Source organism: Dipodomys merriami, unplaced genomic scaffold, assembly GCF_024711535.1.
Source record: "Dipodomys merriami isolate MVZ:Mamm:240054 unplaced genomic scaffold, mDipMer1.0.p SCAF_15, whole genome shotgun sequence".
In the NCBI taxonomy this organism is placed as follows: domain Eukaryota; kingdom Metazoa; phylum Chordata; class Mammalia; order Rodentia; family Heteromyidae; genus Dipodomys; species Dipodomys merriami.
The window spans coordinates 18,803,190-18,864,137 of NW_027202826.1; the positions used below are offsets into that span (position 1 = coordinate 18,803,190).

At 38.9% G+C, this 60,948-nt stretch overlaps 1 long non-coding RNA gene across 1 annotated transcript; it reads left to right on the forward strand.

Moving 5' to 3' along the window:
* The first annotated feature begins 19,175 nt into the window (after positions 1-19,175).
* On the forward strand, positions 19,176-60,131 carry LOC138826938 (uncharacterized). The gene is made up of 3 exons (XR_011371907.1): positions 19,176-19,262; positions 54,698-54,801; positions 57,786-60,131. It is a non-coding gene; the product is annotated as an uncharacterized lncRNA (long non-coding RNA).
* Positions 60,132-60,948: the final 817 nt, after the last annotated feature.

Genomic DNA, 60,948 nt, shown 5'->3' on the forward strand with positions numbered 1-60,948 from the left:
ATTTTTAACTCCACAGAGGCAGCTGCACAGCCTGAAGGTCAGGCAAGCTGAGGAAGGAGACTGCTGATAGGCTGCGCCCTGAAAGCAGATTGCCACTTCTATTTCAATAACAAAAGTGGAAAACAAGCAAGTCCTTTAAGCCAATTAAAAAGCCAGAGCTTGGTGCTGGGAGTGCTTGCCTTGCATGCACGAGGCCCTGGGTTCAATTCCTCAGCACCACATAAGCAGAAAAAAGCCGGAAGTGTGGCTCCAGTGAACAGGACCAGTAGATAAGTTCTTGGTCAGGTGTCTGGCTAACTGTGGACAGGCCTCTTAGCCTCTGGTTCTTAACTAGTTGACCCCTTACCTGCCTCCAAATTCAGTTTCTTGAATTAAGATAATGAGGGATGTGAATGAACTCCAAGTAAATAAACATAACAATTCAGTCTCCTTAGGGTATTTAGGTATAATTCAAGCTCCCTCAGAGAACCAGCAAATAGTTTGTTCTCTTAGCTCACCTGACTAGCTGAAATTTTGTAACATGCTTTGGGATTTTTGCTGCCCCAAACAATTTATCTGTGTATAGAAGACTTCAAATAATACTATTTAAACTTTTGTTTTCAATGAGCCTTACTCTTAGGACTAATAGTGTGTAAAGAATGATTGATATAAAACACACACAGTAATTCGAATAATTGACAGAGATTTTCATCATTTACATATATAATATAAATATATATATAACAAAAATCTCGATTATTTTTTCCTGGTACCAGAGTTTGAATAGCAGACTTTATACTTGCTTATGCTCTACCACTTGAGCTCTGCTTCCAGTCCGGCTTTTTGGTGGTTATTTGGAGATGGAATCTCAAAGACTTTTCTGGCTTTAAATGAGAATTCTTTGCATCTCAGCCTCCTGAGTAGTTAGGATTCCAGGCAAGACTAGTCTGGGCAAGAAATAAACTAGGAAGTAGTGCTGTTTGCAATAATCCCAGTTTCAAGTGAGACTTCAGGTAAGAGGATCTTAGTCTGAGGTTGTCCTGAGGCAAAAGCTTGAGACCCCATCAGAAAAAAAAGCAAGAGCACATAAGCACTAGAAGTATGGCTCAGTGGTAATGCATTTGGAAGTAGGCTCTGAAAAACAAAAGGAAGGAAGAAAAGAAAGAGAGAGATGGAGAGAGGAAGAATAGAGGAAGTAAACTGTTAAGACCACAGTCTTGTCACTGAATGACACGATCTTTCAACATTTTTTTAATGTTATGGATATAGTTGATTCCTTGCTGAAAGTTTACCACACTGGTGTACTCCAAGTGTTAACCAAATGTAGTGATACAAAACCTTGTTTTGGTGCCACTTCAATATATCTTTGAAAATGTAAAAATTGTAGGGACATTGACTGGAAATTAATACTTGCATAGGAATAGAAAATCTCATTGGTTAAATAATTTGTTTTCCTTGCCATTCATATGCTTATATATTATACCAAACTACCCAAACCATAACTAAACCCTTTCATTTTTTAATTTGCTGATTGACTTATTACTGACTTCCAAAAAGTAAAAGAAATAGAAGTACCAAATGAAAACCCCATGTTCATCCGATAGTTATGCTAGTATTTAAGCTCCAAGCTCCCCCATGTGGAAATATTCAATTCATCTTATCATTGCTCACACAAAAATGTAAAGTTAGGACACCAGAGTTATTACAATAACAAGTAGTGGTATTTCCATGCGTAATTGTTGGAAATGTTGAAGTCTTGTGTATTCACGATTTGAAGTCTTGCATATTTATTACTATCAGCCAGTTTTCTTATTTTACCCAGTGTGAGATATCCTTCCTGAAGTTTTATTAATACATTGACATTCCATGCATCTTTATTTCACTCCATCAACTATAATGCTTAGGGGGTCAGGTGAGGAATGATCGGATTTCTTTTTTTTTTCTTTTTTTTCTTTTTATTTTTTGTGAACACACTGTATGGGCAGGTTAATGTGTACATTTCTTATCAAGCTTTGCAGCCTCCTCCTTTGTTTACCCTTCACATCCCTTCCCAGCCTCCCCCCCCCCACCCAATCCTCCCCGCTTCCCCCGCCCCCAACCAACATTGTAAAGCTCGTTTTCGACATGACAACTTGTACTTCTCATTGTTGCAACAGGTCTACCTGAATCCTTAAACGACTTGTTTTTCCCCATCTCCTCCACAAGTTATACTAACATCAAATATAGTGAAAGCAGGGGTTATACTGTGGGGGAGGGACATACAAAGCAACAAAGAAATAATCTTATAAATGCTTTAAAAACAGATGCATGAAAGGAAAAAAACATTAAAATACATATCTAATGATTCATTTTTCTAACATCACATTATCTGACCTTTTCCGCATGACTCATACATATACTAGATATTGCAAATAAGGGAAAACCTGGGGCCTATGTTTCTTTGGGCCTGGCTTACTTCACTTAATATAATTTTTTCCAAGTTTTTCCATTTCCTAACAAATGGGGCAATGTCATTCTGATGGACGTGTAGAATTCCATTGTGTATATATACCACATTTTCTTGATCCATTCATCTACTGAGGGGCATCTGGGCTGGTTCCATATCTTAGCTATGGTAAATAATGCTGCTATAAAAATAGTTGTGCTGGTAGCTTTAGTGTGGTCTTGTTTGTAAACATTTGGGTAAATGCCCAAAAGTGGGATTGCTGGGTCCTAGGGGAGCTCTATGTGAAGTCTTTTGAGGAACCTCCATACTGCTTTCCAAAGTGGTTGAACAAGTTTACACTCCCACCAACAATGAAGTAAGGTTCCCTTCTGTCCACATCCCCTCCAGCATCTGTTGTTGTTAGAGTTCTTGATTTTTGCCATTCTAACTGGAGTGAGGTGGTATCTCAATGTTGTTTTGATTTGCATTTCTTTTATGGCTAGGCATGTTGAGCATTTCTTCATGTGTCTATTGGCCATCCTTCTTTCTTCTTCAGAGAAGTTTCTCTTTAAGTCTTTAGCCCACTTATTTATTGGGCAGTTGTTTCTTTGAGGATTTGTTGTTGGGGGATTTAATTTTTTGAGTTCCAGGTATATTTTAGATATGAGACCCTTGTCGTTGTATGGTTAGTGAAGATCTTCTTCCAATCTGTGGGCTTTCTAGCTATGTCCTTTGCCATGCAGAAGCTCTGCAACTTCATGCAATCCCATTTGTCCAACTTTTCTTTGATTTGTTGTGTTTCTGGGTCTCTATTCAGAAAATTTCGGCCTGAGCCAAGGAGACCTAGGGTTTCTCCTATTCCATCCTGTAATGTTTTCAGAGTGTCTGCTTTGAGTTCAAGGTCTTTGATTCATTTGGAGTTGATTCTGGTGCAGGGTGATATATAAGGATCTAGCTTTAGTTTTCTACAAGTAGTTAACCAATTTTGTCAGCACCATTTACAGAAGAGGCTGTCTTTCTTCCATTCTATTGTTTTAGCTCCCTTATCAAAGATTAGATGGCTATAGGTCTGTAGGCTCATTTCTGGGTTTTCAATTCTATTCCATTGGTCCTGAGGTCTGTTCTTATGCCAATACCAAGCTGTTTTGATTACTATGGCTTTATAGTAGAGTTTGAAATTTGGTATTGATATTCCTCCAGCAGTGTTCTTTCTGTTGAGGAGTGTTTTTGCTATTCGGGGTCTTTTATTGTTCCATATGAATTTTTGCATTGCCTCCTCTATTTCCTTGAAGAATGAGGTTGGAATTTTGATAGGTATCATGTTGAATTTGTAGATAGCCTTGGGAAGTATTGCCATTTTCACGATGTTAATCTTGCCAATCCAGGAGCATGGGAGGTTTTGCCATTTTTTTAAGTTCTGTGTTGATTTCCTTTTTCAAGATTTTAAAGTTTTCATCATAGAGGTCCTTCACTTCTTTGGTTAAGTTAATTCCTAGGTATTTTATTTTTTGTGGGGCTATTACAAATGGAGTTGCTTTCCTAATTTCAGCCACACTTTTCTCATTGTTGGCATACAGAAAAGCCATTGATTTGGGGGGGTTAATTTTATACCCTGCTACTTTGCCAAAGTTTTGAATCAGCTTGAGTAATTTGGGAGTGGAGTCTATGGGATTCTTTAAATACAAGATCATGTCATCTGCAAAGAGGGAGAGTTTTATTTCTTCTTTCCCTATTTGGATCCCCTTTATGTCTGCATCTTGTCTTATTGCTGTAGCTAGGCATTCTAATACCAGATTGAAGAATGATCAGATTTCTTAATCTGTATAATGGATTCAGGAAAGATTCAACAGGGCATAGAAGTTGATCTGTACAATATTCAAAGTCTTATATAGCAACTTATAGAATTGTGAGGATTCAAAGAGAAACTCTTAATCAATGCTAAATATTATATCTTCCTTACAAACAAACATGAAATCTTTAAGTGGATTCAATCTCTAGCTTCCCTTGGTTGAAGTAAACTTATAAATCAAGTCCTGGCATGTCTCAGGTGCTTAGTGAGTGACATTATATGTACTGATATTTCTACTATTCTGAAATTTCAGTTCTTTGGTTCAGTGCAGCAAGAAAGAGGCTAAATGGTGTTGAGGAAATATCATTAAATTAGAACAAAATTGATGGACTTCCCTGTTTGCAAGAAATCTAGAAGGTATTTGCTACTGCTTAATCGAACCTTATTATTATTATTGATATGGAATTATATTACTTTCTGTTTGTATTCTAGGCAATTGTTTTCCTGAAAAAATAAAGTTTATAGACAATTCAAGTTATTGACTGTAGACTCCACCAATTGTTTCAAAACATATATTTCCCTCTGTTAGTATTCTGGATGACATAACCATCACTATTTTTAATCTGAGAATGCTTTAGCCAATATGATTTCAGTTTAATGATTAAATATGCAAAGAGATTTATTCTTTATTATGATACAGGATTTTACATTAAGTAAGGTAACATGAAGAGTTATCTAGTACAAAAGCAAAAACAAGACCCAGTATGAAGCAGTATGTAATAATCTACTACTACAAGTTGAATATTCCAGTAGCAGAAGGCATTGCCTCTCTAAATTTAATCAGAGAAATTGTTGCCATAGTGACTTGTCTCTTAAAATGGTTGCATGATTTTGTTCTTGTCATAATGCTGTATCTTATTTCTCTCTAAATAAAAGGATTGTATGTATAAATGTACACAATATTTATTTTTCCTTAATTATGGAAAGATTTGCAATTCAAATGTAGATTGTCAGAAAATATCAGCCCAGAAACATGGGGTAGGTTCTTTTATATTTCTGAGGCCAGCCTAGAGAAAACTTTGCAAGTCTCAGATTTGAGAATCCCACTAATGGCATGAGATTCCTCGTGAACTTTTTACATGTATAAAGAGAAGAAATTACTTAGAGCTTATCACCCCTCTTTTCTCCCTGTACCAGCCAAATGTTGTATCCTGGTGAGCTAGCCTCATAAAGCATTTATCAGTTATATTTGTGTCCTAGCAATATTAGCCTTTGTTTCAGGACATAAATCAGTGGCATTGTTCCAGAAGATAATTAAGTCCAGGACTACCCAAGAGTAGATTTTGCATAGACAGAGAAGTTTCTAGCATGGGGCTTGAATCTCCATGCTGAAGCTGTAAAACACTAAGGTTAAAAAGCTTGACCAAGTCACAGAGAGATTCTGTGTTTTAATATGGTAGTTAGGTATATGCATCGTAGAACCCAAATGTGTAGGTTCATATGCCAGCATTAGATGACATTGGCTAGCTGTGTAAATTTGAATAAGGTCCATCAAATTTAATTTACTGTTAAAATTGGAATTAAAATAAGTTTTTCTCATAGAGTCATTGCAAGAATACATATACATATATGTATCATATATACATAAATATGATCTGATTATAAATGTGTATGAGTATTGATACTCTGTACATTTTAGGCATGATTATAATGATGAAATCTACTCTGACCTTGGCAAAATCTCCAATGTTGTGGTGATACTTTCACAAAAAGGTTGCTGGAGACTTTGAAAGATACATGTGAAAACATATCTTTTTTGCCATATTAATTCATTTGGTTGGCCAATATTCAATAAGTATTTATTGCACTGGAACTAGATAAAATTGGTCACCAAAGGCAGAGTATGGATAGAAAGTTAGACAGATTAGTACTAGATTATAAATAGTGTTGCTTTCAGTCTGTTTTGTGTTGCTGTCACAGAATGGTTGAGATTGGGTAATGTATGAAGGGCAGAGATTTATTTCTTACAGTTCTAGAGACAGGAAGTGCAAGGTCAAGGGCCTTCATCTGGCAAGGGCCTTCTGGTGGTATCATCCCAGGGTGAAAGGTGGAAACCAGGCTAAGAGTGGGGGGAAAGTTGGGAGAATCAAACTCATCCTTTAATCAGGAATCCAGTCCTGTGCTAACTAACCCCCTCCTGCAGTAATGGCATTCATCCATTCATAAGGGCTGAGCTCTCCTGGGTTATTGCCTTTTGTAGTTCCCATCTAGCAACACGTTTGCACTGGGGGTTAAGTTTCTAACTCATGACCTTTGGGAGACACATTTGAACTGTAGCAGAATGATGACATTAGAGGAGGTCAGTTGCTGCAGGAACACTGTGATATACGTATGCGCTAATAGATCTTGGAGGAAGATTTGCTACTTATCATGTGTTTCATGGGCCAGAAACATGTGCCTTAGTTGGAGCCTCACAAGAAATGCACAATCTCAGGCCTGCACTCTGACATACTGAAGCCAGATCTGTTCCACAAGATTCCCAGAGTGACGCACGTTAACATGCAATCAAAGTTTAGAAGCTCTGAGTTTAGTTGAATGGAAAACAAAAATCAGGAAACCACTGAAGTCCTATTTCTACACTAATTAATTACAAAACATTTACCGAGTGCCTACTAAGTGGAAGGTATGGCTTGGATGCAAGATAAGCCAGTTCCTAGCTGAGAAAGTATTTGTTGATTCCCCATAGCTCATCAGACATGATGGCTCTCTCTAATAAACCGAATCCATCTTGTGAGATTTCTAGCCTTGGGCCTGCCTTGTAAAACTGTACACAGCTATGTGAAAACAGCCTGCTTGTCAGAGAAGACTATATCATGTGAAAATTAAGTCTCCTTTTAATAAACTTGTGACAATATAAAACCCTTAAGTACATTCAGGCCCAATGGAATGGAAACCTATAATATAACCCAGGAAGGCGCTTGCATTGTGAGATATATTTAAAGTAACTGGGCTGTGGAAAGTCTCATTTTGATACAGCTCATTAGGAAGCAATGTTGTTAATATCTACAATGTTGTTGTATCATCTTCTCAATGTACTAGAGTGGGTAAATTCAATGATGCATGCTTTTATTTCCTCTGCTGTAATTCTATCATAAAATATATTTTAAAACATTGACTTGGTTTTTGATCTACTGTGCTTCTGATTGGGAACTATTTTTATAGAAGCTGTGTGCTATGGTGGAGGAGATAAATCACAAATGTTTAAGCTGCCTTCTAGGAGATGTTTAGATGGCTGTGAATACATCAAAGTGCGTTCAGTTGTGTAACATCGATTCATCATTTCTAGGTTGAGCACTAAACGATTCTTAACAAATGATCTTATGACATTGCATAATTACCTTAGCAGTTGGCTTAGCTTTTTCTGTGTGGTTTGACTTTCGGCATTCACACAACTAGCTTTAACACAGCCACACTTCTCAATTCTGGCTCTATTACATGGATGAATTGTGAAATTAATATCTATCCTTTGACTCTCACCTTCTTCATCTGTAAGATGGAAGACTCAATCTGTTAAGGTTCTGGTGATGTAACTGGAACCTTTGATTTCTAGTATTGGGTCTTATAATTCAACATTTTCAGAGTGGAGTTTGGGACATCCATTGACTAACATTTTTGTGTGTGTCAAGGAATTCTCAGTCAGGCCTAGGCCTCCAGTATAGATTTATATGTATAAATGTAGCAGAAGTGTTTTTATTTTTCCAATAGTAGCATGAATCTTTTCTTGTTAGAAATTCCATTCAAGTTTGGAAACTTCAGATCAGGTAGCATCTGTAGAGACATGTTACTCATGATGGTAGGTAGAGGAGAGCCTGTGGAATGCCCCAAACTCCAGTCTTTCTTTTTGCTCTAGCAGCAGCATCTCAGGAATTTTACCCATCCGGTGCAGATTAGATTGGCACAATTCTACTTTATTCTATAAATAGCTTTATTTTATGCATTGCTTATAAAATAATTTAGATGACAACTTTGTCTTATATATATCTACCATACTCTGATAAAGCTTTTTATGGGATGGAAGCTTTTTTAGATTATTAAGAGTTATCCTAAAAAGGTTTTCTGGCAGAAAATGGAATTCTTGTCCTCATATTGACTCAATTATCTGCTCAGGAGCCCTGACTTTTGTGTTAGGAATATGACAAATTCTAAATTTTGTTTTGGTTCTATGTGAAAGGATATCTCTTATGGCTTCATCTCATTATCGGTGACCTTAATCTGAAAACAAGGATAAATTGTGCTTTATGGACTTTTAGCTTATGGATAAGGTAAAATATAGATAAAGAGAAAAACAAGAGTCCTCCATATGCACTGATCTTTTTTTTTTATTTTGGTCAGTTGTGGGGCTTGAACTCAGGGCCTGGATGCTGACCCTGAGCCTCTGAGCTAGCACTCTATCATTTGAATCATAGCATCACTTCTATCTTTTGAGCGGTTCTTTGCAGGTAAGATTCTCCTGGGGAGTTTTCTGCCTGGGCTGGCTTTGAAGTGGAGATCCTCAGATCTCAAGCCTCCTGAGTAGCTAGGATTACAGGTGTGAGCCACCAGTACCCAGCTGATCTTTCATTTCATCCCAGGACTAGTGAAGGAGCCATATTCAAGTAAGCTTTATACCAACTGGGCTGATAGACTCTTTCTACTAGAGTTGATATTTAAAAACATTGAAAGAAAAAGATTGAAAAAAATCAATGATTGACTATTTAAGAGGACTAGTTGACCCAGCAACTAATTAACCAATTTTCTCTCTTTCTGGAAGAATTTCAGCATTTGATAGAATTTTTTTTAAAGTAGGTTGATCCCTTTGGACTTTGTCTTCTTTTTCTAGAAAGAGAACTTTGGTTTACAATAGTACAATGGGTCTCCAAACAGGTACACTGAGGCCCACCTCCTCTGCTACCTGCTTAAGTCTTCAGGATGCTTTGGTTCACCATGATACAAAAGCAACAGAGCCAGCTGACCATGAAAGGAAACCTCTGAGACTATGAGGCAAATTGAATCCTTCCTCTATTTAGTTGTTCTCTTAGGTATTTTTCTACAGCAAAAAAATGAAATAAAATAAATAAAGCACAAGTCTGCCTAACCTTTCCCATTGCTGCCAGAGCCTATTCACTTTGGAGTGACATTCTTCAACATGTATATATAATTTATTATGATTGCATATGGTAACTTTCTTCAACATATATTTGTTATTATTGTTGAAGAAAGTTACCACATGCAATCATAATAAATTGTTTTTTTATGGTATATATTCTTTATTGTAAAGATACTGTACAGAGGGGTTACAGTTACATGAATAAGGTAATGAGTATATTTCCTATCAAGCATTGTTTCCTCCTCCTATGTTTTTTCCCTACCATCCCCATAATAAATTGTTGTTGTTGTTTTGTACTGGACTTGAACTTAGAGCCTCATTCTCTCAGGTTTTTCCCCCCTAGACTCAATACTCTCCTCTTCTGGCTTTTGTCTGGTTCATTGGAGATATGAGTCTCACAGATTTTCCTTCTTGGACTGTTTTGAACCTTGATCTTAAGATCTCAGCTTCTGAGTAGCTATCATTACAGGTGTGAGCCACTGACACCTGGCTCAAAATTCATCTTGTAGAAAAATAGGTGATTGCTTTCCTCAAAATTTATTCAACCTGACATCCAGCCTTTAAGAAAAATATTTTCAGTATGTTTATCTTTAATATGTATTCATTTATTTAAAGATATGGCTACCATGTCTCACTTGTTTATTTTACTCTCTCCATAAATATATATGCTTCTTTTCATTTCATGGTACCAAGGGTCACCTGTCACTTGAAAATACCAATGCCCAAATGCTGCTAATTTCTGTCTTCCCTTGAACATCTTTGTTCTTCTTTCTTCTTCCTTCAGCAGAAATGCAGTGGAGGATACATAATTCTCAGAGCTATTAAAAATAGCTTCATCTGGTCCCCTGGAAGGTGTATCCTTAGAGCTGCTGATAGTTTTTTTTTGTTTATTTTCAAGGCCAAAAATATATGAGTAAGTAGTCTGAAGGTATAAAAGACTATTGTAAAGGTGGAAAAAAATCCTGGGAAGTTAGTTTTTTTTTTTTTTTTTTGTCGGTCGTGGGGCTTGAACTCTGGGCCTGGGCGCTGTCCCTCAGCTCTTCAAGCTCAAGGCGAGTGCTCTACCACTTGAGCTACAGCGCCACTTCCGGTTTTCTGGTGGTTTATTGGAGATAGGAGTCTCACGGTTTCTCCTGCCCGGGCTGGCTTTGAACCGCGATCCTCAGATCTCAGCCTCCTGAGTAGCTAGGATTACAGGCGTGAGCCACCAGTGCCCGGCTGTTAGTTTTTTTTTAAAGCATGAAGGAAAACTGTGTCCAATCTCCTGTTTCTGCATTTTATATCCCTTTTGTGAATTTGGGCAAGTGAGCTCTCAGTTTTATTGTGGTGTGTATATATGCTTGTTTAGATGTGTGTTTAGTGATCTCCTAAATTTTTGCCCAACAAATGATTCTTCTAGTAAGTTGGTGCTTCTGAGAACATTCCAACCTGCCCCTGGAGAGTTCATTTCTCCCTGGTAGAATCTGATCCACCTTGATGTTTATGGTGGGTGTTTGTATTCAACACAGATACCTCTGGGCATAGTGGGTCTTTTACTAGGTAGTGTGGTCATGAAATGTGGCTTGAAAAATTCTTTTAAAAGAGCCATAAAAAAACCCAACTTCTTTTAGGTAGAATCAAGATTGATTGATGGCTACTGTTTCTTTACACATATCTCTACCTCTCCTCTATTCTGCTAGACCCTGACAATGACTTGTGATAATCAAGGGGGAATGTGAAAATGTCAGAGCAGATATGATCAAACATCTCTATCCCCCAGGACCAGGTGAGTGTAAAGGATGTGATCTTTTATCAGAGGCGATGGAAGTGGAAGTCACTCTGATTTAAATCTCTTATGAAAAAGATTGGACTGTTCACAGCTGAGGAGCTTCATTGTTCCACTTCTGAGCAAGGTGCATGACATGGTATGTAGCAAAGACGGTCCCCTGCTACCTTCCCCTAGGCCCCAGAGCACATGTTTCTAGGTAGAAACATTGCCCCCACCATCAAAAAAAAAAAAAAAGAAAATCTATGCTTAGAAATAACATCATGAAAGGTGGGAGGAAGATGAAATTGCTTTTGTCATGAAGAATCTGACTCATGTAAACCTGCTCCTGAGATGGTCAGTGAAGACCACTTACCAGCTTTTCAGTAACAGATAGGAATAGCAGTATCCACAGTATCCACAGGGAGACTTGGGAAGGCATACAGAGGGACTGAAAGTGCAGATGTGGAAAAAAAGAGGAAAAAGAGAGGAAAGGAGGACAGCGAGGGAAGCCTTATAAGATACTCACCTTAGACTCTGGAACACACGCACACACACAATGAGAGGCACTGGCCATTTGTGAAATCACATTTGGTTGTTCCAACTTGGTAGGGGTTTTGTGGGGAGGGCAGGTTAACCATCCACAGCTTGCAGGTCAGGCTAGCAGCAGATTCTCAACAACAGAGATCAATCTGACAGTTCATTTGTGTTTTAGTTTTACAACGTTATTTAATTCAGGCAGAGTTTATTGTTGTTTATTATTTTTGGTACTTGGGGCTTCAGGTATTTTAGGTAAGCACTCTAGCATTAAACTTCCTCCACAATCCTCAATTTTCATCTATTCCATTCTATTCTATTCTATTCTATTCTATTCTATTCTATTCTATTCTATTCTATTCTATTCTATTCTATTCTATTCTATTCTATTCTATTCTATTCTGTTCTGTTCTGTTCTGTTCTATTCTATTCTATTCTATTCTATTCTATTCTATTCTATTCTATTCTATTCTATTGGAAGGTCTTGCCCTGCCTAAGCCTCTCAAGTAGATGACAGGCATGCAATGTTCATTCATGAGATCCAGCGAAACCACATTTTGAAAGGTCGAACTGGAAGTCTTTATTGGAGAGCAGGGGACTGCTGGTGGACTCCTGCCTCAAAGGTCTTCAGCACAGAATTGAGCTTGAACAGAGCTTTTAAAGACAAAATACACATATTTGGGGGTGGAGACCCAATGCTAACAGAAGCAGACCATACACAGAAATAGTCGGGTACAAGCAGAACTTTCCATCTAGGGAAGAAGCACAAGGGTCAGTTAAACTTTCCATTCAGGGAAACACTCCATTTAGGGAGATAATCAAGGACAAGCATTCTCTGTAGCAAAAGCTCCCTGGACTAAGCAGTATGACATTCAGCACTCAATGAAAGGCCTCTCTCACCTGTAGGCTTTTTGGAGCTGGGTGGAAAGCTCCCTCTACCCAGCAAGGTACCAGGATGACTGTGAGAACAAGTATTGTATTTTCAAGGCCAAAAATATATGAGTAAGTAGTCTGAAGGTATAAAAGACTATTATACAGGTGGAAAAAAGTCCTGGGAAGAAGCTCAGGGAAATTCACTCTGGGAATCTTATTGTGAACAGATCTGGCTTCAGTATGTCAGAGTGCAGGCCTGAGATTGTGCATTTCTTGTGAGGCTCCAACTAAGGCACATGTTTCTGGCCCATGAAACACACGATGAGTAGCAAATCTTCCTCCAAGATCTATTAGCGCATACGTATATCACAGTGTTCCTGCAGCAACTGACCTCCTCTAATGTCATCATTCTGCTACAGTTCAAATGTGTCTCCCAAAGGTCATGAGTTAGAAACTTAACCCCCAGTGCAAACGTGTTGCTAGATGGGAACTACAAGAGGCAATGACCCAGGAGAGCTCAGCCCTTATGAATGGATGAATGCCATTACTGCAGGAGGGGGTTAGTTAGCACAGGACTGGATTCCTGATTAAAGGATGAGTTTGATTCTCCCAACCTTCCCCCCACTCTTAGCCTGGTTTCCACCTTTCACCCTGGGATGATACCACCAGAAGGCCCTTGCCAGATGAAGGCCCTTGACCTTGCACTTCCTGTCTCTAGAACTATAAGAAATAAATCTCTGCCTTTCGTACATTACCCAATCTCAACCATTCTGCGACAGCAGCACAAAACAGACTGAAAGCAGCACTATTTATAATCTGGTACTAATCTGTCTAACTTTCTACCCATACTCTGCCTTTGGTGACCAATTTTATCTAGTTCCAGTGCAATAAATACTTACTGAATATTGGCCAAACAATTTTTTTTGGTCATAGATACCTTTGTTCTCTAAATGATGGGGTAGTTTTAGAAGAGCATAGGCAAATAGCTCTTTATTCTAGCTCACAGCTCGAGTGTAAAATTATGGCTGACATATGCAGGGATTTTATAAAAAAATTGACTTTGTTAACAGTCTTCCATAGTTTTTGTTTCTATTCAGCCAATTTGAATTTCAGGGAAAACTCGACTGAATAAAACATCTCATGTAAATTTTGTTTGATCTTGTTTACATTTTTACTTCTAATGAGGCACAGATTCTCAAATCAGCCAACTTGAACTAATACAGCAGAAAGGCAATGTACCCTCACGCAGTCGGCATTTCCTGTTCTGAGGATTTTGTTCATAAATAACCGACTTCATTGTTTGTTCAACGAAGTTACCTTCCTCCTTTGTGCAGCTTTTGAAAGTGGATAACATTTCTTGACAATGCCTTGATTATTTTGAGATAATTGGGATGGAAGACCCAATTTCCTCTCTCCCACCCTTCTCTCTGCTCTATACTTCCCTCTGCCATCCTCTCCTACTTCTGATTTTCACTAACATCCATACCATGACCAGACTTCCTGCTTTCCTCTTTTTATATTGTAGATTCATTGTCTAGCTGTACAAGCCACAGTGCTCGTGGCTACCCAGAGAAATGAAACCCACTCTTCAAGACTCAACTCAAAGTCCATCTTCTACCTGAAGTTATCACCTCCCATCCCATAGTGTTGATTTCTTCTTAGAGCTTCTCTAGTGTTCCAACTGGTACTACGTTTGATACACAGGAGAAAGCTCTCAGTATTAAAGATGCTTTGGCATCTAGACCTATGACACCAGCCATGCCATCTTTTGGATAGATAACATTAATGATGCTGTTTCAGAAGCATCTGAGGGGGTCTGTGAATTATATCTCTCTCTGAGGTCCTTTGTCAAAATAAGATTATTTATTAAAATAGGTATTTCTTTATACAAAACAAAAAATAGAGCCATTTTTGTCAAAAACCAAAAGCAATGGAGTTAGATCATAAAAGGAGGGTCCTCATATACCTTTGCCCCGATAATAGGAATGATTTCAAGACAGTCCACTTAGCCACAACCTTGCATAGAATCTATAGACATGCACAAAAGCCATGTCTGTGAAGACATCTGACCTGCCTGTTCACCTTGGAGGTAAGCTACCTTGTCACTAGGCCTTGAAATCAAGGACTATAGTTTTGAAACAATTTACCTAATCCCTTAAGCCCTTTCAGTCCTATTGTCTTTAAGACCTTTCTCTTTCCCCTGATTTTCCAGGGCACTTGTACCCTATATTTGCAAACTCATTCAAGCATAAATTCATTTTTCTTTGCAGAGTCTTTCCTTGTTTTGTTTTTGTTGTTGTTGTTTTGTTTTTGCTTTTTGTTTTAGGCGAATACAACCATTTTCCTTCTGTTATCATTAGGATAATTAGAGCACATCTTATTTTTCCCTATCAGTCCATGAGTTCCTAAGAAGACTGTATCACTGAATAATCTAGAAGATCCAGTCCAGTACCTGGAAAAAAGCAATCTGAGTGCATAATATAGACTCTCAAGGAATCTGCATTCAGAGTGGCCAATCTCATTCTCTCTGTGTGTATTTCTTTCTTTGACCTCAGATTTCATGAGAAGTATACCTGACAAGGTAGAGAATGAAGAGTCTGGACTGTTCCACTTCTGTGTCCAGATGAAATAAAGCCCTATTGGCAACAAGGCCCTGATTAAAGGAAACCATGTCCTTTTAGGAGAGAAGAAAGCAGGCTGCAATTAGCTTTGATCTTCATAATGTACCATTTATTGGTTGCAGTGCCCACTTACAGAAATAAAATACTCCGCTATACTTTGTATTTTAAAAAATGTGTTCATGTAAAAACTGAACAGAATAAACAGTGTTACTTTTATTTTTATGAAAAATTTTACTGCATTGTTGAAAAAGTATCATTAGGTTTCACAGAGGAATAAAAACCTAAACTATACGACTATGAAATGTTCCCAAGCAAAATCTGCCCTCCATCTCATTAAATATAATTTCCTTACAATCTAAACTCTAATTGGACTCACCAAAGGCAATGTATTCATGTAACAACAGAAGTTTAAGACATTCAGAAGACATTAATAATAAAATGTTAAAAATCCAAGCAATTCATCCAAAGTAGCAAGTAATAAATGTAAAAACTACTGCTGTCAAAGAATGTTCTTACAAGCATAAATCCAGGGAGAAAATGTGCTGGAAGATTGCAATGTCTATGATACCTGCCATTTTAGTAGTTAAATCTACAAATTTTGGGGGAATTGGGTACTTAGTAATGTTTCATAAGGCTGGTTCATTTCTCTAATCCCAGTTGCTTTAAGAGGCAGAATTGTAGAGAATGAGATTAGAGGATAGACTGGTCAAAGAGTTAGTAAGACCCTCAATCCCAGCAACCAATAGGGCCATGATGATGCATATCTCAAATCACAGCTATGTCGAAGGCATAAGAGCAAGAAAGATTGCGATCTGAGGCTGGCTGTGGAGAAGGTGTATGAGATTCTATCTGAAAAAATAAGAAGGCCAAAAAAAAAAAAAAGCAAAAAACCAACCAAACCCACAAAAGACCAACGCACTGTGTATGAGGTAGAGGGCCTGCCTAGCAAATGCAAGGCCCTAACTTCAAACTCCAGTACTACCCCAAATGGAATATAATAATGTTGTGTATGGGTTCCCAAACATCACCAGTGATTGAGATTACAGACTTGAGCCACCTTGTATAGCTTGCTTCTCAAGATGTGGATCCTCACTAATCATTTGCCTGGGCTGGCCTTGCATCTAAATTCTAATCTCTGCCTTCAGAGTTGTCAAGATTACAAGCATGTGCCACCATGCTGGGTTCGGTCTGAGAATCTGAATTAAGATTTTGGCAAGTGAGCAGAACCAGAAGTAGCAGATCACAAACACAATCCATACACAATTAGAATGTACAATAAAAATGCAATTTCTTTCATACCTCTGTAACTAACTGGCCTTCTTCCCAAATCCCTATTCACTAGGTAGCAAGGGGGAACAATATCTTGTTTAGTTTAAAGCGTAATCAGATGTAATGATTTAAAATTTCTGTTTAGAAAATAGTCCAGTCATGCAGTTTCTGCATCACCCCGATCTTCTCTTTGTGATGTATGGAGAATGCATGTGACTTAAGTGGTCTTATGAATTTGGGGCCCCCAGAGTCTTCCTGAAGAGGGTCCTGTTTGACCTGCTGTTGTATTCTCCCACTTCTCCTCTGTGCTCCCTTCCCTGACTGCCTTGTACCCATCAACAACACCTGTTCCAGTTGCTGGTGGCCATTTTGTTAAATTTTAAGTTCACTGTTCAAAGGAGTTACACCTGTGGAATCCTCCCTGGCATATATCATACCTTAGTCATTTTGTGTGTGTCTATGTGGATAAAACAGTTGAATTTCTTTAAACTTAAGCAAATACTCTGAGAAAAGGAAGTCAACAATGTGTCTTAAGGCAATCTTTAATTTCTGAAACTTGAGAAACAACAATGACTGCTTTTCAAATGTTAAAGGTTGGGCTCCACAACCTTGTTCCGCCACATTTAAGGTTTTTGTTCGCAGCTGAAGTGTTGCATGGACATGCCACTCTTTGAGTATGCATGTCATATATGCAGTTTTGGGAAGATGGTGTTTTCAGTCTTCTGATATCAGCAGTTACTCTGTGAAAAGCCACCTCTTTGTTCTTGAGATCTAAGGGATCTGCTGGAGAATGAATGGATCCTAGAATTCCCTCTCTTGGAATCAGAAGAGAGTTGAAGGCTATGTGTTCATAGAGAAGCATCATAGACAAGGATGCACACAAAGGACTCCAGTCGTCATTCAGACATGTGTTAACATGATATGATTTTCATGGGGATTCTCCTTCCTGGTTCCTGTCCTGGGGCTTGAACTCAGAGTGCTGTCCCTGAACTTTTGTGCTCAATAGCTAGTGTTCTACCACTTGAGCCACATTTCCACTTCTGGCTTTTTGCTGGTTAATTGGAGATAACAGTCCTATGGACTTTTCTTCCTTGGGCTGGCTTCAAATCTTGATCCTCAGCTCTCAGCCTCCCAGGTAGGTAGAATTACAGGTGTGAGCCACTGGCTTCATTTTAATTTTTGATAGTGGTTTCCATTAGCTATACATCTCTCTTTCTTAATTTTTACATGCATTCAAAGTTTGAGTTTACCATAACTAAAGTATGATGTCTGCATGAGTAGATTTCATGATGTAACTAACCCCTTTGAACAACTAACAGTTTAACAAAGTGAGTATCAGGAGGCTGAAACGTGTCTTGACTGTGCTCTTGGCATAGCTGGGTCTGAAGAAATATTGGTTTCTGACCTGATGCCAACTTAGGCGGGATGTAATTGAGCCTTCTTTATAAATATCACTTACTTGCTTTTCCAGGAAAGGTGAAATGAGGGTTCTTAGCTCTGATATTCATCTCCTCTAGTTCACTGTAACTGAAGTCCCAAACCAGACATTGTCAAAGGTGCAGCCTTAATTTTGTTATTACTCCTTTTCGTTGTCACCCTGATCATGAGAAAAATATGAATATGGCTAAATCAATGTAAATGAAGAATGTTGAAATGCATATGGATAAATCAATGTGAATTGAAAATGTATTACATGACTCAAGTGTACACTGAGTCTCAAGACGATTAAAATCAGATTGAAAGAATGAACATTCTGCTGAAGCACTTTTGACTGAAGAGACAGGGTCTTTGTTTAATTGACCTCTGTGGGAAAAGTAATTAAGTATGGAGGAGAGGGCTACTCCGTGGCACCTTGGAGTGTTACATACTATAAAATTTTAAGTAATAGTTACCTGTAACTTCTTATACCTATAGATTATCTCATTGTTTACAAAGTACTTTCACATATTATTTATTTTCTCTGTCTTTTTTATTATCATGTATTAATAAGACGGTACAATGCACATTTCATTGTGACATTTTCACACACATATAATATCTGTATATATATATATATATATATTTATTATCCTACTTACCTCACCCTTCATTCATCTTCCTCCATGCCATTCCCCTTCTTAAAACAATTTCAACAGGGTGTTTTTTAAATAGTTTAGTTTCATGTAAATAAACCACTGCACATATTGTTTTATTTGAGACTGAAAGCAATCTGGCAAGGATGCTGGTTATGACAAGGTTCATTTTTATTTGTATTTGTATTTTGTCGGTTGTGGGGCCTGAACTCGGGGCCTGGGCGCTGTTCCCTGAGCTCTTTGGATCCAGGCTACAGCTCCACTTCAGGTTTTCTGGTAGTTTATTGGAGATCAGTGGCTCATGGACTTTCCTGCCCTGGCAGGCTTTGAATCGCGATCCTCAGATCTCAGCTTCCTTAGTAGCTTGGATTACAGCTGTGAGCCACGGATGCCTGGCAAAGTCTCATATTTTTTGAATGCGAAACTAAGCACCCTTAGAGACTTGATGGTTATAGTGGGATTACTTTTGTGTGTGTGTGTGTGTAACTAGAAATAGGAATACATGCCTTCTGCTTCTAAATTCATGTCTTGGCCTATCACAAGGTCCCCTGATCTCCCTGAGTCACACTGCCTTTCAAACTCCAAAGATGGACACATTTCTGAAGGAAATGTGAACAGGAACAGGCCACGCTGTCCCGAGAGTTGGCAGCCCTGCGGGGCGTGGAGACAGCATGCTCTCTGCTCGCGCATGCCAGGTAAGAGCAGGTGGAGCGCATGAACCCTTGGACTGCAGGACACAGGATCCCTGGGGAAGCTCAGCCAACACAGTCACTTGCTCAGAGATCCACGTTACTTGTTCTATTTCAGGTAGGTGTTGATAGTAGATGAGGGCACCCCATGCTTTGCAACGAACTCGTGATAAGAGTGCCAACCAAGATTTATGGTTTCTATACTCCTTGAAGGCAATGTAATTCATGCCTGTGTCTCTTCGTTGTTGTTAGCTATATGGATTAATAAAAGTATTCTTTAAAATCAAAACACAGCCAGGTTTTCATCCTTTGCACTTATCTAAGAGGTAAATCTGATAGGAAGTTAGCTTATGTAAACCTTTATTTTTTTAATTAAGCTTATCATTTTGGCTTTAATTTTTTTCTTTTGGTTATTGGGCTCTAACTCAGGGCTTGGACACTGTCCCTGAGCACTTTTGCTCAAGGCTAGAGTTCTACCAACCCCCTGAGCCACAGCTCCACTTCTGATTTTCTGGTGGTTAATTGGAAATAGAAGTCTTATGGACTTTCCTGCCTGGGCTGGCTTTGAACCTCAACCCATGGAACTCAGCCTCCTGAGTAGCTAGGATTACAGATGTGACCCACCAGTGCCTAGCTGGCTTTCAGTGTTTAATGAACAAACCTGTTTTTCACTGTGTGAATAAATCTGCCTTACCAGTTTAGCTTAGTCCATGAAGTGCCCTTACTAGAAAGTGTGCCTTTCTAGCTTGATTGAGGCAGGAGGAAAAGGTTTACCTTTCTCTCTTGCTCTTGATTTAATGTAGCTGGAATAGCTAAAGGCCTTGTTGGTGACAGCTGTTTAGTTACTTAGTTTAGTTAATGATATTACAGCAAGAAGCCAAGAGTATAGCCTGATAGATGAAGGGCATTGGATCTTTGTGGTATCCAGGGCAGAACTGTAGTGGGTACTCTGATGACTCTCCCTCTATCAGACCCGCTGTGAGAAGTGATTGTTTAACGAAGTGCCTATCTGAACCATGCTTCTTGGGTCAGATTCTGCTGGAATTCCCAGATAATTTCTCTTCCTTCCCTTTGCACTTCTGGAATACAATATACCTTTCTAGACTGAGACATTGTTCCAAGGAGCTTGCTCAGGACTCACTTAAAAGAATGATCAACTTCACCTTTTATGGTTTTAAAAACTTGCTAACCTTGTTTACCCAAATTCAAATTTTCCTCACTCCAGTCTCCTAATTTTCTTCAATATCAATCACTCAGCATTAAATAAAAAAGATCTAGCCTTAATCATACTGTCATTAGCCTTTACTTACCTTTACTTGCTTTCCATGGCTTTAATAATTGGAAGAAAGCAACTTAGGGATCACCTGTAAGTTCTGGTAAGTTCTTCACATCTTCCCTGCCTAGAGCCTCCTCTCTCATTAATGATCCTTTCCAGTCTCTTGTGCAGAGATCAGATTTAATATGATGGCCACCTAACAGGCTGTGTATAAACCATTAGAAGTAGCTAGACAACTTAAAGTTAACTTGCATTCAAGCACTCTTCATATGCAGTCATCCTTGCCAGCTGTCTGTTTCTGTGATGTTTGTGTATATTTCTTCAGTCTTCTACTCTCTAGAGATATGTAGAGAAGGCAGACAGTGTATAAAAACACCTAAGCAAGTGCTGGAAAATCTTGATGGATATGCTTGCCATTTCCCCCTACTTCTCATTGTGGTTCTGGAATTCTTCAGGGACGAAAGAGAAATTCCTGTATTTGACAACGCAATGAACTAACAGCTTGACTAGAGGAAAACATACTGTTGAAACCTGTCAATGAATGTTGCTAACATATGTTGCATTTAGAGACAGGGAGACAAGGAACCCTAGCAAGTCCTTGGGAAAATGTGAGAGCCGGTTGGCAGGTGTGACATCTCAGCACAACAAGTTAAAGCTCCACTGAGCAATAGTGATGTCCAGGGAGATTTGGTTGGTCACGGATGACAATTCCAGTTCACTGAACTGTTTCTTCAGTGTCTGTGATTAACATCAAATGTCAAGGGAGGCTGACTCCCAACAATAAGGTCAAAGATCTATTCAGTTAAAATGGTAGATGTTAGGTTCCTATAACCCAATCAAGCCATCAGAGCAATTCCTCAGGAAGAAGGCTGCCGCTATTCCCCAACACTTGGAAGGATGACTTAGGTGGAATATGCACAGCATTTTGTAGCTAAAGCAAAGCAGCAGAATGATGCTCATTACTGGTGTAAACTCATTGCTTGAAAATGGTAGGCACCATCTTATTCAACAAAAGGTGGTAAAGAATCTAAGGTAGAAGCTGTTGAGGTAGAATTTAGACAATACCCAGTCATGGCACTAATAATGGTTTTATATAACCAAAGCTTGCCTATATATTTTCAGAATGGGTAAGAGGAGAGGATTTTATCCTCCCAAATTTTAATAATGGATGCATATCCACATCTTGTAAAATAATTATGCATGTGTGCACACTTGGATATATTTTCTTGGTTTGATCCTATAGGGTAGCCAAAGGTTGTTGCTTATAACCACCAGAGATAAGAAAATATGCATAATTATTTTCTAAAATAACTTTTATAGGCAATTGCTTAAAGATTTTTTTTATAGAAGACTAATTCAGAAATACTGATAATAGTTTGTGTGGAAGACAGTTTTCCATCTTTCATTTCTAAAGATGGGCTTTTATCCAAACTCCGCATGATGGGCATGCTTTGCTTCAGATACTCAGAATGTTTATGAAAGTTTGGGGCTGGGAAGGTGGCTCAGTGGTAAAGCACTTGCCTTGCATGCCTGAGGCCCTGGGTTCAATTCCTCAGCACCACATAAGCAAAAAGCAAAAAGACAGAAGTGGCGCTGTGGCTCAAGTGGTAGAGCACTAGCCTTGAGCTGAAGAGCTGAGGGACAGCGCCCAGGTCTAGAGTTCAGGCCCCATGATCAGACCCCCCAAAAAAAGAAAAAAAAAAGAAAGTTTGTCAGAGTTGGTGATCAAATTGTATTTATCATCTCATTTCCAACAACTTGGGCCAGTGCTTTAAAAGAAACAAAGAACATTTACAGTCTTTGAGACCTGATGTATGACTTATATCTATTTGCCTATATGTTTATTTATCAGAGATCTCATAAATATTTGAAGCTGCTATACATAAGAATATGAAAAACAAAAGAATGATATAGACAGGTTCAAGATTCAGTAGTTACATATGAAGGGGAAAAGAGTTGAAGCAAATGGGTCAACATGCACAGCTGAGTCTGAATCTGGATGTTGTAGTCCCAGTTAGAAGAAAGGTCCATGGATCATCTTTATTAGACAGAGATTATGTGGGATCAAACACATGGAAGCCAGCTGCATGGGTTCCTTGTGGTTAAAGAAAAACTCAATAAATAATATATATCTGGAAATGACAGCAATAGTTCATGTTGAAATTGAGCTTGCATGACACTGATGCTAGCAATTAAAAAGTAAAAAAGATAATAAATTTACTCTATTTTTAAAAATTTTTTGTCAGCAAATTGCCAAGTAGGATGACTTGAAGAATTCTCTTAATGGGATTTTTTTCTATAGATCTGTTCTATGATGTTTTTATAGACTAATAAAAAGCATAGTCCACAGTCTATCTTCTTTTTTCTGGGTCATTTGTTTATTTTTATTTTTTTGGTATCCTAGTCCAAGCTCACATCATTATGAGGACATAATCTATTAAGAGGCAAGATTCACAGCTAAGCTCTCCAATTTTTGGCCAGGAAAGATAGAGCTCTATGTGGATTCTCAATCAAAGTTTAAGTCCTCTGCTGATTATCTAGGTCTCTTCTCCTCAAAGGCCAACATAGATAGTTTATGGTACCAACCTGAGCTCTATGGATAGTGGGATTCAGAGAAGAACAAGTTATTTACTTATAAAGTGAACAGGCATATGTTACCAGCTTCAGCAAATAGAACATTATCAGCATCTCTGAACCCTCATATTCCTTATTTATCCAAAAATGAACTGGCCAACCTCACCGTATAGATCAATTTTTCTTGTCTCAGCCTTTGTCCAAAGTGACATCATGTAGTCTGTTCACTTTTGTATCTGACATACCTTTGTGTTCAATATTAGTGAGATTCATCCAAATTCTTGCCTGTGGTTGGAACTGCTGTTGAAAAAAAGCTAACATTAAAGGCCAACAAGGCAACCCATAGTGGGCAAAAACATTTTCAGTGCATATATGTAATAAATGATTTATGTATATGAAAAGAGCTTGTGTAAATGAAAAACAGAAAGATAACCTTATAGGGAAATAGGCCTAAATGGGTGCTTTACAAAATAACATTCAAATGGTTAAAAAATTCTAAAAGACAAAAACAACACACTCACAGGATTGTCTCAGCTAGCAGAGAAACAAAAATTCAGAGGAGCACTGAAATAATGCAATAACTGGATCAAAAGTACAAAATAACAAGTATTGCTATGAGTCTATAGTAGCTGTCAGTTCCGAGCTGGTGGAGAGAGTCTTTGAATACTGCAGGATCATTGGAAATATCTGTTCGTTTGAATCATCTTGAGGTGAAGATGTCAAGGAGTAGTCACACAAGGTATTTACTGTGGATCACAGGGAGTGACCAGGAGCAGGCGGTGTGCCTTTAAACAGCACGGGCCTGGCCCAGTGGAAGGAGGAAGGAAAGGCAGACTAGGTATGAAGAATGTTCAACTATAACACCGTTTTTGAGAAATTTTAGCCTGGAAGACAGAGTTCTTGAAGCAAAGTCTTGAATCCCATGTCCCAAAAGGAATGGGTTTGCTCTAGGACCCATTTTGTGCTCAGTCACTGGCTAGGAACCGTTTAGGAGGAGCTTAGGATGGATGTGGTGCCCGGTCCCAGTGGAATACAAAGGGGCAGCAGGTGAGACTGCGAGTTAACTGTGTTTCCCATAGCATTTTATCAGTGCATCCCATTTCCATGACTACCACAGCAAGTGTCCACCACCTTTAAACGTAACGTCCTCTGAATTTAACAATTCCACCCCAGAGGCATGTACATAATATGAACCAGACACATGAATGTTCCCAATTAGTACTGTGTATAATAAGCTAAAGCTGGAGACCATCCTAGTGCTAACACTAGACTAGCTAAATAAACTCAGTGATGAATCCTGACAGAAGAAAGAAGCAATGCACTTTAAAAACATGGGCATAGCTTTTGAATCGTATAGGGAATAACGAAACGTATTTAACTTATTTCTCTATTGATGAGTACATAATATTTAATATTTTCCTGTGTTTCAAAAATCTTATGCTGAGTGTTTCTGAAGGATAAGTTTCTAGCTATGGGATTGTTTGTTTGAACAATATGCACATGTAATTTCTGTGTATGAGTGTGTGTATGTGCTGCCTTCTAGGGTTTGAATGCTCTTATTCACCTTGTATAGTTATGGTTGGTGTTCGACCACTTGAGCCATATCTCAAGTCTAGCTTCTTTGGTGGTAAATTGGAAATGGAATCTTGTTGACTTTTCTCTCCAGGCTGGCTTTGAACTTTGAATGTCACACCTCAGCTTCCTGTGTAGGTAAGATTTCAGGAGTGAGCTTCTACCACCTAGCTTACATTTAATGTTTTTTGTGGGTATTTAGTTACCCTGTATCTGAAGGACCTGAAAACACCATTTTCTCTTCACTTCAGGCAGGGTCTCACATTTTGGTTAAATTGGGGAGCTTCATAAAGGTTCCTACAGAAGTGTATATTTGATATCTGGGAACCATTAGGGATAAAACCATTAGGAATGATTATGAAAATTATGTTATAAATATTGCTACTGTTATTGCTGATATTTGAGTGTTTTTGTTGTTGTTTTGTTGATTTTGTTTTTTGTCAGTCATAGGGCTTCAACTTGGGTCCTGGGTGCTGTCCTTGAGCTCTTTTATTCAAAGTTAGTGTTCTACTACTTTGAACCACAGCTCCACTTCCAGCTTTCTGGTGGTTAACTCACAGACTTTCTTGCCTGGGCTCGCTTTGAACTGAGATCCTCAGATCTCAGCCTCCCAAGTAGCTAGGATTACAGGTGTGAGCCCCCAGTGCCAGGATGATAATTGTGTTTTTAATTAGCTATTTAAAAAATAATGTTGTTCTGGTACCAGGGTTTGAGCAGAAACCTGATGCTTGCTTGGCTGGCACACTACCACTTGAGCTACACATCTCCAGCATGGCTTTTTTCTGGTTGTTATTGGAAATATCTAGGGATATAGGGGTGTCACTATGAATAAGGACACCAACTTGAAAGGAATCAGCAAGGCAAGTCTTTCTTCTGCATCCTTTATTTAGTGCCACGTCTAGGACCTGCACATAGTAGGTGCACAGGAACTCCTTACTGAGTGAATGGATTCACGGTGTGTTATCACATCAGATTGTCACAGGTGTGGTGAAGATTGAGTGAGAGAATATGAGTGATATTCAGGAAAGGGACAGAAGATAGATGCTCGGGGCTGGGAAGGTGGCTCAGGAGTAGAGTGCTTGCCTCTCATGCATGAAGCCCTGGGTTCTATTCCTCAGCACCACATATGCAGAAAAAGCCTGAAGTGGCACTGTGGCTCAAGTGGTAGAGTGCTAGTCTTGAGCTGAAGAGCTCAGGGACAGTGCCCAGGTCCAGAGTTCAGGCCTACGACCAACCCCCCCCCCCCAAAAAAAAGGTAGATGTTGGAAAGAAGAATATAATTGGTGCTGTTACTTCTATTAGACTATTTTGACTCCCTATTTATGTGCCAGAGCACTTCAACTGTTTATTCATGAGTCATTCTCATTTATCTGTCCTGTGAAATCTCTGAAGGTCAAAGTATTTTTTGTCCTTGTACCAATAACGCTGACAATAGTAGTAGTGTATAGAAGGTACCCAATGCATTTGGACTGACTTAAATCATTTTTTACTATTCCTAAACCTGTGTGGACTAGCATACTTCCTAATTTTCAAATGCTTCCCTCCTCCCCTGTATTGAAATATTCATGAAGCTTTTCAGTACTCAGAGGAAATCAGGTTTTAGCACAGCTGAGTCTATCTTCTCTCTCTAGTCAGTGCTTTGTTGAAAGCTCATTTGAATGCATTCATTAGAGAGGCATTTTTTGAATAGGAAGAGCCATTCTGCTTTGTGAAATGTCCAGGTGGAATAAGTATTAGATGCTTTTGTTATTTCTGCCACTTTGGTTAATGAAGCTGTTCCCTTTATAATATAATTAGAGCATGAACAATTCTCTCACCAAATATAAAATGACACACTCACACACACACATAGGATCTTGTTACTGGAGTGTTCCTTTGAAGAGTCACAGGAAACCATTCAAATGTACAACTTGACATAGTAGGATAAATCTAGCTAATTAAGAAAGCCATAGTAATTTCATGAGAGAAATTTTAATTTTTCATGAAGATGCTCAGTGTCCCGTTGGTAGCAAGCCACCTGGTCTTCTTCTTTTAAGGTACAAGAAAAACCATTGTACAAATATGTTTTTATTTAACCTCAGGTAAGGCATTCTTAGAAGACTGTGGGAACATTTATGTTTCTAGGTATAAAGTTGGAGTTTAAGAAAGAAAAAAGACTTGTGATTATGATGATGTGGTGATTAATGACAAAGTTAATCTTTTCAATGTTATGCTCTAACTTCTGCTAATGTAAGTCAACAAAAAGCATGGCATTCCCAAGAGAAACAATTGGGTTGTTCTTCATGGTCTATTAGTTGAGATACTCTTCTATTAGACAAGACATTCTCTGGCCTACCTCATGGAAACTGGTTTTATATATAATATGTACATTCCACAGCACTTTGACAGTTCAGTTGCTTGATTTGTCTTTCTATCTCTCTAGCCTATTCTGTACATGTTTTGAAATAAGGACATTTTTTTTTCTGCAGGACACAATAAAATATGTGCATCTTTCACAGCCCAAAATGTCTAGCTACAGTTAAGAAAATTGACTTAATTGAATTGAAATTCAACTGAGGGGTTTGAATTCAATTGGAGTTTCACTGAGGCACTTTGATTTCTTTCATCAAACAGAATGGCTTGAGATCTGTATCTACTATTTGTAACTAAGTGGTTCAAGTACAATAACTATATATTAAAAACAGTACACATACTTTTGATTGAGGTGAAGTTAAACATTACATCTCTAAATATCTTCTGATTACTAAAGTGGGATGAACAGATTGCTTTGAGTCATGTCTAAATTTGTAAAGTGTGTAAACATCTTTTAGGTTTGTAGGACTTTGACATATGTCAAAGATAGTCATGTATGATAATATGATATGCTGTTTATAAAAAGAAGTTAGTCTTCCAGAATCCTTTTATTTTTCTAATACTTCCTCCTCTTTCAAAGTTGCTGGGTTTCTTTGGCAAGTCCTGAACTCAGTTGAAAGGGCCTGAACTTTAGCTCTTGAAAGAACCCTGATTCATATCTCCATGCTGTCATTTATTAGCTCTGTGGCTTTTGGCCATCTCTTGATCTGCCTTTCATACCTGCCTTGCAGATGAATGTGAACAAGAAAATCAATATTTACAGTGTTTGGTTCTTACGGGTAATAGGAACTAGACAAATGGTAGCTCTTATTTTCCTTTACCTCATTCCTTTGTAAAATTTTGATATTTTACTTAGGGAAACTCTAGCAGGTACTACATTGGTTACGTACAACAAAGAGCATATGACAGCAGATAGTAGGCTCTATAGAACTATCACCATTATTCTAAAAATCATTATTCATAATATAATTCTAGTTGCTGAGTAAAGGCTAATTTAATTTATTCATAATGATTTTTACATTCTATAAAAGTATTTATTAGTTATCTTAAGTAGAATATAATGAGTTTCAATGATTTAACATGTCAATTTTTAAGTTCAACACATCTTGATCAATGTCATCTTTCTTTTTTTCTATTTCAATGTTTCCTTTTAAACACATGGATTTGGAGAGAATTTTTGGCTCCCAGACAGTTGCTTCTGAAAAGTGACACAGAGACCAATGAGTCCTTCATCTAATTTCCTCCAGTGTTTACATTTTTATGTCCAAAATACAATATCATAACAAGGACATGAATGTAACTCATTTGCCTGGTTTGGATCCCACCATTTTTTTTCTATCTTTTCATTTTTACGTCCTTGTAATTTCATGCAATTTCTGTGAAGATTTAATTCTTATGATCACCATGACCTTGTGAAGATGCAAAATTATTTCTTAGAAGGATTTCTTATGTTATCCTGTTATAGAGGCCACCACTCAATACCCCCCCATACCTTCCTCTCTACCTCCCCCAAATCATTCATCTGCTCTCTAGCTGTGTGATTTTTATCATTTAAAAAGTTTTGCAATTTTTAACATTGATGGATAAAATGGAATCACAAATTATGTAACCTTTGGTGAGTGGCATATTTCATTCAGCATAATTCTTTCTGAGATTCGTACAAGTTGCTACATGCCTTGTTATATGAAACTTCTGAATTCCTAAACACACTGGGCACTGAGGATTTGGATAAGCACTGTTGATGGAGCCCTGGCCTTCTCTGAAGGAAGCCCTGGGGAACAGGCACTGAGGCCTGCCAGGAGCAGAGGGCTGACTCCTTACAGTCAGTGGGAGTGTAGTTGGAAACTTCTATCTGTAGTGCCTGGTATGCATTCAGGGCCTGCTGCCCATGTGACATAGGCATCAGGTGGCAGCCACCTTCAGCATTCACAGTCATCTGCCTTCCTCGCATGGTTTCCTGCCTCTCGTTGCATTTTCTTCCTCAATCCTCGCTCTCCTTTGCCATCTGATTTCTTTAGTGTTGTTTCTGTCAGCTGCCTTTGCTGACATGCACTTATGTCCACCCTGATCCTCTGCATACTGACAATGGATCAACCACACATCTGCCAGCATAGGGCTCAGGTTTTAATGCTCGCCTGTTTCAGGTGTGAGTTCAGAAGGGGACACGGGGTCTTCCTTGAAGAGCTCTCTAATGTGGATACTCAATATCATTTGAGTGCATTTGGGTGTAAATACAATGAAGCTATCAGCGGAATGACTATTAACACATTGGCAAGTGAAATTTGCCCCACTTAGCTCAATCATTCAAAAGGTACTTCTGCAAATCTGTAGTAAATGTTTTCATTAAATTTAATAACATGAATTCTTTTCCCTAATATTTGACTAAAGCACATCTTCAAAAAGTGTGTGGGCATGTGTAAATATGTGTATGTGTGTGTGAGAGATGTTCTGATGTTCTGATGTTTAGGCAAGAGGAAAACATGGCAGGGTGGCCCAGTATGGGGAGTACATGTGTAGCATGTGTCACCCCAGTTGTCTTTCTTGCCTGTTTTGACAGAAGCCTTCACAGAAGCAGACAATGTAAAAATCATTGTCTCCATCAACCTTGATTAGCTTGTCTTCCTCTAACCTGAGAAAGGAGAAAGTAGTTACAGGTTCCCTAACTGTTTTGTTTCTAGTTCTGCTACATTTATTATAAAAACATACACGTTCAGGTGAGAAGTATATACTTCATTTCTAATAGTTCAAATCCTTTGAGGAAAATGATTCTTGAGGAAATTTCCAGATGTTGTGTCTCACTTTTCCATCTGGTATTTGCAGCTGTGTGTTGTGTACAGCTTTGCTCTGTGATATGCGTCTCCATTGACCTGCACAATGCCCGATCTGTGAATGTCAATGGCAGCCTTTAATTCCCTGTAGAAATCAACTAGGAATCAGAAGGAAGAGAAGAGGAACAGGTCATCCTAGGCTTTCCTTTACTTTCACATCGAAAACATCAATAGTCATCTTTCCCAAACAGAACCCAGGACAAGGACTTGGTAAAGAAGACAGAACCTCAGGAAAGATTAAAACCATCTAGATAATGTAAATATTTCCACAAATAAAATAGATCAACTCTGATAAGAAAATTAAGTATTTGGGGGGGGGAAGCAGAGGAGAAAAGGATGAGCTAATTAAGAAAGCCCTAAGCCATAATTATTTATTACATAAAAATAACATCTTTAAAGATTTTTGTCTCAATGATCCAAGCAATTTTTTTTTATCAGCTACAAATTGCCACATATCCCTTCAAGGTCTTCTGGAAAAGCAACTGACTTCCAATGCTTTTTTTTCTTTTTTCTTTTTTTTTTGCCAGTCCTGGGGCTTGAACTTATGGCCCGGGCACTGTCCCTGAGCTTCTTTTGCTCCAGCCTAGCACTCTACCACTTGAACCACAACGCCACTTCTGGCTTTTTCTGTTTATGTGGTACTGAGGAATTGAACCCAGGGCTTGGTGTGTGCGAGGCAAGCACTCTACCACTAAGTCACATTCCCAGCCCCACTTCCAGTGTTTTTTTTATTTTTTTTTTACCATAAAGTAAAACATTTTTTATACAAAGGACCTTAGCACTAAAAACTGTGATAGCAATCAATTCTTACTTTTGCATTATGTGCCAAATCTATTCTATAAAAACAAAAAGAATTCTATTTTGCAAATCTCCTCTAGTTGAATGAGTCAGAAAGTGCACACAATGTAAAACAAACAAGTCAGTACATGTTTCTGGCTGGTTATCCATGACAGAATGATGAGGTCGGGGAAAACAAAAACTATGAAAAAGAAAGACTGGCCATCTTCTTTATTTTTAGTCCAAATTAGAGACATACTTGTGAGGAAACTGAGTCATGGGGGTATTAGAATGAAGAAAGAAGAGCAGGAAGTGAACTCAACAGACCAGATCAACTTTAATGGGAAGTTGAAGAGGGACCTGAGGAGAGTTAGGAGACATGAGGTGTAATGGGGGCAAGAGTGATTTAACTAGAGGGATTTAAGTAGAGGGTTCAAAGAGTTTCTCTAGTTTATGGTATAGGTCAGGCTTCAGGAACCTATTGTTTGAGCAAGTCTCCTAATTCCCACCCTTCCCCCCATTTCTGGCTCCTATCACCTGAGAAGGTGGTGGAGTTGCATTTCATATTTAGATTAAGAGACCAGGCTGGAGACCAGGCTGGAGGGTACTCAGTGGAGCAACATGGAGTTATGAGAACAAAGCAGATTCCCATCAATATTTGCTATTGTCATTTGCTTATCTCAAAGATTTCAATCACTTACCTTAGAACCTTGCTCCCATTGGGTACTCAAAAAAGTGACTGGCAAGAAGTGGGGGCTGAATGAGTCTTTGCTGAGCAAATGCATGCATTGCATGCATGCAGACCGCTGTACTGCATCTCTCTCTGCCCTTTAAAAAAATCCTAAGACACCTCCAGAGTTTTGAAAGAAGTAAGTTTTCACTTCTAAGTTTGGCACCAAAGCTTTTGTTTTTTTGTCAAGTGTTTGGGAGAGGCTTTGCTTGTTGAATTTTAGTTGCCCACCATATAATATCAACGTTTGTTTTCTATTTATAAAAGCACAAATACAGAGTTTTTTTGCTATCTGGTTTAATTATCTCATTAGAATTCAGTAAGGCCTGCAGAGACTGCCCTTTGGGGCTCATTAAACCAAACTTCCACATCACGGTTTAGAATGCTGCAAGTGAAGAAAATTATACTTCAGAGCTGGGAACATGTTGTTGCTAACAGTCAGTGTCTTGAGGAGGGAGTGGGCTTTGGGGACAGATGGTGGCTGGCACTTTGAGGATTACAAGGTGCTCTGCACAGCTAGTTTGGAATTGCAAAGGAAGAGCTCCGCTTACAGCACCTAGGACACCTGGGATCCAGACCCCTGGATCTCTGGCAATTGATATCTGAGTGTTGACTTGCCAGGTCAACTAGTTTAATCTTTTGAGCTGGCTGCCCCTAATTTCCCTGAAGAAATAGGCTCAGTCACAAGAGTGTGTGGAGTGAAATCCGAGTTCCAATGCAACTCAAGCTCTTTACTGCCATATTATTATTGGGAAGTATTTCACTCTCCTGGGCGTTGGGGTTTAAATCTTTCTACCAGCTTGCAAGTCTGAGCAAGTAGTTTAAAAGTAAATACATAAGAAATGAGAAGAAAATAGGAAATAGATAAAGGAAAGAAACATAAGTTTTGCTGGACAGTGACTCATGTTAAGGTGAGAATAAGATGTATAGCTTGCTGTCTTATAAGCAAAAGCTTTTTTTTTCTTCTTCTTCTTTCTGTATACTTTAAATTTTCCATGGTTGCCTTGGGCTGAGCCATGAACTTCTTAACCAGGAAACAAAAGAGGTATTTTGCACCTGGATCTAAAATACCACATGTCTTTACAATGTTGCAATGTGACTCTCTCTTACAAAAGGCCAGTTTGAAGATGCTGAGTTACATTTCCTAAGTGTAAAGCCACTGATCTGTTAACATATCTTGCTCCAAAAGGAGTGGATTAAAAAAATACCAAAGGAATTGATCACACTGATGTTCCTGATCTAGTGGGTAGCTGGAAGAAAGCTTTGTTTCCCCCTCCCTCCCTCCCCTTACCCCCCTCCCCCACATTTGAAATGATTATATTTAGTCATGCTCTAACTAAAAAATATCTATGGAGGTTTGCAACTTCAATGTGGCCTGCCTGGCTCTTAGATTTTGACTCTACTATGGGTTCCTTTGATTCTTTTCTTGGCAAGTTGCAGAGGGCATATGTTTTATACTTTGCTTGCTGGATTTGCAAGATACTGCTGACGTCCCGTTGCTCAGATCCAAGCATATGTATTTTGTGGCAAATCCATTGAGCTCAAGTTTCTTGACAACGAGTTTTATTTATGGAGAAACAAATGCAGGCAGTGTGTTGCTGAACCTTGTCGCTCTCTTTGTGGGAGGAATGTTTGGGATTTCAGTACAAGGGGTACAGTTTTTTTTTTTAACATTTCCTCTTTTAGGTTTGATGGAAAAGGTATGACTACTGCTACCTTACTGAACAGATGCCATCTACCCAGGAACTACATTGACTCCTTACCAGAAAATTGTGAGAGATATACTACTGTCTCACTCTGGGGGGTCAAAGAAGTTGAAACTTAACAGACATTTGGTAACTTTTGAAAATTCTTGTGGCTGATGAAGCGAAGGTTTCAACTCTGTGTGTGTGTGTGTGTGTGTGTGTGTGTGTGTGTGTGTGTGTGTGTGTGTGTGTGTGTGTGTGTGTGTGTGTGTGTGTGTGTGTGTGTGTGTGTGTATGTGCATACCCCAGTACTGGGACTTAAACTCAGGGTCTCACACTCTTGCTTGATTTTTTCACTCAAGGCCAGTGCTCTATCACATAAGTTGCACCATCACCTCCAGCTTTGTGCTAGCTAATTTGATTTAAAGGTGTAATGAATTTGTCTTTTGGGGCTGGCTTCAAACCCATGATCCTCAGACCTCAGCCTCTTGAGTAGTTAGGATTATAGGTATGAGCCACCAGTGCTCAATGCTACATCTGAGAAAAATTGAAGTCATTAAAAAAGAACTTTCTAAAATTTCTACCGTTTCACTACTGGCAGCATGTAGACTGCTCCAGTGCACTTCCAACTTGGCTCTACAGATGAGCTTCTGTGCTCTAGGTTACAAGTCCATCATACTTACTTGTATTACCAAAGGAAAATGCTCCAGCCATTCTTTCTTATAGTGATATGGTAGAGGAAGTAAAGATGGAATATAATATTTGACTTGGATTGTGTAAAATGGGTAATGAATGATTTTAAGATATAAATGTAAGTGTGCTGTGGATAAGACTTCCCTGGTAACTAGCTATTTTAGCTAGTAACTCTAATTGTAACTCTGTAACCTTGTAACTCTGTAACTCTGCTTCTGCTGTTTTCTGAACAATGTGAGCCCTAACCCAGCTGAACCATCACCACCCTTTGTTCTATTCCCCTGCTTCCCCCCAGCAAAACCTTGGCGGGGAAATTTAAACTTAATTGCAAACTTGTAACAATCATTGGCTAAAACCAACACCCAGCCTCCCCCTTCCTCCACCCTAGCCCAAAATGTTTAAAAGCAGATGTGGGCTGGCACTCGGGGGGCATTTCCTGGGATCCTGACTCCAGGTGCGGTCCTGGCATGTCAGCACTTTTCTCTCAATAAAATCTTTTACATTTTCACTGTGGACTGAGGATCTCACTGCCCCTCCCCACTACAATAGCTCCCATACTATCACATTTTTTCAAATTAATTCTTACTTATACACTCTGTTAATGAACTCACTATTAAAAAAAAGACTTCCCTTGGCTCTACTTCTTCTAGCACAGCTATTAGATTTCCTTCTTCCTGTTCTATTTCAATCTATTCAACTTTGTCCCTGACAGCACCACCGAAACTGCTTCTGCTATGGTAACGAATGACCTCCATGTTGTTGAGACCAGTGGGAAATTTTCAGGGCTTATTGTCTTTGGCCTTCAATTAGCAGTTGGCACAGTGGATCATACTCTTCCCTTTTTCTTCTATGATTTCACATTCCCCTAGTGATATTCTAACATGCTAGACTCTCTTTTTCAGTTCTGTGGCTTTTGTTTTTTCCCTAAATTCCTGTTATCAGAGAGCTCCAGGGTACAACATTGATCTTCACATCTCTGAATGCACCTACTCCCTTGATGCTTTGCTTTAGCAATTGCATTGCTAAAAAGGCCACCTGCAGTCCCCAGGCTTCTGCATTTCTATCTGCAATCTCATTTCATGGAGTAAACTTGGTACTCTTCCCTTTGGGAAGAATCTATCAATCCCCAACTGAACTTTCAAACTTAAGCCAGAAACTTGTCTATCTGACCACTCATTTCACTCATCAGCAGATTGACTCTTAAGCTGCTCAAGTTGACAGCCTTCATTAGTCTCAACTCTCTTGTGTTACTGTCTCACATAGGGATAGTCACAGGTCTTACTTGGTTTCCCTTCCCCTCTCTGTACTGCTACCATGCTGGCATGAGTGGTATTGTGGCTCTCCCAGATTGATACCATGGCTCTGTCTTGCTGGAACCTTGTCTCCAATCACGTTCCTCCACAATCTGTCCTTCCCACAGAAACTGCTCAAAATGCTCCAATGGATTCCCACCTGAGAATAAAGGCTGAGGTCCATACTGTGCATTATTGTCATTCTAAGCTCTTTTCTTTCCATCTTTGCTTCTCTTATTCCCTGCCTGAAAGAGAGTAGCCAGAGTATTTTCCTTTTGTGTCACCATGTGGATAACTCTTTTATCTTTGCCATAGTTTGGGTGCTGCCTATCCTGCCTGGGCCCATGTGGTAAAGGTATACCCTCCAGGTTGGCACTACTGGGAGTTCGTAGAACCATTAAGAGGTAGAGCCTAATGGAAGATCTCCAGGTTATTAGAACAATGTCCTCAAAGGACACTCTCTCTTCTTTTATTGGTGTTCTGACCATAAAGTGAATATATGGCCTTGCTGTGTGTTCCCACCACACTGTGCTATATCCCACATAGTCAATCAAAAGCAAGGGGAGTACACTATTTTTACAATAAAAATGTACTTATATATTTATAAAAAAAGCAATAGGGACTGAAATTCTAAATCTGTACCCCAAACAACTCTTTTCTATTAATTGATTGTCTCAGGTTTTTTTTTTTAAAGAGATTGGAAGATGACTAATGCTTCTTCTTTTGAGATTGTATTCAAATGTCCTGACAACAGTACTTAAAACTGCAAATGCTTCTCCTTTTTCCCACTGTTCTAGAATTGCTCCATTGTTCTATCTTTTTTGGTTCTACACTCTTTTTCCGCCTTTAACATGCCATGAAATTTGCTTGTTTTTAATATTCATTGTTTTTATTTTTGTCACTTTCTTCTAGAATGTTATCCTCATGATGATAGTGTTTTTGTGTTCACCGATGCTCAAAAATGCTTAGAAAAGTTGCCTACAATGTAGGTGATTGATAAATGAGGCTAATAATAATTTTCTAAGTGAATGAATGATGTCCTCCCCCAGGGAAAAGAGCTATTATTATGCCAGAAGCTAGGAAGATCAGAAAGTAGAGGTATGGTAGTGGAGAAGGAAATTTAAATGGAGACCACAAACTGGCCTAAATGACAGGACTTTAAACAAATGTTTAAATTTTATTTTTTTTCTCATATTAGGGCTTCAACTCAGGACCTAGGGACTGTCCCTAATCTTTTTTACTTAAATCTGGTGCTCTTTCACTTGAGACACAGCTCTATTTCTGACTTTTTGGTAGTTAATTGGAGACAAGAGTCTCCTAGACTTCTCTGCATGGGCTGGCTTTGAACTATAGTCCTCAGATTACAGCCTGCTGAGTAGTTTGGATTACAGGCATGATCCATTGGTGCTCAGCAGTTTCAGTTGTTTTTGAGACAAGGACATGCTATGCATCCCAGGCTGTTTTTTTTTTTTTTTTTGACTTTTTTACAGTCTTTTAAAAACTTTTTATTGTGAAAATACTGTACAGAGGGGTTACAATTACACGGGCAAGATAATGAGTACATTTCTTTTTTTTTTTTTTTTTTTGGATCCGGTCGTGGGGCCTGAACTCTGGGCCTAGGCACTGTCCCTCAGCTCTTCAGCTCAAGGCTAGCACTACCACTTGAGCCACAGTGCCACTTCCGGCTTTTTTCTTTTTGCTTATGTGGGCTGAGGAATCGAACCCAGGGCCTCATGCATGCAAGGCAAGTGCTCTACCACTGAGCCACCTTCCCAGCCCATGAGTACATTTCTTATCAAGCATTGTTGCCTCCTCCTTTGTTTCTCCTTCCCATTCCTTCCTGTATCCTCCCCTCCCAACACCTCCCTTCCCCCACCCCCCCAAAAAGTTGTAAAGTTCGTTTTTCGACATAACGACTTGTACATCTCATTGTTGCAATGGGTCCTGTATCCCTATTTAAACGATTTGTTTTTGCCCTTTCCCTCCACAAATTACACCAACATCAAATACAGTGAAAGCAGGGGTTATACCGTGGGAGAGGGACATACAAAGCATCAAAGAAATCATCTTATAAATGTGTTAGAAACAATTGCATGAAAGCAAAAACATTTGAATCCTTATCTTGGGGTTCAACTTATCTGACCTTTTCTGCTTGACTCAGACATATACTAGTTATTGCAAATAAGGGAAACCATGGGACGTAAGTTTCTTTGGGCCTGGCTTACTTCACTTAATATAATTTTTTCCAAGTCTTTCCATTTCCTAACAAATGGGGCAATGTCATTCTTTCTGATGGAGGCATAGAATTACATTGTGTATATATACCACATTTTCTTGATCCATTCATATACTGAGGGGCATCTGGGTTGGTTCCATATCTTAGCTATGGTAAATAATGCTGCAATAAACATAGTTGTGCTGGTAGCTTTACTGTGGTCTTGCTTGTAATCATTTGGGGAAATGCCCAAACGTGGGATTGCTGAGTAATAGAGGAGCTCTATGTGGAGTCTTTTGAGAAATCTCCATACTACTTTCCAAAGTGGTTGAACAAGTTTACACTCCCACCAACAATGCAGTAAGGTTCCTTTCTGTCCACATCCCCTCCAGCATCTGTTGTTAGAGTTCTTGATTATAGCCATTCTAACTGGGGTGAGGTGGAATCTCAATGTTGTTTTGATTTGCATTTCTTTTATGGCTAGAGAGGTTGAGCATTTCTTCATGTGTCTATTGGCCATCCTTCTTTCTTCTTCAGAGAAGTTTCTCTTTAAGTCTTTAGCCCACTTATTTATTGGGCTGTTGTTTCTTTGAAGATTTGTTGTTAGGGGATATAATTTTTTGAGTTCCAGGTATATTTTAGATATGAGACCCTTGTCTGTTGTATGGCTAGTGAAAATCTTCTCCCAATCATGGGCTTTCTATTGATCTTGCTAGCTATGTCCTGTGCCATGCAGAAGCTCTGCAACTTCATGCAATCCCATTTGTCCAACCTTTCTTTGATTTGTTGTGTTTCTGGGTCTCTATTAAGAAAATTTTGGCCTGTGCCAAGGAGACCTAGGGTTTCTCCTATTCCATCCTGTAATGTTTCCAGGGTGTCTGCTTTGACTCTGAGGTCTTTGATCCATTTGGAGTTCATTCTGCTGCAGGGTGATATATAAGGATCTAGCTTTAGTTTTCCACAGGTGATTAACCAATTTTGCCAACATCATTTACTGAAGAGGCTGCCTTTCTTCCATTCTATTTTTTAGCTCCCTTATCAAAGATTAGGTGGCTATAGGTCTGTGGGTTCATTTCTGGGTTTTCAGTTCTATTACATTGTTCCTGAGGTCTGTTCTTGTGCCAGTACCAAGCTGTTTTGATTACTATGGCTTTGTAGTAGAGTTTGAAATTTGGTATTGATATTCCTCCAGCACTGTTCTTTCTGTTAAGGATCGTTTTTTGCTATTCGGGGTCTTTTATTGTTCCATATGAATTTTTGGATTGTTTCTTCTATTTCCTTGAAGAATGCGATTGGAATATTAATTGCATTGAATTTGTAGATAGTCTTGGGAAGTATTGCCATTTTCATGATGTTGATCCTTCCAATCCAGGAGCATGGGAGGTTTTGCCACTTTCTAAGTTCTGTTTTGATTTCCTTTTTCAGGTTTTTAAAGTTTTCATCATAGAGGTCCTTCACTTCTTTGCTTAATTCTTAGGTATTTTATTTTTTGTTGGGCTATTACAAATGGAGTTTCTTTCCTAATTTCAGCCACGCTTTTCTCATTGTTGGCATACAGAAAAGCCATTGATTGTTGAGGGTTAATTTTATACTCTGCTACTTTACCAAAGTTTTGAATCAGTTCCAGTAATTTGGGAGTGGAGTCCACGGGATTCTTTAAATACAAGATCATGTCATCTGCAAAGAGGGAGAATTTTACTTCATCTTTCCCTATTTGGATCCCCTTTATATTTGCATCTTGTCTTATTGCTGTAGCTAGGCATGCTAATACTAGATTGAAGAGAAGTGGAGAGTGGACATCCGTGTCTTGTTCCCAGGCTGTTCTTGAAGTCATATTCTCCCTGCCTGCAGCTCCTGATTGCCAACTATATATAACCATGAGCTGGAGGCTTGGCTTAGCCATAGAGTGCCTGACTAGCAAATGACAGGCTTTGAATTCAATCCTTAATACTGAAGTGGGGATGCTGGTTCTAACTGGTGCCATCTTGGCCACATGATGGAGGAAGGGGAAGTCCCACCTCCCAGGTGATGGGCTTGCCAAAATTCCTGGAGGCAGGGGTGGGGACCTGTCAGTCCTGTGCTGTGAATTTGGGAAACTCTCGAGTTTCCTGTGACCCTGTTCCCTGACCTGACCCTATTTTAGGGTCAGACCAGATCAGCCGCCATTACACAGGGTCATTCTGTGCTCTATCTCCTGACTCTCCTCCGATCATCATCATGGTGTTCCACTTCAGCTCTCCATTGGGGTTGATCTGGGTTGTTGATACTGTTTTTCTTTTCTTTCTTCCCTTTTCTGGTTTCATGGCTCAGTTTTCTAACAGCATTAAGTGTATTCTCAGGGCTGCAGGTCTTTGTGACAGGAATCTGCCTCCAGACACCAGCTTTCTAGTAAAGACTCCTAGTTCAGCCTCTCAAAATGTGGCTTCTCTGTATCTTGCTGACTTGATTTACCATACAACAATACAATCAAAATATTACAAGTGTGTGCCACTGGGAAAAAACCCAGAATTTTTTTTAATGTAGTGTTAAGGGGCTTAACAAATTCAGTTACTCATAGAGCACCAAATATAGTTTCTTCACAATCCTGCATAAGACGCAGCTTTTTGCAGCATCTGAACTTGACTTTTTTCTTTGTTCAAATTTAAACACAATGCTACAGATATGAGTATGGAAGACCATCACCTTCCTTTTTCTGAACCAATGTGTTCAACAGTGTAGTCACAGAGATGATTAACTTCCCAGAGTTAAGTAGTTCATGACTCATATTGAGCATTGTGTGAGCCAAACCACAAAGTCCTTTTGATTATGTTTTTTCACTCAAAGAGTACTTAAATAAAATCTGCTCAATTCTATTGTTTCAATCCGTATTTATGAAGTTTATTTATTATTTTGCTGGATGGACCTTGGGCTTGAACTCAAGACCTGGATGCTGTCCCTGAGCTTCTTTTTATTGAAAGCTAATGCTCTACCACTTGAGCCACAGCACCACTTCTGGCCTATTTTTCTGAGTAGTATATTGGAGATAAGAGTCTCCTGGACTTTCCTTCCTTGGACTGGCTTTGAACCATGATTCTTAGATTTCAGTCTCCTGAGAGGGTAGGATTACAGGCGTGAACCATCAACACCCTACTTTATGTTTGTATTTTTATATTAAATTATCTTTTTGGATATAATTTCCATTATTTATGTTTAAATCTCAGTCCCATATTTTAACCAACTGTAATAGTTGTTCATTGTTTGGAAAACTGACACTTAAAAAAGTCATTCAGTTAATATAATTTTTTCCAAGTCTTTCAATTTCCTAACAAATGGAAGAATGTCATTCTTTCTGATGGAGGCATAGAATTCCATTGTATATATACCACATTTTCTTGATCCATTCACCTAGATGGTCATCTGGATTGGTTCCATATCTTAGCTATTGTAAATAAATGAAGTAATCCAGGCCCAAAGAAACATAGGTCCCATGGTTTCTCTTATTTTCAATAACTAGTATATGTCTGGGACAAGCAGAAAAGGTCAGATAAGATGATGTTAAGTGAAATGAACCCCAAGTTAGGGACACAAATGTTTTTTTTCTATTGTTTCCAACTTATTTATAATGTACCATGTGATTTTTTTGTTGCTTTTTGTATGTCCCTCCTCCACAGTATAACCCTTGTTTTCACTGTATTTGATGTTGGTATAATTTGGGGAGGGGAAGGGAAAAAACAAATTGTTTAAATAGCAATACAGATTGACCTACTGCAACAATGAGATGTACAAGATGCTATGTTGAAAAATGAACTTTACAATTTAGGTGGGAGGGGTGGAGGGTGGGGGATGGGTGAGTGTAGCTGAGGAGGTGGGAGGGAAGGGATGGTAGGGGAAAAACAAAGGAGGAGGCAACAATGCTGGATAAGAAATGTACTCATTACCTTGTTCATGTAACTGTAGCCCCTCTGTACAGTATTTTCACATTCAGGTATTAACAAAATATTGTCTTGGACAGGGGCCAGGATAAGACCTCTGCCAAACTATTACAGATCTTTCTTTCTACAATAACAGGATTCACTTAAGCTAGCTGTTCTTAATCCTGCCCACAAAATTGTTACTGAGTCATTTTTCAAATGTACTGGTAGAATCCAAGTGTAGCTCACCCCAGGACGCTGCTGAATCCCTAGCTTATCGTTTTGGCCAAAAGAGAAAATGAGGGCAGCCTGGGCCAGACCCATTAGAAGAGACCATGTTAGATTCTGGTGAGCCAATTTTTGAGCTCACAAATGTCTAAGGTTAGGATTACTACCTGCAATTGAAGATTTGATTTTCTCTAGCCTAGTGACATCCTATTTCTATTTATTTTGTGACTTGTACTTGGAAAGAATCATTTATATACTCCTTCTGGATAGATGATCCCTATCATTTAGAAAGTATAAAACTTTACTATACAACTTTGTGAAAATACACCTATGGAATCTTATGAAACAATTTTGGTGCCATCTTTTATTTCCTGTTTTGCTTGGCCATCTTCTTCTACTTCTCTTTCTCTAAGCTCAGTAGATGTTCACTCATCTCCCGGTCTCGTAATAACATTGAACAAACATGCTTTCATATAGTTGGCACACACAAACATATATGACCTCTTTTATGAATTTTTTTTTTGCAGTACTGGGATTTGGAGTTTCCCACTTATTTATTTTTTTGGTTGGTCATGGGGCCTGAACTCTGGACCTGGACACTGTTCTTCAGCTCTTCAGCTCAAGGCTAGCTCTCTACCACTTGAACCACAGCACCACTTCCGGCTTTTGCTGTTTGTGTGGTGCTGAGGAATCGAACCCAGGGCCTCATGCATGGGAGACAAGCCCTCTACCACTGAGCCATCTTCCCATCCCCTCCTTTATGAACTTTTTAGCTAACTGATTTCAAGGAGAATTGGTTTAGTTAGCCTTCCCTGAGACATGCTATATTAATCATTGAAGATGTCCCTTTCAGACTTGGAGACTCCTCCTTACCCCACCCCAAATAATGAAGTACTTTATTTTTGTCTGTTCATTTAATAAGATTCAGTGAGTTCCTGTGTACTAAGTACTATATTAGTTTGTGCTATAATTTAAAATGATGACAAGTTTTCAAGGGATGAATCTATGGGCTTTTATTCTACTAGAATTCTGCCCCCCCTTTCTCATGCATGCATGTGCCCCGCCCTCCCCCGCCCCCCCACGGCCATGTGAGGGAACAAGTCAGGAAATAAGGAAATAAGCTCTCACCAGAAACCAATCATGATGCATCTTGATCTTCGGTTTCTGCCTTTAGATCAATACAAAAAATAAATGACCACAGTTTACAGTATTTTGTTATGGCAGCTGGGCAGATGAACATATATCCTCTGTGAATTTAAGTTCATGTTTCAGTACGTCATGCTGTGTGACGTACTGTTGCCTTACAATCACAATGGTTTCTTTTTCACAATCATTTGGGCTGAGTGGGGATCAGCAAGGCATTTCTGTTGGTTCCCTCTGGAGTCTTCACATAACTGGAAGGACACCCGAGATGGCTTTTCCTCCTTCAGGTTTTTTCTCCATTAGATGTTAATCCTGTGGTCTAGATTTGGTCTAGACTAGTCTAGCCTGGCCTGTATTTCCTTACTTCATGGCAACTGAGTTCTTTCTTACAACTATTCTAAAAAGTCTAGAATGTCACTTTGGTCACAATCATCTTGCCAAAGTAAGTCTCAAGACAAGCCTACATTCAAAGGGAGGAGAAATGTGTGTCATGTCTTGGCCTAGCATGATTGGAAAGGATGAACTGTGACCACAGTTGAAGAATGTCCACCATGCTTTCCTTCTGTAAAATTCTTTGCTTCTAGAAGTCTCTCCCTTGATTGACTTTCCAGGTCAATGATCCTCCTCTAGCACCCCTTCCTCCACACTCCAGTTCTAAACAACTGAATACGTTTCTGTTAGATAATCTCTATATAAGCAAAAATCAAGACCAGATGACATCTTTCTTTAAGCCCCAATCCCAGGCCAGGTGTATTTCCCACAAACCTCAAGATAAACATAACTGATACTCAAACCATGGATGACATATGCCTTGTATCTATATTTTCCTGATTTTACCATACTCAGAGCTCTCTTCCTGTCATGTCTTCCTATGAACATGAGAGCTCTTTGAGACCTTATTCTAACCCATCTTCAGTGCTTGACATAGAAAAGGGGCCAAAGTATTTGCTTAGTGAATGTTGAGCCCATTGAATCAAGTGGATGATGTTAAGAATTGCAGCAGCATCTATTTCCAGAAATCAAAGTTGGGAATGGAAGGGGGAAGGAATTCAGGATCACTAATGATACAGGAAGAAAGAAATCAGGGATTCTTGAATATCACACCACCTTTGTGTAGTGTCAAGAATCCCTTCCTGCTGGTTCTTACACCAGAGGGAGACAGAGCTTGCTGAACCCCAGAGTCCCACCAAGCCACAGATTTTTTTCCTTGAACTCATTTAATCTTGAACTGCTTCTTCTCTCCAAACATAGCCTCCCAGGATGAGGGCTTTGACATGAATGGAGAGCAGAGAGAGCAGGGCACAAAACTTCAGATTTTAATAGAAACCTTCCAAGGAGAGCCTGTTGTTGTTGTTGTTTTAGTTAGAAGCAAGAATAAGGGTAAAAAGAATTAGATTCAATGGGCAGGGATATAGCTCAGCTAAGCAAGAAAGTACAGCGTCATGGTTTCAATTTCCAGTACCTCCCCCCTCCCCCCCAAAAAAACCAGTGAAAAAAGAGTTAGATTAAAACTAAAACCTTAGCAAGGGAGAAGATATACAGTAGTGTATATGTATTGATAAAGTATTGATAGTTGATCATCTGACTATTATTACCTACATAATCTACTTTCTTTTAAAATCCAACCATTCAGATTCTGTCTCTGCTGCTCAACAGGAACAGATATTACTATAAGACAACTAAATGTGTCTAGTTGTGTCTCCTACGAAGTTGCCCATTGTTTTAGAATGTGACTCTATTTGGAGGTAAGGTATTTGATGAGGCTAGAAAGGTGGACTCAAGTCCAATCTGATGTCAGAAGAAGTTTGTTAACACACAGGAAAAGGGGAGACTCTGGGAGGATATGAGGCAAGACAGCAGCCAAGCAGAAAACTCAGAAGAAACTAGCCCTGCCATCAACTGGATCTTGGACTTCAGGCCTCTAAGTCTGTGAGAAATAGATTTTTGTTGTTTAAGCCATCCCATTTATGGACTTTTGTTAGGGAGTCCTAGCTCCCTAACAAAGGTTAGGCATAGTCTTGTGATGGCTGGATTTTTTTGGAACCCTCTCTTCTCTCTAATCTTCTGCAATTTATGCAATTATCTTCTGGTCATTTTGATATTTAAGGAGATTATTCCAATCTCAAGTATTCTGAGCACAGTATTATTTTTATGAATACTAAGTTCTGGAGAAATGGTTTGAGGACCATGTTTATCCTAGCCTAATCAAAAAGTGAGTCACTGTGAGATAGCCAGTCTTTTTTTTTTAAAACCAGGCAGAGTGGAATATTTTACCTATTAAGATTTAGTTTTTCTCAAAATAATGCATAACCCTGCCTGGAAATGTGCTCCATTTTATGAAGTGTATTGTTCTGTTTACTTGGATTTTTCTTTCCAAGTTTGGCCTGTGATGTTCCTCATCTCCTTTTTTATAAGGACAAATTAGTGGTTACCTATCCAGATGGGAAGTTGGGAAGACAGATACCAGACCCCAGACCCCAGAGTGGATCTCAATGATTAAACATATGCTCAGTCTTGAAGACCAAGGAAATCAGTATAGCATGCAAAATTCTGAAGCTGGGATCAGGCCATGGGACATATAAACAATAATAAATAATAAAAGGATAGAACAAGATAGGAAATAGCTAAATGACTCAGAAACTATTCCCTGGAGGTAAAACCTCCTTGAAGTTCCTTAGTTGAATTCCCATACTTAATATATTCTTTTTTTTCTCTTTTCTTGAGTCAGATTCTAATCTGTTCCCTTGCTTTGCCACAGAAGCCTTTGCCCCACAGCTGGCTCTCATTTGCTTTGGATTTTCATCTATAAATTGCTGTCAGCAAGGATCTTTGGGAGCTAATTGGTGAAAGTGACCTAAAAAGGGAACTCCAGAGGGAACCAGAAGACTCAGAATTTTTCTTCTTTCTCCCTTCCCCCAAGAATTTGTGTTACCCTTTGCAAAGGAACAACCAGCTTTGAAGCATGAGTAACTTCTTTTATTTAAAAGCTAAAAACCACCTTAGATGAGAAACCATCCAACAGTCCTGTAGAGACTATGCAGTGAGCCTTTGTGATTTACAGTCCCATTTGGATGCACTTCAAAGAGAGTCTCCAGGCAGAACTGCTAAATCTTCCCTAGCACCAGGATACACAGATTTCCAGTGGCTGGGGCTTGAGCTCAGTTCTTGCATCTGAGGAGGATCGTAATTGCTGTCCTTTTAATATCCTTTGCAGCCTATCAAATGGAGGACACTTCCTAGCAGGACACACAGGCTCCTAATAATAACAGCAGCCTTTGTCATAATTTGATCTCCCTTAAAAAAATAAAGATATTCTCAGTGATACTGGGGCTTCACACAAGCAACAGAATTTTAACCCTGGAATAAGAAGTCGAGAAATAGCTGTGGTCATGGAAAAGCAAATCAGACATCTGTGAACAGGTATAGTGTTGTGAGTCTAGTCTCAGTTCATGCATAAGGTGTACAAACATATGCATTCCAATTTTAGACATCAGTTTGATCCTAGTCTTTATTCCATGAAGACGGTGAACTTTTTGTTGTTGTTGTTGGCTGTACTAGGGTTTGAACTCAGGGCTTCATGCTTGCTATATATGCCCTCTACAATTTTTGAGCCACATGTCTAGCCTGAAGGTGCTATTTGAGCATAGTTGATGTCTTAAAGGCTGTTTGTACAAATCCCTCAATACGAAGCTTTGAAGCAACAATTTTTCTTCTGGGGCTTCATCAATGAGGTCAATGTGACTAGCCATGTTGATGCCCTGATTGTGTTGAGCTCTTCTGGCTCCAGCAACTCTGTTATGACTCTTGTGCAGAGTGGGAATGCACAGGAAGCAGCAGTCCAAACAGGGCCTAGGAGAGTTGCTATGGGAACCTGGAATAGCCATTCAGCCAATCATTCTCTTGAGGCTCTGTCAAGGGGTGGTTCTGCTTTCAGAGTTTTCATGCCTTTCCCAGGATTGGCCATATTATTTCAGGGTCAGAACAAGTGATCTCACTGTTTATACCCTCAATGTGTTGGCACCAGTCCTCTATTTCTGTCCACAGCTATTGAAGGGGGAGTGTTATTTTCTGTCTGAGTTAGAGGCAAGAGGCATGATGGAACTCTACCTTCTTGATTTGGGAAGCACAACCTTCCATTAATCTCTTCCTCACAAACATTTGCCCATCTCCAATGCACTCTGCATCTAAAGACTTTTAAGTCTCTCTCTGAAAGTACCATAAAGGGAACTATTGCCTTTGCCTTTTGTTATCGTATAATCCTGTCTCAAGGCAAGAGATCAGGCTTCCTAAGGTAAGGTTGAGGGAGGTAAGAAGCAGAGGAGGGACAGTTAGGGTATGTCTAGGGAAAAATCTCATTGTATATCAATGAGATTGCACTTTAATAGTTTCCTGTTATTGTAATCCTTATATTGTAATTGGACAATGCCTGGCAGCCATGTCTCATCTTCCATTTCTAATCTAGAGACTCTGCTCATCTGTCCTCCTGTCCACCCATCTCTGCCTCTGAATATATTTGCTCTACTTTTGGACCCATTGATCTTAAGAAGTCTTTTGGCTGGACAATTGTCATGTAAGGTCCAACATTTCTTCTTCCTACACATTCCCATCTTGGAAGTCCTTCCTAACCAAACTTCCAGAAGGCTAGTGTGCCTTGTCCATTATTCATGCTTTGGGTGCCCTACAGTTCTTTTGTAGCACATAACATGATAATTTAAGTGAGTTAATATTTGCTAACTATTCATCTTTCAAACCATGAAGATAAAAACCCATCTTTATTATTTACTACTTATTTCATGACTCTTGTAACTAATGGTTGTTAGGGTTGAAGAATGATAAGCCAGTCAAACATGGAGATGAGGGGAAGCTAAATTAAAGTTGGAACTTTTTCAGGAACTTCTGCAGAAACCTGTTCTGTAGTCTCATCTCAGTTCTTTGAAGAAAACTTCATTATCTGTTTTGCAGTATATATTCTGATGATATGAGAGTGAAATAAAATTCTTTCCAACATTATTCAGCTAACTAAGGGCAAATGTTGAACTAATCCTCTACTTAATTTATATTCTCCTTAGCATCCTGCTTGTATTTGTAAATAATTTCCTATCCTCTATGAATAACTGATATTGACTGATGTTTGCTTTCTTTCTTTTTTTCCCTGTGGAAAGAATTTTAGAGAGATTATGGTATCAGAGTTGGTTGGAAATCCTTCCAAAGTTTACTTAAATCAAAGTGTAGCCATACATTTGAGTACTGACCACTTTCTTTCTTCTTCTGAAGTACTGGACCTGTTCCATTTCAAATACTGTATTCCTTCCAACTCTAGGGTTTCAGATTATAACCCTGGAATTGGGGTAGAGAATCCACATTAAGCAACATGCTAAAGACAACACAGAATCAAATCAAAACAAACTAAACGCAGAGAGGATGGATTCCATGTGATTGTTTGGGAAGATTAACATAGACAGGAGACCAGACGTCAATTTAGGAGAGAGGAGATTTAGTCTGGGCCTTGAAGAAAGTATAAGGCAGATAAGAAGCGATTGCAGGGTAATGAGCATTCCAAGAAAACCCAGTGGTTTATCCTGGCCCTAGACCTTTAGTCTAGGAGAAGCACAGATGGCCCCAGGGTCAGCTTACAAGTTGGAGTAGAATGCTTTCGGGTTGAGTTTCTTTGAGGGTTGAGCGCCTCTGGGCCAGCTTAGGTGTACCTCAAATGATGCCAAAACTCCCTATTAGTTTCAGCGATCTTCTGACCTCCTGGCAGGGCTCCTGACTACAGGGCCAGTCTCTGGGTCTGAGTAGATGAGGAGTCCAGGAAGCTCATCCCTACAGTCTTCCTTCCTGCTACCCATGGAGGAAAAGATGCCTTACTCTCAGCATCTCCTCCAACTTCTTTGTGACCCAGTGGGCCATTAGCACATTGCTTGTTTGGTTGGTATGCCATCTCCTTCCCTACTTCTCTGAATCCTCTGAGAGCAGGACTCTGTGCTCAGTATGCCCAGAAGTCCTTAGTGTCTAAGACTTCTCTATATTCTCCATCTAGGAAGGACGCAGTGAATCGAGAATAAACCAAGTTACACGACTCCCAACCTCAAATCCTTGCTGAGTTTATGTTGGCAGATATATGTTTATCTAGGTGTCCGATTCTTGTTGAACTTTCCAAGATAGACATATGGTAATATAATGATATTTTCATTTAACTCCCAGTTTGCTTCTGCTTCCTATTCAGAGTGTGGAAGATCCAGCCTGCAGGTCTTAGAAAGCTTGCAAAATCATTTTGTGCATGAGGGACAGACACATATGCTTCTTGTATGCTAGTAAGCTACTCTCAGCATCTGCTGGTACTGATAATTTTGTATGACCCATGAATGATGTTATAATATCCAAATGCCTTTGGCAGACCCTTCCCCCACCCCCTTTTCCACCAAGTGATTGAATGACCACAGTTACAAGTAAATACAGAGTTGTGCCCTGGAGAGTTAGTTTCAGCTCTGGTCATTAGGTTAAATGGTAGCCTAGGAGGTTTCCTAATATCCCAATAGAACTTTTGTGGTTTCAACATTTCTGCTCCAGAAAAGAATCTATTGTTTTTTAAAAGGATGCCTTGACACCACACAGTTCTTATTCTTTTCTTAAATTATAATTTTGTTAATCTTTAAATAGTTATACAAAGGAGTTACCATTCAACAAATCTGTTTACATGCATAAGGCATCTTGATCGATGTCACCCCTTTCATCATTCTCTCCCTTCTCTCCCAACCCAACATCTCTCTTTGATTTTCTTAGTTTTGTATGTTATACATTGAAAAAAAATTTTTTTTTTGCGGGTTTGATCCTGAGGCTTTAACTGTGGGCTGGGGTGCTGTCTCTGAGTTCCTTTTGTTCAAGGCTAGCTCTCTACTACTTAAGCTACAGTGCCACTTCTGACTTGTTCTATGATTTAGTTGGAAATAAGTCTCAGAGACTTTCCTGCCTGGGTGGGCCTCAAACCACGATCCTCTGATCTCAGCTTCCTGGTAGCTAGAGTAACCAGTGTGAGCCACGGGTGCCTGGCTAGCATTGAATTTTATAACTGCCTTCTTCACCTGCTTTTCTCTTTACCCCCTTGCTGTGACCTTTCCCCTACCTCAATCACCTTTCAAGCACTGGTTTCCTGGTATTCATTTTGTTGGATTGTGACTTCATTAATTCTCCCCTGCAATTAACTATCTTTCGGTAATACATTCGTATACACTGGGGTATGAACCCGTATGTGTTTATAAATTAGTTTGCCAGTTTCTATTTTTATGAAAAGCAGTGGATTCTGAATCCCACCACCTTAATGACCAACAGAAGTGTTTATTGAGAAGAATATCCAGGGAGCAAACTGAGTGCACTTGGGAGATCATTTGTATGGAAGCCCTAAAGCAGAACTTCCACAGTGTTCCTGGGAGAACAGGTAGCAGCAGGGCCTGAATACTGAAAACTAGAGGTGCACAAAGTCTTGTAGAAGAACAATGTTTCCCATACTACTACTGAAATCTGAAACCTGAGCAAAGATGCAGACCGTGGCTAGTTGTCTAGATGTAAGAATGTATCCCTGTCCATAATGGAAAAGGAATAGATGGTGCTGTGCAGAGCATCAAAAAATGTGATGATACAAGATAAGGATGCATTCAGATGAAACTTGAAGGGGATATTTTCTGTCAAACCTGACAGTGTTTCCCTGACCCTTGGTGATTTGAAGAACTGTAAGTACACTCAAGACATCCTGAGCCTCCTTTATTATTTATTGAATACAGTTATGTCTAAGACTACTGTATACTAATTCTAGCTTTCTAGCTCAGGTTTCATCTTTTCAGATTAATCAAGTTTGCTCTGTGTGTGTGTGTGTGTGTGTGTGTGTGTGTGTGTGTGTGTGTGTGTGTGTGTGTGTGTATTAGGACTTGAACTCAGGGCCTTGTGTTTATTAGGCAAACATTCAACCACTTGAACCATGCCTTGAGCCATTTTTGCTTTAAACGAATCCATTTTTTAGGTAAGGTTTTGTAATTTTGCTCAAGGCCAGCCTCAGACTATGATCCTCCTACTTCTCCTTTCTGCCTAGTTTGGATTACAGGTATATGCAAGTATGCTCAGCTTGCTTTTTGAGATAGATATTTGCTAACTTTCCCCTTAAGCTGGCCTTGAACTGCCTTCTGCATATCTTGGATTAAAATTGTGAGCCACCATGCCTGGCATTCCAACTTGCTTTCTTATGAAGTCCAAGGTAAAGAGAATCTTTAGATTTTTGTTAAAGTCCTCCTGGCTATTTCAATAAAGATTCTAGCTTTCACTGTGTAGAAAGAAACAGTTAGTGGAAGCTCTCACATGATGCTTCCTTAGCCAGGTTAATTCTTTCCTGGGTAGGCTACAAGTTTCACCAGTGCCTTGAAACATGAACACTAATGAGCCAGCCACATTTCCTGTCTGAAACTAGCAGAGAACTGTCCTTAGCAAGTGGGATGTGGTTCAGGTGCAATTTGCCTTCTGAAAATGGACATGTACAAAGACCCAAGAAATGAATACTTGTAGAGAAAAAGGAATCTGAGTGAATTGTCTCAGTTGCTTAGAGAGGACCTGAGAGATAGCCAGAGGCCCCAAAGCCCTGGATGCAGGGCTGGGATTGAAGGGCAATGTAAGGAGAGGGTTCCAAAATTGAGTTTTAGATGTTTAATTGTGCATATGGCTTACCTCAGCACCAGAACAGATCTACACCACTCTTGATTTGACAGGAGCTGATTTGTCCTCGGGATTTTGGAAACTTAACCATTCATTGTGAACTTAATGCTGGCTTGCACATTAATCTCTCTTGTAGACCTTCGCCAAGTTACTAGAATGCTCTGGAAATCAAGAGGAATCACTTATCCTTGTCAGTTAATGTTTATATATATCATGTCTGCTGGCCATTTCACTGATTAGGCAACTTGTTGTGGACCATATCCTCTGATAAATTGAGGATTAATGGAACAAAGAAAAGTGTTTGGCACATTTGGTACCCAGAGATCTGAATATTGTTCATTTTCCAGGCTATCAGAAACAGCTGGGATAATTAATGACTTTGACAGGAAACAAATTTTCCATAGAAAGTTCTGCACTTTTTTGTTTGCTATTCTATACCATTTAGACCAAATGAGAAAATATATCAGACAGTGTATCAGACAAATAAAAACTGGAACCAGTGCAGGCCTTATTAAATGCAGTCACAAAAAAAAAAGCATGAACAGATATTTATTTGGTGTGTGTTAAAGGGCAGTGTATCTTTATAACAAATGAATGAAGTATGGATTAGGAACATATAAAGCCAAAGGAGTATTAAAAGAGATACAGTCAGGTATTTCTCAAATGTTTTTATTTTTTTGGGGGGGGTTTAGAACATTTTCTTCAAGGATCATTTTTACAGAAGACCATATGTACACAATGGGCATAAAGAGGAAGCTTGCTTTCTTAACATCTCCTGAGATACTCCATAGAAGTGCAATTGGGCAACCCTATCCTACAAATCATTGCATTGTTGCTAAGGAAACTGAACCAGACTAGTTCCAGGTCATGCACACAGTTTAAGTAATCCCAGCTAGAACCTGGTTTTAAAAACATCTGATACACTGCATCACTCACTAGGAATCAGATTTTCTTGCTAAAATTATATAGAATCAGTAAAGGCTATATGGCTATTCTTGTTTAGGCCTTTTTCACTTCAAAGGACCTAGACAAATGAAAAAAAGAGGGGGGGGATGCAGTAAAAATTTCAATGTATATTCTACCAAAATTAAGAAAAGTGAGGGAAGGTTTGGGTTGGAGGGATGGGTGAGAAAGTTGAAAGGGGTGACATTGATCAAGACTCATTGTGTTCATAAACTTTGCTTTGTTGAATGACAACTCCTTTGTACAACTACTTAAAGATAATATCAAAAAGACTAAATTTCCAAAGTATTTTTAATGGACTTGGAAGAGAAGAATCACACACACGCTTTTATGCTTTAGTCTTTTTTCGTCTGGAGTTTGGGAAAAAAAATCCACCTTCCTTGTGTAAGGTCATGAGTTCTTACAGTCTATTCCTAGCTTATCTCATTGGCACTAGTAGCAGTGTTTCAATACACCCACAAAATGATCCAATAACTCAGAGTCCTGTGCTGACCTACTCTTTCCCCCTGGAACCTACGTGTCTTGGCTGCTGTTCACTCATTTTCTCCTCTGGATTCTTCCGCGTTTTCTTCCCACTAATATCTCAACATCTCACACCAAAACTCTTTCCTGAGGCCTTCTGGATGTCACTCTTTTTTCGGCTCTTTCTGTAAATTTACATTTATCAGAGATCATGTGATTGAGTGTTAGTAATAGCTCTTTCTTTCCTCTGAGTGGCAAACCCCTAAGAGAGAACAGGATATGTGTCATATTAATAGGATCAGACAAAATGCTCAAGCCAGGAGCTCCCATGCCCTTACCTGCATTAAGTTGCATATAATTCATAGAAATAGTCATACTGGAAAGTTTGGTTACATGTGATAATAGACACTAAAAAATAAGCCATGAGATCTTCTCAGCATGAGGATAAGTCATTCAGCCTGTTTCTGCAGGTCCCTGCAAGATACTCCCAGCTTTTAAAATCATTTTTTAAAATTTGATTGAGGGGCTGAGAAGGTGGCTCAGTGGCAGAGTACTTGCTTTGCATGCATGAGGCCCTAGGTTTAATTCCGCAGCAGAAAAACCCGGAAGTGGCGCTGTGGCTCAAGTGGTTGGGCACTAGCTTTGAGCTGAGGAGCTGAGGGACAGCACCCAGGCCAAGAGTTCAGGCCCCATGACTGACAAAAAAAAATCATTCTTTTGAAATATTGCATCCCAGTTGGTATGTAATTTCATGATTAGAACAAAAAGTACTTTCTTGTCTTTTTAAAATTTTCTTTCTTAAATGTGCTGTTCTTCTGAATTAGTTTTCCTGGAAGTTATTAAGATACCAAATATTTACTAAGTATATGTATGACTATGTTCATGTGCATATGATATAAATGCATATACACAAATTATATATAGGTTATTTTTCTTCTCAGTCACATAAAGTAATGGTGTACAGGATTAAAAGCCTTTCATTTTGCTTCTTGCCTGGTTATAGACATTAGTAGGACAGTTATCCATATTTTGGTCCTTCTAGAATAACCTTTACAAAGCATCTTATTTTCAGTAGGAGGCCATATTAAGAGCATACTGGGGGCTGAGTTGCACTTTTACCACTTAGTCGTGTAAAGTAGGGCAAGTTATTTTACTGTTTCTGTTTCCCCAACTATAAATTGGGGATAATAATAGTACTCAGTTCCTAAAAAGGTTATCATGACAATCTGAAGAGACATTTAAAGTATTTCCACCTGCATCTGAGGTGTGGTAAAAGATACATGAATATGAGTGGTTATTCTAGAACTCTCTTATCATTCCTTGTCTTCTGTAATCTCCTTACAGGATCTCTGGCACATTATCCAAGGTCAGATATATGGCGAAATGGAGTCTGAGTAAGGCATAGCCACCTGACAAAGGTGCTGCTGAATGGGAAGTTTATAGAAATGGAAGAGTTCTTATAACAACGCTATTGGTAAAAGTTAATTTGCTAAAGGGTTAATAGTCCTGCTTAAGTGGAAGTAGATTATATGGATAGTTAGAAATATAGTAATTGTATTAATTTTCCCCCAATAATACAGCAGGAGCCTTACCATAAGGAACTTTTGAAGTGTGAAAAGAGTTGTTTATCTCCAAAAGCCATTCTAGGGACTAGGAAGGTAGCTCAGTGGCAGAGTGCTTGCCTTGTCTTCATTGGGCCCTGGGTTCAATTCCTCAGCACCACATAAGCAGAAAAAGCCAGAAGTGGTGCTGTGGCTCAAGTGGTAGAGTGTTAGCCTTGAGCTGAAGAGCTGAGGGACAGCACCCAGGCCTGGAGTTCAGGCACCACACTGACACAAAATAAATAAATAAAAATAAAAAAGGCCATTCTAGGCCCAGAGGTTTGCAAATGTTAACGAAGTGTAAATCTCTACAATAAATAGGAGGCGAGTACAATGAGAAGCATTTGCTGATTCAGCCTAATACTCACATCCACCAGACTGATAGGATTTATAGCTCTTTGAGAAACACCATGGTCTCTTGTGTGCCCGAGGCTGGTTTTAATGATCCCTTGCTTGCCATCACTCTACATAATAAGCCTGGCCTTCTTGGGCATTCTCTTGCCTTCTGCAGTTCTGCTGTTTATTTATTTTTCATCCTCTTTACATACCTGATTGACCTCATTGTGCTTCATTAGGCATGTGGATGGTGCCACTTGGAGTTTAAAATAGAGTTGAAGACTTGGAAATGTGCAAGGGTAAATCCAGCCTTTTGAAGTAGACCACATTCTCCTTTGACCAGGTAATTCACTCACTCCAACTTCCCAGTTATGTTTTGCATGCTTATGTATCAGTGCAAATCTCAAACCATGTGGTTACTTTCATGTTTGGTATATTTATTTAAAGAAATAAAATTATGGATGCTACATTCATAGGACTGCAGTAGGCAAAAAGAAAGTAAGAAACAATGGGAATTAAATAGAAATTTATTCTTTATTTGTGAGCCATAAAAGCCTTGCCAGTAATCACGTGGAAAGGTCTAAACTAATTCTAAATACTTAAGTAAAAATCAGACAAACACTCAATAGATTGCCTACACGGCACTAGACAGTTGGATACATGAAATTATTTGCATGACCCAGGATTTTTCTACATTTTTTTCATATGAATGTGATATTATTTAGAGGTGTACATGACTGGATGATTAAATTAGCTCCCAATGCTCACCAGAGCTATCTTCTTATTTAAAAAACAACTTCTTAAATTTATTTTATAAAGTCTATCATCTATATGTGTGACCTAATAGCATGTAGTCCATACTTTGTGGTTTGATTCCATTTTGGAAAAAGGATCTATAGGTGGTTTAGTAAGTCAATTCAACTGCAAAGTAAAAGTTATTCCAAAGAATAATTTCATATCAATTGTTCTGGAGATGATACAAAAATACCAAGAACTATCTGGGCTTGTTGTTAGAAGAAATTAAAGCAGATATTGTGTTGTGATCTAGTGTTATTATTGAGCACAGCCATATTCAGGCATCTTAACCAAGCTGGGCTTCAGTTCCTATACAAGAAAGGTACTCATATCAATACTATAAGCAGTGCACACAATGTGTTGCAGCCATATTCAGGCATCTTAACCAAGCTGGGCTTCAGTTCCTATACAAGAAAGGTACTCATATCAATACTATAAGCAGTGCACACAATGTGTTGCAGGTTTATCAATACCATTTGTGACTCCTTATGAGGTTAAATGAGAAAATACATTAACATGACTCTAGAGCCTGATGCATAATAGTGAGTGTATAGTAATTAGTAGTTATAGGATGGGATCAAATACTTAGGCTTGTAGACAAGACTTTGGGTTGCTGGCAAGTAGCTACGTTGAGTCACACAATAGCCAAGTATTTGATGCTTTTCTCTTCCTCTCTTCCATTCCAAGACAACAGTTGTTTGTTTGTTTGTTTAAACTACAGTACTAGGGTTTGGACTCAGGATTTTGCACTTATTAGGCAAGTATTCTACCACTTGAGTGATGCCTCCAACCCCAGTTTTAGTTTTCATCGAAACTAGAGAGTGTTTCATTCTGCAGTCTTCAGCAGAGAATGCTGAATGATGAATGATGAAGAGCTCTTCCTTGGCGGAGAGGCGAGTTAACAGTTGATAGCCACCGCTCCCAGCCTCTGCACTGCACTCTGTTAGGTTCGGTTAACAGAAGTCTCTGCCAAGAGTGTCTCTTTATAATTCCATAGGAATTCTCTGCTCTTTGCATCTCCTAAATGAGACGGCAAGAGATACTGTAACTTTTGTGTGTGTGTAAATTGGTAATGGGTGGGGTAAATAGCACATACAGAAGGGCTACTTGTTCCTTATGGATGAGGGACCCTCTTTGGGGAAGCTGAGATTACCCAACAGAGAATTTTGGAGAAGGAGCTTCTTTTTTTTTTTTTTTTTTTTGGTCGGTCATGGGGCTTGAACTCTGGGCCTGGGCGCTGTCCCTCAGCTCTGCAGCTCAAGGCGAGCGCTCTACCACTTGAGCTACAGCACCACTTCCAGTTTTCTGGTGGTTTATTGGAGATGAGGATCTCATGGACTTTCCTGCCCTGGCTGGCTTTGTACCGTGATCCTCAGATCTCAGCCTCTGAGTAGCAAGGATGACAGGCGTGAAAGCCACTGGCACCTGACAAGGAGGAGCTTCTGAGGTGTGGAGATGATCTAGTTCTATTGTCTTTGGTCCAAAGAGCAGCAGGCACACAGATCTATAGAATGGGTGCTGGTGGATTGCAGGCAGGGTCCTGGAAGGTTATGACAAGACTGGTTCTAGAATCCCTGAGATGATTCCAGGAATAACAGAATTAATTCGCTAACAGCAGAATTATTTTGTTATGTTTGTTTGTAGTGGAAGAACAAATATAGCATTACGTGCACTTATCACCCATTGTTTATCTCAATCTGTCTTTAGAGGAGAGTATGGCACCTTTGAGCAGAATGTCAGATTTCTACCTTGAGCTATGTAGCCAGGCTCAACTGCCATACTCCGCTTCCAGCTGCCATAGAGTGTACATGCAGGCAGGCTGACAGGTTAACTTGATACCCTTGGTTTCAAAATCATTGTTGGATCAAGTACAGACACAGCCAGGGTCCTGCATTCAGAGAAGTTATTGCTTAAGAAATGCCAAAGGTGGGTTCTATACAAAAGTATCTAAAAGAAATCCATCTGTGAAATGCATTTACTTCATGGAGTGTGAAATTTACCAGAAAGAACACAAGAATAATGCTACCCTTCCTGCTGCTTTGCTCGCCTCTCTCTTTCATTTAACAGCAAAATTCCAAATTATATAAACATGCCGAGACTTTGGGGCACTCTTAGAGATGGGAAAAAAGAGACCCAGCTGAATCAGCCTTCTAAACTACTGCATTATTTTACCCTGATGGTTTTAATTAGAGAGAAATAACGGCATTGAGACCATCTGCATATTCATAATGTAGAACATATGGTTGGTTTTCAGGATTTTTGAACAAGAAAATGCATTAATAACCGTGTTTCTTCCCAGTCATTTCTCACATTCCAGGTTATTTCTTTGCAAAGTAATATATTTGAAATAAAACCTGTTTATTCTTTCTATGAGCCAAACATTCTCATTCTTTTCTATTATGTCTGCCACTATTGTGTATTTTAACAACAGTGCTGAAAGAGAACATGGTTGTTTATGATTGAGAATGTCCTAGAAGCAAGCTTAATAAAACTTCAGATTTGTGTTTACGTTAACGTATTTTCTTTCTTTAGGCATATGTTACTGGAGTTCAGCTGATGGGAAAGTCTTTCTAGAATTTTCTGAGCATAATGAGGACTCTAAACGAAGATGAATCTATAGGATGTGCACGCATGTACCAAGTCTGTGCATGTATGATTGCATGAGGGTTTGTGGATCTCATATAAGACATACTGAAATGTGTTTAGTTTTTTTAATAAGCTTTTTATTGTGAAAATACTGTACAGAGGGGTTACAGTTACATGAGCAAGGTAATGAGTACAGTTCTTACCAAGCATTGTTGCCTCCTCCTTTGTTTTTCCCCTACCCATCCCTGCCTAAATTGTAAAGTTTGTTTTTCAACATTAGTGTCTTGTACATCTCATTGTTGCAATGGGTCAACCTGTATCCCTATTTAAACATTTTGTTTTTTCCTTTCCTCTCCCCAAATTATACCACCATCAAATACAGTGAAAACAGGCATTATACCATGGGGGAGAGACATACGGAGTAACAAAAAATCACATGGTACCTTATAAATATGTTAGAAACAATAGCAAGCAAGAAAAAAAAACACTGTGTCCCTATCTTGAGGTTCATTTCTCTTAACATCATCTTATCTGACCTTTTCTGCTTGACTGAGTGAAATAATCACCAATTGTGAAAACTAAAATGCTTAAGGTATAGAGACAGTGTGTTACATATTTCATATTACGCCAGTAAAACAATGAGTAGGATGGAATGAGTTTTCAATTTTAAATTCTTAATGGGAGAAAAAGCAATCTCTCGTTGTATTAGAAGAAAGTAGAAAACTAATAGAACTTTTGCTTTTTGGCCTGGCTTTTCAGGTAGTCACTGGATCAATAAATCCAATTCCCAATGTGAAATAACAAACACGAAACCAGGTGAGCACTAGAATTGGCACAGCTACCTTTATAACCAAGCAGAAAAGGGTGTAAACTTGGAGCAGAAAGATTAGGGAAGAAATGAAATTTTGTTCCTTGGAGAACAGGCTACCATGTTTGTTGAGTAAAGCTGAAAAGGAACAAGGGAAACAGAAGTCAGGTGGCAGAGATGTGAGTGTGGTGAAGAATAGAGGAAATCAACCTGCTCCCAAGGAGACACTCTCAGGTCTGCTGAGCCACGATGCATGGTAGCTATTCTCTGCACTCTGAGATGATGTAATAGCTCCAGGCTCAGAGACGCAATTTCTTCATTCAGATTTGGCAAGGGGTGTTAGGCACTTGAATGGAACAATCTTCAACTTGTTGCTCACTTTGGAGCTGAGAATAAAAAGAAAGGCCTTTCATCAGGCATTGCATAAAGAAAAAACTTAGAGGCAGTTATTGACACTGAAATCATTTGCTTATACCAAAATTATGCGTGTATGAAATCAATCTCTATTTTGCAATAGGAAACAATAGGAGTCTTTCATTTACTTAATGAGGACATTTGGAGATTTACAGTATTCCGTGAGATTTATTGTGGCGATCTGTCAGATAAGGAATGCGCTTGATTGTAGGTACATTGTTCTTGAGTGACCCCTTTCTTAAGGAGTTGACTTAATATGAATTAGTTTCCTGTTTTTTTTCCACACTCCTTCTAGTTGGGACACCATACTTATAATTTCACTTGATATTGTTTTGATCTTGCTTTGAAATAAATAATAAGTCAGTTAAATTGCCACAGCTCTTTGAATAAGCAGAAAGCATAACTTCCATACTTTAAATACTAGTATTTAATCTATTTCTAGTGGTAGTGTCTCAGTGTTAATCAATTTCTGCATATGGTTTTTGAAAATTTATTGCAAAATAATATATTTGAAAAAATCTGTATTTTTTTCTATGAGCCAAACACTCTCATTCCTTTAGGCTTTGTTCTATCTCAACTACTATTGTATATTTTAACAACACACACATATACATATACTTTACTTAATTCACTACACACACACACACACACACATATATACTTTAATTCATCACACACACACACACACACACACAAATTGTGTTTGCTTTTTATTTACTTTGAATACCAAACCTTTTTTCTCTATGTCCATTAGTTTCTCCTGTGTATGTATTTTTCTTGGGTACAAGTAGTGTGATATAAGTGTTCCTTTTGCTATGGCTCCCAAATTGTTTTGTTTATCCCTTATAAGTCCTGTCTCTCCTTTTGAGTTTTATAGCGGCTGGAACCCACTTATAGTTGATGAAATTTGTCTCTACTTTCCTCAAGAGGATAAATTTTACCAAGACATGTTAAAGTCATGTTTTAGTATAATACAGAAAAAGTAATTAACACGAACTATTTTATTTAAAAGTATATTCTGACTGCCTGCCATCCAGTTGTAACTCAAAATAAAAGATCTTCATCAATAACTGCTTTCCTTTCTTCACTGAATTGTAATAGAACTTGATAGATATCACTAAGTACTGTGTGTCAAGCAATTCTTTACAAATTTCAATCAAATCACTTAAGTATGAAGTGGCCAAATCATCTGAAGTAAAAATTCCTTTTGAAAAATTGTGGCAAAATGGACTTCAAGTAAAATTCATTATTTTCATTGCTTAGAGGCAGATTTTTTTTTTATTGTAAGAATACCATACAGAGGAGTTACAATTACATGGGCAAGATAACGCGTACATTTCTTATCAAGCATTGTTGCTTCCTCTTTGTTTCCCCTTCCCATCCCTTCCCGTCCCTTCCCGTACTCCCCCCCCCTCACCCCCTGCCACCAAAGTTGTAAAGTTCGTTTTTCGACATAATGACTTGTGCATCTCATTGTTGCAATGGGTTCACCTGTATCCCTAGTTAAATGATTTGTTTTAGCCCTTCCCCTTCACAAATTATACCAACATCAAATACAGTGAAAGCAGGGGTTATACCGTGGGGGAGGGACATACAAAGCAACATAGAAATCATCTTATAAATCTTTCTTATGAAAGAAAAAAACACTTGAATACTTATCTTGGGGTTCATTCCACTAACATCAACTTATCTGACCTTTTCTGCTTGACTCAGACATATACTAGTTATTGCAAATAAAGGAAACCATGGGACCTATGTTTCTTTGGGCCTGATTGCAGCATTATTTACCATAGCTAAGATATGGAACCAACCCAGATGCCCCTCAGTAGATGAATGGATCAAGAAAATGTGGTATATATACACAATGGAATTGTATGCCTCCATCAG